This window comes from Periplaneta americana, chromosome 6 (genome assembly GCF_040183065.1).
Source record: "Periplaneta americana isolate PAMFEO1 chromosome 6, P.americana_PAMFEO1_priV1, whole genome shotgun sequence".
In the NCBI taxonomy this organism is placed as follows: Eukaryota; Metazoa; Arthropoda; class Insecta; order Blattodea; family Blattidae; genus Periplaneta; species Periplaneta americana.
In genome coordinates, this window is record NC_091122.1 from 61,895,013 (window position 1) to 61,949,975 (window position 54,963).

At 34.7% G+C, this 54,963-nt stretch overlaps 2 protein-coding genes and 1 pseudogene across 2 annotated transcripts in view; 2 read left to right on the forward strand and 1 right to left on the reverse strand.

Moving 5' to 3' along the window:
- Positions 1-8,467: 8,467 nt before the first annotated feature.
- eIF3h (eukaryotic translation initiation factor 3 subunit h) lies at positions 8,468-16,769 on the reverse strand. Its single transcript, XM_069828219.1, is given in 7 exon segments — positions 8,468-9,028; positions 12,044-12,179; positions 15,130-15,379; positions 16,007-16,117; positions 16,120-16,173; positions 16,339-16,492; positions 16,613-16,769. Coding segments are annotated over 7 exon segments (1,014 nt in total). The 5' UTR covers positions 16,691-16,769; the 3' UTR covers positions 8,468-8,797.
- Positions 16,770-16,863: 94 nt separating this feature from the next.
- Positions 16,864-32,894, forward strand: LOC138701377 (thioredoxin reductase-like selenoprotein T homolog CG3887; annotated as a pseudogene).
- Positions 32,895-41,527: 8,633 nt separating this feature from the next.
- The window catches only part of LOC138701379 (thioredoxin reductase-like selenoprotein T homolog CG3887), a 24,343-nt gene continuing 10,907 nt past the window's right edge, over positions 41,528-54,963 (forward strand). The window contains exons 1-4 of the mRNA XM_069828221.1: positions 41,528-41,804; positions 44,926-45,055; positions 48,877-49,072; positions 51,649-51,776. Coding sequence (XP_069684322.1) covers positions 41,647-41,804; positions 44,926-45,055; positions 48,877-49,072; positions 51,649-51,773 — 609 coding nt within the window. The 5' untranslated portion in view covers positions 41,528-41,646 and the 3' untranslated portion in view covers positions 51,774-51,776. The remainder of the gene's footprint in view (positions 41,805-44,925; positions 45,056-48,876; positions 49,073-51,648; positions 51,777-54,963) is intronic.

Genomic DNA, 54,963 nt, shown 5'->3' on the forward strand with positions numbered 1-54,963 from the left:
CCAAAATTCCAGTACAATGGGTTGGCCAGAGGATACACATGGAATGGGTTCCCCAATTCCCAGAATTGATTCCAATAAATTTTGCAATATGGGGCTACCTCAAACGAAAAGTGTACACTGAGAAAGTTAGGGACAAACAACATCTGCGTGAGCGAATTGCTTCTGAGTGTCATGCTTTTTCGTCAGACTGGTGACTCGTATCCTGCGAGACATGGATGAGCACCTACAGTTGTATTTTGATACTGATGGCCATCACATTGAAAAAATATTGTAATCTAGCATATGAAGCGGGACTTTTGGACCACCTATAGTTAAAAAAAGAATATAAAACAATGTGTAACCGAAATTTGTCATACAGTCATAATTGCCTCAAGTTTTACATCAGTAACAACATTTTGTCAATGAGAAGAAGATTTTGGGTTTTTTTGGAAAATTATATCTTTAGCATTTCGAAACTATATACAGGTTAGTTATCAGGATCTTGGCTAATATAACAGACTCAATAGATAAATTCTGATGATGAAACCTGTCAGTAGTTGCGAAACATGGTGGGGGAGGGAGGAGAGAAACATTTTTCAAAACACGAATGAAAATATAGGCTATTCTTGTTAAACTAATGACTGTGAAAATCATAAATATCATTCTGATATTGCTTTTTATATTTAGTATGACATTTATAACTTATTTTAGTTAAATATATTGTATGTATTGAAGGTTCGCCTGTAATACAAATAAGCAAGTTAAGTTTGAAATGTAGCATGACTTTCAATGTGTCCAATCCTTGAAAACCATTGTCATCATGTACCTGCATTTCTCTGTAACACATCGCAAAAGCCTAGCTTTCTAGAATTAGTTAAATTAGTATGAGGAACAAGAAATGGTAAAAATTCACAGTTTTGTGTGAAGCACCTTTATTAAAAATATATATTTTGAGGGATTTTACATAAGAATTTGATAAACAACAAGCATAGGATTTGATAAACAACATGCATAGGATTTGTTAATAAACTGAAACGCAAGACTCAATTCAAGGATTTGTCAAAAATGCCAATTGTAAAGAATTTCTTGTAGCTGTATGGTGTAACTCATGCAGCAGCTTAATACTGCTTGACACGCAAGAGACAAAGTAAATCATTCAGACATCTGTAAATTATATTCGATTATATTTTTAGTGCATAAATGTTGTATCAAAATGTAGAAAGGAGATGAATATGGAACACTTTTTTTAAGTAATGGTAATTGTGTGTGGCCAGCAATTTCCTCTTCCCCCTTAACTCCAAGTATCATGGAAAAGAAAGCAATGGAGAGGTACATTGCAGAAAATAGATGTATTATTCGTCCAGAAAAAAGTAAAACCGACGTAGTTTTATATTACCGGTAGATACAATTTTTGCTTAAGAATTATATAAGATTGACATCGCCGAAAAAATGTGCATAGAGATGAAGGTGAAATCATTATTTCTGAACAACATATAATTAAAAATTTTCGGAGACTTGCATCTAGAATTCTTTCTTTATGTTCTAACTCAATATATATTTGCTAGGTGTATGTAGTGAAATTCATGTGCCATCCGTTCCAGCTATGTAACTCATAAAAGCATCAATACTAACTTATTGAATAGGAATAACTGAATGCTAAATCCATTAGGGCATAATAATGAAGAGAAAAACAGTTGTGCCTACAACAGATAAATATCCATTTTACAATACATAGTTAATTGTCATAACAATAAAAATAAGAGCTGGGTATTTCCGAATGAAATTTGGCACATTAACACTTGACAACCTGTGTTATTAGAACAAAATCAGAACTGACGCAAAGACTCTTATGATCTGACTTCATTAATTTGTCAATATCTTTATAAGTTTTGAAAATGCATATTATGAATTTTGATACAGTTGAAATCTGTTGATCTGTTGAAAATTTGTTTAAATTATTTTAAATTATAATTTGTAATTTATTTATTTTGATCTATTAACTAGTCAGTCATTTTTACTTTCTTCCCGTCTTTTGCAAATGTAATACCAGAATAGTCGAGTTATCATTTTTAATGGAAATACAAAGTTCAAATTATTTTCTGAAATTGCTCGATGTTTAGAATTGAAAACAATACTGTATGTGATTAGTACGGTTTGCATAAAGTACTGTGTCAGGATAGGCATCCTTGGTCCGTGCATTTTGTTTACAAACATTAACTAGGGCTGTACTGTCCATTCACTGATGTTTTAGGTAGGAGGTGGGGAGCAGTTAATGTTTGTAAATAAAACGCACGGACCAAGGATTCCTATTCTGATACAGTTACTTTATCTGAACCATAGTGATTAGATATTTGAAAGTTCACATTGATTCTGCTAATTTACGTTCTTGTTCAGTTTATTTTAAATGTTTTGTAGTATCATATTTTCTCTCATAAACACTACTTATGTAAACTTTAGTACCGGTACAGTACAGATGGCCATTATTTGCCAGTAGAACATGTGATGCATTCATTATATGGAGAGTTTGCGAGCGTAAAATCTGTTTCAGCCAACATGAGAAGCAAAGTAAAGAAAGGGGTCAAAGTGGGAATGTAACAAACACGACCATTGGTCATTGCTGTAAACAACCAGATTTCTCATTATAATTGTAGAAAATGTTTTTAAATGTATATGATATAAAAAAATTATTTTGCCTTTGCACCTTTACCTGTTAAAGGAATGACTAGATTGCTAGAGCAGTAGGGTTACCATGAGAAGAAATTTTATAGGAGAATATGGAATCTAAAATAAGAGGACATTGCTGAAAAAAGGAGGACTTTTTAAAAATTGGTATGAACAAAATTAAAGATGAAAGCGATGGCTAACTGTAGTTAGTTTTCTCACTAGTTGCTGGATCAGTATTACATCTGTACCCTACTTATCGGTGGAGCCCACTTTGTGCACAAGAGCCTGAAGAGACAAACTTATATCTTGTAACAAATAACTATGGAGCTGTTCACAGAACATGTCCTTGAAATTACATTTCACCATGATGATACCTTTGAGTATCTCCGTTAGCATGCGATTTCGTTCTTTTATCCATTGAGGAGATATTAGGGAAAATACTCTCTCAGCACTTCCATTATGACTTGGGGTAAATAAATAGAATTTAAATATTTTTAAGAGTTCTGAGAAAGTTTCAGTGCTCGCAGAACTATTGGAATTGAAGAATTTGCACCATTGTTTATCTAAACTTAAATCTTTGTCCAAATTAACTTGATTGGTATATCTTTGTACATTGCAGAATAAAATTGATAAAATGGCTTAGAATCATGAATAGTGACATTTTTAGAATGTAAGAATTCAATGCATGTCAATAGGTCATCATATTTTATGTTTTTTATGTGCTCCAGCTTCAACCATTGAAAGCAGTTAAATTCTTCCATAGGTTTTCACCATTTGTTTAGATATTCTATGCATAATATCGCACATTATTCAATATTCATATTAATTCTAGTTGAAATGCGAAATGTTTATAGGGTTGCTGGTCATAATTACCATTTCAAATAAATGTTTCTTAATATGATTTTAAGTTTCTTTTCGTGGTTTCTTGTAGAAAGTGCGTACATTTTCTGTATACTATGCTTTAGCATATTATGTTTGCTAAACAGGTAATAGTTACAGATGACTGTCAAGTGCTTTGGTTAAGAAAAATAGAGAGTTTATTTACGTTGCCTCTCATTCTTGCCTGAAATACGCAATAAGCTCGCTGTGCATACTTCGACACAACGAAACATCCAGTCTCATTGCAAAAATTGAATCCGTCACATCATTATTACAGGTCATGTGTTTGCATGAACAGTTAAATGCAGCAGGTAAAAAGCCTGACATTGTTGGATTATTCGAAGCAGATTACATTTAGGTTCTATTAAAAGCAGCAAGTTTCTTCTCACAATCCAGTACCATATTGAATGACTTACATAAATTAGTAGTTTGAATGAATGTGGAAGAAAAGTAATTTTCTTTACTTTGGTATCTCTAGTTTTCACTTCAGACAACTACTTCTCAGTAGAAGAGGTAACTTTAAGTTTTCAGATTGCATGTTTAGTGCCCTCACTGACTTAATTTGTTGAGTAGGCTAAATATAAAAATATAAGAATGCTCGTATAAACTAATATTGAAAAAATAGTTAATGTGCATATTCAAAATAATTCTACGTTTTATTTTTAATATATTAAAAAAAATCATGCATCACTAACAGATATTCAGTATATGAAACAGTTTTGTACTGTGATTACAGCTCTGTTATAGGCTTATTAATAGGCCTAGTTTGTGATTCATTCCAGGAAAATAGGTCAAAATGTCATGCTTGTTTCCTTTCAGTTGAAACTATTCTCTGTCCCTTTTTATAACGAATTGTAACAAAATTATAATACATCATTGTTATTATCTCCATACTGCTACCTGTAATTGTTTATAATAATCGTTTTTCCTAGTTATAGAGTAAAAATCATGGAAAAAGCACGGGTATTTATGGTATGTTTAATGTAAAAAGAGTTAAGTGTGTGTAATAATAGATTGATAAAATAGTTATTGCATCCAGTAACGTGTATATATATGAGAACTATTTTGCATTTTGATCATATAAAGAAGTTTTCTTATAAATATTAAATTTGATTATTGCTGGCAAGTATTCAATACCATGAGGAAGTAATATTTTTGAGACCAATTTCCTCCTATCTACATTGCATACAGTACAAGCTTAAACCTCTGATCCTCAAGCCTCTTGCAAGCATTACACAACCGGTCCTGAAACTCCATTGTATTGGCTATGCCAGAAAGTTATTAAATATTATGTTTTTACAAGTAAGTGTATTATTTTTTATATAAAATCACATCTTGTAAAACTGTTACCTGTATCACATTGCCCCATCCTTTGTCATTAAATCCACTAAATATCATATTCATTTAAGATTAAATATTGTTTTTGATTTTCGAGTAATTGAAATGACACAAATGGTACAAATTATATAAACCCACTAAGTTAAGATTACCAGACTTTCCCGTTTTCCAGGGTCAGTCCCAGAATTTGCATTTTGTCCCCAAACAAAATTTGTATCCCAGATTAAATAATTTTCCCCAGATATCCCCCGATGTTCAGTGTTATTATAATTTTGAAAAAATACTATTGAATACAGTAGCGTGCAAATTAATCCGAATAACGTAATTACTTATGCAAAAACACTCAAACGGGATAAAAAAAGGATCTAAGACATACCTCAGTAATCTATGTGGCCTCCCTTGTTCCTAATAACAGCTCTGAGACAATTTGGCATGGATTCCACTAATTTCCCACAAATATTCATTTATTCATCGCGAAACCATACACCAATGAGGGCAGAAATCATCTTCTCCTTTGTAGAACAATCCATTTTTTGCATTCTTCTTTTGCAAATTGACCACAAGTTCTCAGTGGGGTTGATGTCGGGTGAGTTGCCTGGCCAGGGGAGTACCTGAATATTCTTCTTGTTGAAGAATTCTGTAGTTTTCGAGACGTATGGCATGGTGCCAGGTCTTGTTGGAACACATCTCTGCCATCTGGAAATGATTTTTGCAGCTTGGGTACGATTCTGGTTTCCAATAAGTGAATATATTTGTCAGAATTCATCATTCCCTTGATAGGTATTAATGCTCCAAGCCCTTCATGTGTAAAAGAACCCCAATACATTACTTTAGGGGGGTATTTGGGTGCTTATTGGAGATGAGCTGCTGTTACTTTTTCGGATCCTTTCTGTACGTAAGAAACACAGTGGCCGTGGACCTCGAAATGAGACTCATCGGAAAAAAGTACATTCTTCCAGTCATTCACTGTCCAGTGTTGATGTAATTTTGCCCGCATTAAGCGTTTTTTGCACATAACAGGGGTTAGCAGTTGCTTCTTAATAGGCTTACGAGCCCTTCGTCCAGCTTCCAAAAGCCTATGCCGCACTGTTGTGACGTTGAATATTCGCCCCAGTGGTAGCCATTAACTCGCGGGTTAAGTCGACATCAGTTAGTCTAGGATTTAATTTACTTTTCCTGACAATTAAAACGATCATCTGCAGGTGAAGTCTTCCTTTTCTGGCCAGTTTCCTTTTTTCTGGGTGTGATGGATCCAGTCTCCCTGTATCGTTTTATGATCGAATTAACAGTAGCCAAACCGATGTGACATTCTGCAGCAATTTGCCTCTGTGTCATAGAAGAATGCTCTGCTAATGTTATAATTTTAGACCGTTTTCGTGGAGTTGTATCCATTTGTGAAGACGACAGAATCTACACAGGATTGCAGTATTAAGTCTTCAACACAACTGAAATGCTTATAAATACAAAACGACAGGCAAAATGTCACATATTATAAAAAAAAAATAATGACAGACCTTCAACAGTGGAATTACACATACTACAGATGTCAATTAAAGCAGTATGAGCAGCTATGAGGCCAACAATGACAGAAAATGTGAAAATATGTTGTGTTCAGATTAATTTGCACGCTACTGTATATCAGTACTTGGGGTATTCATTCACAAAAAAGATAACAGTATCTATGGAATGTATATTGCTCAGATGTCCTCCAGAAAGAGAAAAATTTGAAGAAACAATCCATTATTTTTCGTTAAATATAGATGGACTTGACCTGGATGAAGATAATTTATTTGATTAAAATTTCTTGCTTGAAGAAATATGTGATTTCAGAGAAAATACAAAGTGGATGAGGTCCGGACTTCGTGGAGGCCAGGCAAAAGGAGTTTGATCATCTGGAGATTCTCTTCCAATCCACCGCTTGGGAAAGGTCGTATTCAGGTATCAGTGCACTTGCAATGTGAAGTTTGTCGGTGCTCCGTCTTGTTGCAGGACCACAATGTCTTTGATACCAGCTTGTTGCAATTGTGGCACCAAACATTCATTAAGTAGGCTGGCCCATTAACGGAACCTAGGAAGAAGAAAGGGCCGAAAATGTGTTGCATTCAGTCCAGCTGGATTTCTCTTCACTTCTTTATAAAAGAATGGGTTTTCTTTATCTCAAAAGATGATGTTTTGTGAATGCATGCTCCGGTAGATAGCACATTTGTCTGTGAAGAGGGCAGTATCAGAGGAACGTTGCATACAGAATGTTTTAAGAAGCATTCTACATGCATCCATATCAGCATTGCTTAATTCATTGGCGTGGAATGGACGGAAATGCTTGAGGTTTAAATCAACTTTCATGTGTTTCATCATGGTCGAACGAGGAATACCAAGCTCTGCAGATCTTTTTTGAGTGGATTTCATGGGAGACCATTTCACTGATGCCTCAACAGTGTGACATGTTTCCCTCCTTGTTGTCGGCCTTCCACTTCTGGAATGGTCCTTTACACTACCCATTGCGAATGCACGTTTTTCTCACCCCAACACTGTTGCTTTCTCTGGTGGTTCCACATCAGAGCAGTCTCGAAATTTCATCTTCATTGTTTCCATGATGTTGTTGGTATGACGTCTTTCATGAAGCCAAACTGCTGTCACTGATCTTTGTTCATTGGTGAATGGACTCTGGTCAGCCATGTTTGTTTATAAATTGCATGGTTATCATGGTACTTATGTAAACATTCAATATTCACGAAGTATGTGAAATAAGAATACATGGGGGCATACGCCCACTTTGTGACCTCACAGTACATCTGAAGTCTCATTAGTGTAATATGTTACAAGTCAGTGATGTATGCAATAGAGGGGAAAAGGAACCGACCATCCTACCCTATTATTTCATGGATTAGTTCCCTCATGAGTGATACCTTATCAATGTCACTTATGAGGTTCAGTTCTATCTTTGGACAGTTGACTGAACAGTTATCAGAAACTATATAAGTTAAGGAGAAGCTGTGTTTACTGTTTATTGTAGCCTACTATTTTATAATTCATTGCATTTAATTATAAGAGACGTACACTCTACAAAACATGTTCTGATTTCTTGTTGTTTTATATAAATGTAACACGTTATATATTATTTAAAAACAGTTTAATTCATCTTGCAGTGACAGACCAATAGAGTTTACTTTGCTCACCCCCTTTTATTCTCTGCTGCTGCCTGGAGAATAGATCCATTGCAACCAGTGAGCGCTTGATCGCACACAGAACTGTCTACTTGCTCTTGACCTTGACGTCGCTGGTCTACATGTCACCAGGATTAATGAAGGCTCGAGAAAAAGGAAATAGCACTCACCACTCCCTTAACAATGTAGCCTACAGGTTAAAAGGTAAAGGTATCCCCGTAACATGCCATGAAGGCACTTGGGGGGGCATGGAGGTAGAGCCCCATGCTTTCCATGACCTCGGCACTAGAATGAGATGGTGTGGTCGGCACCACGCTCTGACCGCCTTTTATCCCCGGTACTCAATTTTATAGGAGGCTGAGTGAACCTCGGGGCCGTTCTGAAAGTTTGGCAACGAGAAAAAAGCCTGTCACCACCTGACAGGTTAGTAAAAAAAAAACACATTTGTTCAAGAATTTTTATTTTCCAATCATGTATACAGTTTATCCCTTGTCTAACAGTACAATGTTAATGAGCACTCCAAATTAAGACAAACATTTCTTATGATATATTTAATGTTTCTGCAATTACATATCATACAGCTCATTCTATAATTTGAGTTCATTAAATTATTTTCATCATTAAGAACAATCAAAATTTAAACCGAGTTTAACAATACCAATCAATAAGCTCCTCTTACCTAGAGATAATAAAAATGTTGTGTGTTGTGTTATATTATTAGGCAAGGACAAGCAAGAACTTCCATGACAGATAGTTTTTCTCCACTGTCTCTTTCAAGGAGCAGATTTACCCTCTTTAGCAGTTTGCAAAGCTTGAGTGATATACAACTTCGCCAATGACTGGGAGCAGAACTGTGAAATATGCTGGCTGTAAGTGTTGATCTGGCCAGACACAATCATTGGATTGAGACGATGGGGCACAGGAATGGGGCGGAACAACTTGTTCAGATCTTCTTCTGGCAATAGAGGTTCATCCTTTGCCTGTCGAGCTGCATTCTCTTGAGACTGTTTGGAAGAAACTGTTATTAGCATTTTCTTAAATTGTATTTACCAGTAAATCACCTTATCAAAAATCTCGCTATTATACAGGGTAGCCGAATAAAAAGGTAATCGAAAATAGTATGTGATGTATAACATTAAAAACGTCACATCAGAAGTGTGCAAGGAGTAAGTCAGTGAATGTTTTCAGGGGGATCTGAATACATGTTATGCACTGAAAAACCTTGATATGCACAAGCAAGTGTTTAAACAAGATGGGGCGACCTCCCACACTGATCATGGGAATGGGCACCTACTACAACAGCTGTTTCCCATTCGGCTGATTTCTAGACAATTCGATTTTCCGGTAATTTCATAGAAGATGGGCACCTGGTTGAATGTAGTAAGTATTATCAACTTTTTATTTTAGAGTTAAATGTTAGTGATTTTTTTAGTGACTTTTATATGTTAGTCCTAGGTTTTTATACTAGGTGTCGTGATTTTCTTTCGATTTGATTGGTTATAATTGTCATTTGTTCTAGAATTTTCGTAATTTTGAATGGGTAATGACGTCAGTTGTTCTTGGTTATTTGACTTGAGTGGTGTTAGCCTAATATTGTGTCTGATAGCTAAAGTTATTGAAAGTTTGTCATTTTATGATTTTTGTGATTTTCTTTCGATTTGATGGGTTATAGTTGTCATTTGCTCTAGAATTTTCGTAAGTTTGAATGGGTAATGACGTTGTCAGTTGTTCTTGGTTGTTTGATTTGAGTGGTGTTAGCCTATGTTGTGTCTGATGGCTAAAGATATTGAAAGTTTGTCATTTTATGATTTTTGTGATTTTCTTTCGATTTGATGGGTTATAGTTGTCATTTGTTCTAGAATTTTCGTAAGTTTGAATGGGTAATGACGTTGTCAGTTGTTCTTGGTTGTTTGATGTGAGTGGTGTTAGCCTATGTTGTGTCTGATGGCTAAAGATATTGAAAGTTTGTCATTTTATGATTTTTGTGATTTTCTTTCGATTTGATGGGTTATAGTTGTCATTTGTTCTAGAATTTTCGTAAGTTTGAATGGGTAATGACGTTGTCAGTTGTTCTTGGTTGTTTGACGTGAGTGGTGTTAGCCTATATTTTGTCTGATGGCTAAAGCTATTGAAAGTTTGTCATTTTATGATCTTTGTGAAAGGTGTGAACATAGAACAGAGTATTAAATTTTGTGTCGATTTTGGTTTAGTTCTTTTACTGGTGAAAAGGAATTGTGTCGATTGTTGATGAGAAAACCGTGTTTCTGTGGTTTCAAGGAATTATTTACTGAATTTTTCGTATAGGTTAAGGTGTAATAAGTGTTTGAAGAGAATTTCATTTTGTGTAAATACATGGTTTAATTATGCGCAGTTGACTGTGAGACAAAGTGTTGGTTTAGTTCTTTTGTTGTCTGCATGGTTTAAGTTTAGACTGCGTTGAAGTCTGTGTCATATACTGGAAGTGAAGTGGTTGTTGTTGAAGACGTCAATGAGGATTGAATTTTGTTTGATAAGGTGATAAATTATTATGTTTTGTTTTTAGTGATTTCTGGGGTAAAGTACGGACGAAAAACTGCCAGAAAAATACTGCCAACTATGACGTTCGAATGCCACCAAACACCAAAAAAATCAAAGATGGAAAATTAAACATATTTTCATTTTTTTGAATAGCTTGTTCTTTAAAAATATGAATATGTTTGATTTTCCATCTTTGATTTTGTGATGTTTGGTGGCATTTGAACTTCATAGTTGGCAGACCGTTTTTGATAGTTTTCGTTAGCCATATTGGATTTTGCCCGTTTTCTAGGAAATTACCGATTTTCAATATCCTTCACGAAGTACTGATTTGTCGTCGTATGATGCATTTTTGTGGGGGATACTGAAAGAACAGTGCTTCATACCCATTCCACAAAGTCTAGACCAGCCATTTTCAACTAGTGCGTCACGAGAAAATGAAAATAGTAAAGGTAGTTGTACCAAATATCGGAAAAGTTGAGTGAAAAGTATAGTAAAAAAATGCGAGTTCACAAGAGCGAATGCAGCACAAGCCAACATTTAGTAAATACATTCCCTCCTAAAATCCTCAAAATTCCCCCTGGTTGGGTACCACTGGTTTAGATTATGGATATGTCGCAGGATTTTAAATTACACCTTTAGTGTGCCACATGTTCAAAAAGGTTGAAAAACACTGGTCTAGACGAGCTTCATGCAAACATCAAAATGGTTTTTCACAGTTTCACAGTGGATAAGTGTGATGCTATTGTCGCTAGGATGATAAACCATATAGAACATGCTGTACACAATGGTGTAAGACAAGTAAAACACATAGCTGTACGAGAGACCTATCATTGTGTACAAAATGTTGAAGTATTTCGGTTACCCTTTTTTTTTTTGGGCCACTCTGTACAAGCACAATAAACTCAACATATGAAATATTCTGCACGTTTATATTTCATATATTAAATCATTTAAATATCCTTTTAACTCTGGAAATTTAAAATTAACAAGAATGTTGTTACACATTATGAAACACGTCAAACTAGAGCAGAGACCACTACAGCAAAACAATTCTAATGAACATCTGAAAGGACGACAATGAGAGCAATGGAGAGGAGGAGAAAAAATTTCACACAAGACTCTGAAAGAAGAAAGAGAAGCGGAGTATAAATTTAGAATTTAATGAAACATTCACTCTACAGCTTAGTTTCCTCGTGTTGCTGAGTATATACTCAAGACTCAAAATCTTTCAGCTAGAATAACACAGCAAATATTAATAAATACATTTTTATATGTATGTAAAAACAAGACTATGCTGTTTTGCATTCACTGCAAAATATGTTAACTGCTATTTCCTATTTTACTATATTTGGAGTTCATTATCCATGGCATTTGCTTGCCTTATAATGTGAAAATACCCGTTTTTGAAGGAGAAGAATATTTAAGACAAAACTGATTACCCTTTGATGACAGGGTAAGAGGCTACTGAGAATTTTAATCCTAAACAAAAATATACATCTTACTCGTTTTTGCAAGAATCTATGTTTATCTTGCTGTTGGCGGATGACTTGCTGCTGGTAGCGGTTGAATTTAATGGCTTCCTGGTTTAATTCATCGACACGGTCCATAAGGCAGCGAAGTTGACCTTCTAGCACAGACCTAAACAAAAAGAATATGACAATAGTCGTAGCTAGTAATAATCTACTAACTGCCAGTTCTTTCAGTCTATGAACTGGGTGCAAATGTGATATGGATATTTTTATTTATTTAACTAGCTAGCTAGCGAGTACAAATTATAATTATATATGTTGTTGTTTTCTAATGCCAGGCATTTGACAATAAAGTCATTTGACCTCTTGCACTCCAATATTTTTCAAAGATATTATCATGACTAGCCACTGAAGCACAGATTTTGAGGTGTTCCGAATCCATTTCTTGGTTTGAGTTGCACAATGGGCAGTTAGGGGACTGATATATTCCAATTCTATGCAGATGCTTGGCCAAACAGTCATGGCCTGTTGCCAATCTAAATGCAGCTACAGACGATTTTCGTGGTAAATCGGGAATTAACTGTGGATTTTGATGCAGAGAGTTCCATTTTTTCCCTTGGGATTGAGTTATCAAATTTTGTTTGTTGAAGTCTAAGTATGTAGATTTAATAAATCTCTTCACAGAGTAATACGTAGATTTAGTAACAGGTCTGTAAGTAGCAGTGCTGCCCTTCTTTGCTAAAGCATCTGCATTCTCGTTTCCCAGGATTCCACAATGGGATGGTATCCATTGGATACATTTCTTTTATTGAGTGATATTAATTGAGAGAGCATTTTAGTTATTTCTGCTGTTTGAGATGAAGGTGTGTGTTTAGAGACGATTGACAGAATAGCTGCTTTGGAGTCTGACAATATAACTGCATTCCTAAATTTATTGATGTGGCATAGAAGATTCCTGAGACATTCACTTATTGCAATGATTTCACCATCAAAACTTGTTGTTCCATATCCAAGAGATCTATAAAGTTAGAAGAAACAGCACGTAACACCTGCACCGGCACCTTGTTCTCTGGAGATCAAGGATCCATCGATGTATAAATGAAGCCAGTTTTGTGGAGGGTACCTAATATTAATTGTCTCTAAAGACAATTGTTTCATTATTTCAGTGTTTACTTCTGATTTCAGTATTTCTTGTGTTAAATTTAGATTATATTCTATATTTAATAGAGGGTTTGGTTTAATTTGTAAGTTTTCTTTTAAATTCGGGATACTGATTTTCTGTTTTAATTCTTGAACAATGGATATGAAACTTTTTTGAGTTTTCAATCTACAGAGAGGACTGTATGAATGCCAATTGTTACCTGGTAATCTGATAAGTTTTTCATATTGAATCAGTGTGCTTTTTCTTCTATTGTCATTTTGATGCTGTTAATATTAGTGAGGAATCTCATAGAATCTATTGGAGTTGTTTTGATTCCACCAGTAATGAGTATATATATAATGTATCTAGCCACTACTGTAAGAGCCAGGCTGGTGTACAGTGTGGTCTTAGCCAATAATACAACATAAAATTTACAAGGACAGTTTACTAAATAGAGTAAGTAACTTAATTCAAACCAAAAAAAAAAAAAAAAAAAAAAAAAAAAAAAAAAAAAAAAAAAAAAAAAGAGAGAGAGAGAGAAAAAACACATAAACTGACAATCAGACAGAATTCAGTGATACCGGTATTCAATAAAAACATTAATATAGTCGACAGAAATAAAGGGTAAGAAAATACAAACATTTGTTAATATTAAATAGGCTATCATGAATAATTTTATAAATTTCTTTTTTAAAAGCTTCAATTTTAAAATATTTCAAATTTGGAAAAGGGTTTATAATTTTATTATAGAGTCTTGGGCCGAAACTAGCACCATGTTTAAGAGCTGCTCTTGTATGACATTTAGGCTCAATTAATGGGAAAGTAGACTTTTGTCTTCGAGTACGATATTCATGTTGATTAGATTTATGTTTTATTTGATTTCTGTGGTAGTAAGTTAGTAAACTATATTTATAAATTTCTTCAATAGTTAATACTTTAAAATCTGTATAAATTAAATTTGTTGGGTAATTAATCCATATTTTTGGTCAGACAAATTTTTATTAATCTTCTGTGTAATAAAATTAATGGATTAAGTACAGATGATGCTACTCCACCCCAACTTATTATACCATATTGTATTAATGATTGTACTAAAGCTAAAAATATTATTCTCAATGCCTCCTTAGTGATAAAATTTCGAAGTATTATGAATTTATAAATTGTCTTTCTTATACTTTTACACACAAAATCATTTGTTTATTCCAACGTAAATGCTAATCTATAATAATTCCTAAATATAATTCCTCTTCTCAGTGTATGAAGTGCACTTATTTAAATGTAGATCAGATTGGTCATTCCCATGTTACGAAATGGCAACATATAAAACAGAACAACTACTAGGATCTCCAGTGTCGAAAATGAATTTTTTTGTTAATTACCTCTAGATGGAAGTAGCCTACTGTGCAAGCTATTACTCCATGCAATTCTATCAGGGTTATAACGTGACTTCTTTTGCATTCGCAAGATGGCAGCATAGTGAAAATGATCGAAGTTGTTATCTTGAAAGTGCATTAAGTCCAGTCCAGACACAACAGCTTACTTGACGTTTTACTTGCACGTGCAAAAAGTTGCAAGTAAGAAGGAACATGCGGACTGTAAAACTGAGCAATTATTAGAACTGAATGCCTCCAATTCAGTGTTGTCTTTATTCAGTTCTAAAACTCGCTCAGTTTTACAGTTCACAAGCTCCTTACTTGCAATGTTTTACATGTGCAAGTAAAATGTCAAGTTTGCTGTTGTGTCTGAACAGGGCTTTAGGCTGAGCAATCTGTTATATGTGATCAGGGCAGGAACTCAACAATAGTAAAAACAGCCCATTGATATACCAAAGATCCTACACAAGCAATATGACTACAAATATTAAAGTGTGTATAAATAAACTTAAAAGAAAAAAATCAGCGAGGATTATAATTTGATTAAAACATGTTTTCTGTAAACACAAAACATAGATCAAATATATAATAATTAAAATACTTACGCTGTTCCTAAGTCCAAAAATTTTGTTCCGTCTTCTTCTGGAACCATTTCTGCTAATTCAGACAACATTATGTTCGTAAGATGGGAATTCTTGATGACAATAGGCACCTCTATGAACAAACTTTCATATCCGATTTTGAGGTTACGTAATGCTTCTGGAGTAAATTCATTGTCTTTATACATCTGTATAGCCTGTGGTGTCAAGCGATATGCCTTGACTGTCAGGAAACCTCGAGCTGTTTTCTGAGTATCTATAGATGGAAAAATATAGATTAGGTACATGTCTGGGTATGCACTACTAGAAAACATTCCTAAAATACCTTGAGAGTAGCTAGGATGTGTAGTATGGAGGAGTGGAAATTGGATGTGATCTCTAGAAGAGTTGGATGCCACGCCCATCCAGCCCGCCCCAAATACATACCCTACTTATATGCCAAATTCGATGTGCGTGAATGAAGATGATGGCAATATTTCCTTAATGTGACGTAATATGAGGAAGGAAATGATGGGATTTTCAGTGTCACCAACTGTGGAGATTGACGTGCATGGAATGTGATATGAATCTAATCTTTCACATAATACTGCATACCTATTTTAACTTAGTCTTTCTCATATAACATTACGCACCTCACCTAACATAACCTATTCTTTCACATAATACTACACATGTGAGACAATTTCAGTATACGGATTCCTCACTGACCATTATATCTTAAAATACTAAATAGAGCAGATTTGAATGTGTTTGTTGAATGCGCCAATAATTTATTTTGTGTGCACAAGGTTGGAATTTTGAAGTAAGAGAGGAAAGGAAGGAATCCGTGTTCTGAAACTTATCCCTGTTCTGCACAATTACCCTTAATTTCATATTGGCTCACCATAAATTACAACAACAGATTCTTCAATTGATGTTTGATAATGATACTGTGATTCCAGCAACGGAAGGCTAAGAAAGTTTCCAACATCTGCACTCTGATACCAACCGACATGAAATGATCGACATTAACTCTACGTAACCGACGCATCATTGCCAGCTGGTATTCCTCTGAAAGAATAAAGTAGAACATTTTACACTGATAAACACACAACAGTTAACAGTAGATTCACATTATTACTATAGAACTTCTGCATTCTGTGCAGAGAATTAAATGATTTGTGTTACATTCAAATGACATACATCAGCATATGGCGACGATATATGGACACATACCTTCATCCATACTTTCATCATTATGCTTGGGAAATGGAAAGCAGTTGGTAATTTCTAGGCAGTTTTCGACAACTAAACCTAATAGAGCTCCTTGTGCAACTTCCATATTCCCCGTCGATTCTTCATGACTATGTTTAATCATTTTCATAACAGCCTGGAACATAACCTTTACATCAAACACTTGTCGACAAACATACGCCTACCAATTTCTTTTATGAATTCATTCATCGCAACCAAGTTAAAGAAACTGAAATTCGATAATAACACTACTTACCAAGCCATCCATTTGAACATAAGCAATAGAAGATTCATTATCAGGCACTCGCCGTGATGAACCACGTCCACTCGCCATTCTATTAACCTTTAAGGACACTACTTCTGCCTTGCATGTACTCGAGTCACTTCACCCTGGAGCAGTGTTGGTAACTCTCAGGATCGCCGTGAACAAACTGCAGCTATAGATGCCAGAAAAACCGCAATGTTGGCGACACTGCTCTGTAATTGTCAAGGGTTATAGTCACTTGATCACCTTAGAATTTGGAATTACGTTTTGCGGAATAATTTTGTTGGTTAATCTGTTAACAGGGAAGTACTTTAGGACGGGAGAAATAATGGCGGAAAACAGGTGTTTGAGTTTTGTAGTTTTATGTACCTTCATGTGTATTCTTTCTGTGAAAAATACATATGTTGAATCACAGAATTCTCCTTCTCGTGGAAAGGATATCCCGATTACTAATCTAGGAGTAAAAAACTATTTAGGACCGACATTAAAATTCTTATATTGGTAGGTATTGAATTTTTACTTAAATAAGTGCATTTCATGCTAGAATTACAAATATATGAAGAGTTGATATAAAAGTTCAGAATATTAACTGTAATCTCATTTTGGGGATGAATGTGACAAATTTGTATCAATTCTAATTTTTTCTGCTTGAGAGGCTACCTGTGTGTCTTTGTGTGCTAACATTTCGAAATTTCCATGGAACTTCGGGTACAAGTAATAACACATTGACGAAGTAGTGAAATAAATTATAATATAACAGTTAAATAACGCGATACATATTTTTACGCTTCGCTCAACAGACGTAGATGTTGTTGCGGTAGACCCAACATTTCTTAACCTTCAGTGGAATACCTGTTATGTATTAAAGGTTAACGGTTCTTCTGCAATTCATACTTGGTTTTTTGTTTTATCCGTTTTTACGATGTGTTAAATGTTACGTTTTATTTAACGACGCTCGCAACTGCAGAGGTTATATCAGCGTCGCCGGATGTGCCGGAATTTTGTCCCGCAGGAGTTCTTTTACATGCCAGTAAATCTACTGACATGAGCCTGTCGCATTTAAGCACACTTAAATGCCATCGACCTGGCCCGGGATCGAACCCGCAACCTTGAGCATAGAAGGCCATATATATATGTATATATATATATATATATATATATATATATATATATATATATATATATATATATATATATATATATATATATTTCCGTTATTTCGGAAACTAATGCATTAAAATTTTCGAGAAAAAATTATTTATTACTAAAGCATATGTGAACTTTCACTTGAGCTTAATTTCATCAATCAGCTCTAACAGGAAGTAGGGTCAGTGGAGTATCACTTTAAAATTTCAAATGGGAGTATGGGTCAAATAGGGTACCATTTTATAGAGATCTTCAAAACAAACAATTTTCATAGGAAGCATTTTTATTAATTCCTATTCTTTCAATGAGAAAACGTACGAAAAGACAATAGGTGATTCGGACCACATGTAAGTAATTTATTTCAGAAAAGAGTGCATTAAAATTTTCGAGACAAAAATATTTATTACTAAACCACATGTGAACTTTCATTTGAGCTTGATTTCATTAATCAGCTCTAACAGGAAGTAGGGTCAGTGGCTTATCACTTTAAAATTTCAAATGGGAGTCCGGGTCAAATAAGATACCATTTGATAGAGCACTTCAAAACAAACAACTTTCATAGAAACGTTTTTACCAATTCCTACTCTTTCAATGAGAAAACGTACAAAAAGATAATGCCATCAATATTGAGAAATGTTAAAAGACGAAAATGTAAACAAGACAATTAATGTTGATATTTTACTGAAAGACTGGACAATTTCATTAATTTTTATAAATGTTCAAACTGTCTGCCGTTCTGAGCAGCACACATCCATACTCTTCTTCTAACACTGTCAGTGACTTGTAACACTTCGGCGTGGTCAAGTGACTGGCAGGTCTCCCAGATTCGCTGTTTTATGTCATCTCTTATTGTGGGACAGTCTTGATAAACGATGTTTTTAACCGTTCCCAAGAATAGAAATCCAAAGGATTCAAGTCAGGAGATAGTGCTGGCCATGCATCTCCCAATCCATCGCCCAGCGAAGAGCTGATTGGCTGTATCGCTTGGCGCCAAAGAGAAATGAGTTGGACAACCATCCTGCTGAAGCTACATTACTATTAGCGTTCCCAGTGGTACGTCCTCCACAAGTTGGTTGAGGATGTTCTTCAGGAAGTCAGCATACATGACACTATTCAGAACACTTTCAAAGAAATAAGGTCCAATCATTCGGTGTCCGAAGATGCCACACTCGACATTGACACTCCACGTATGCTGGTTGTCTACTTCTTGACTTGAGACCAGTAGTGACCATTATGGATTTTGACATTGCCATTTCTCTTGAATGTCGCTTCATCTGTGCAAAGAATACAGCGATGAAACCGACAGATTTTACCTGACAGTTAACTCTATTTTTGGGGACCTGTCCATATTAGAAAACATCGTTTATCAAGACTGTCCCACAATAAGAGATGACATAAAACAGCTAATCTGGGAGACCTGCCAGTCACTTGACCACGCCGAAGTGTTACAAGCCACTGACAGTGTTAGAAGAAGAGTACGGGTGTGTCCTGCTCAGAATGGCAGAGTTTGAACATTTATAAAAATTAATGGAATTGTCCAGTCTTTCAGTGAAATGTCAACATTAATTGTCTTGTTTACATTTTCGTCTTTTAACATTTCTCAATATTGAAGGCATTATCTTTTTGTACGTTTTCTCATTGAAGGAGTAGGAATTGGTAAAAACGTTTCCAATGAAAGTTGTTTGCTTTGAAGAGCTCTATCAAATGGTATCTTACTTGACCCGGACTCCCATTTGAAATTTTAAAGTGATACGCCACTGACCCTACTTCCTGTTAGAGCTGATTAATGAAATCAAGCTCAAATGAAAGTTCACGTGTGGTTTAGTAATAAATATTTTTGTCTCGAAAATTTTAATGCACTAGATTCCGAAATAAATGACTTACATGTGGTCCGAATCACCCATTGCCTTTTCGTACGTTTTCTCATTGAAAGAATAGGAATTAATAAAAACGTTTCCTATGAAAGTTGTTTGTTTTGAAGATCTCTATCAAATGGTACCCTATTTGACCCATACTCCCATTTGAAATTTTAAAGTGATACGCCACTGACCCTACTTCCTGTTAGAGCTGATTGATGAAATTAAGCTCAAGTGAAAGTTCACATGTGCTTTAGTAATAAATATTTTTTTCTCGAAAATTTTAATGCATTAATTTCCGACATAAATGACTGTTACGGGTGGTCTGAATCATCCTGTATATATATATATATATATATATATTCATTCATTCAATAAAAGAAAGAAACTCGCCATCGTACGACTGTAACAGGGCAGCAAAATATCAAACCCGAGTGAAGTAAACGTTCCTAACCTACTCTAACCTAGCGTAAACTCTGTATAGACAGCTGCAGAATGTAAACCAGCCGCAAACTGTTCCTGACCCTACTTGCCAACCACGGGGGGGAGGGGGGGGAGGCAAAAATTATGTGACCTTGTGTTACTGTTTAATTCTCTAGATATCCATTGCACCTAGTGTGCACTCAACACTCGATTCGCCCGACAGTATTTCACTAATTGTGCTAATTAATTTAACTTAATATTACATAAAATTAATTAAATTGAACAGAATTTTACTCCTTAACATTAATGATTTCAGTGTAGTGAGATCGGTATAAAATGTTAAATATGCTAGATTTATCAATCAAGTAACAACACACGCATGCGCGTGAAAGCTACATCTACATGGTTCAATTTTTCATGCATGTACATATGCAATCTGGGAAGAATATTGAAAGAATCAAGTTTAAAACGCGCATTCAATTAAGATAGGTCTACATGAAGATTTTGTGTCTAAATGATGTGCCGTTTTGAACGTCATCTTCATTACGTGGTATATTAATTAATATTAAATATCAATCTTGCATGCATTGCTTGAATGCAGAAAATTGAAAGAAAAGTTGAACCATGTAGATGCACCTTGTTTGTTGTTTGGTCAACTGTCCGAAGACAGGTCTGAACCTCAAAAGTGATACCAAGAAAGCAATACTTATGAGGCAACTAGGCCAGGAGATAATGGGGTAGGGTGGCCAGTTTCTTTCCCCCTACATTGCATACATTGCCGACTAGCTACATATTACACTAGTCAGACTTCAGATGCATACAAACAATTGTTCTTCCCCTGACATATCGTCAAGTGAGATGTACTGCCTGATAATAGATGTACATATCAATCAGAGGATAGATGCACCTTAAAGGTAAGCGTTCACTACATCGTATCACACTCATCAGATGAATCGAACGGATCAGAAAATGACAATATTTACTGTAATTGTTATGTAACCGCATTTATTACATCGTATCGCATGCATTAGCTCTTGGTAAATCTGTCCACGTTTCTCACAGAGCAACTTTTCCGATGCATGTGATCATGGCCTTCTTTAATAAATCAATTTTAATTGGTCAACTGTTACTATTATGTTGCACCAGGCTCAGTATCGCGCCAAAATGGCAGACGGAAAACTTATTTCGCTTGTAGAAAACTGCGAAGAATTATATAATTAGAGGCATTCCCGTTATAGTAATCAAGTCGTTTCTTACATTTATATTATGTAACCAGTATCTCTTTCGTTTCTTCCTCTTCAATTAAGAAGCATGAAACAATTACAAATTCTTATTCACTTACACTCATGGTTAATAGACCTAACCTCAAAACTCCTCTGTTTTCAGCAATGTCAATATCGTATGTCATATGTTTTAAACAGCTGATAGAGAATCCGATGAGGTAGAGCCGTTACAGTGAACGCACTGCACTTAAAATATCCGTTGCATGCAATTCGTATGAGGAGTGCGATACAATATAGTGAACGCTTACCTTAATAGTAAGTATATACCCTAGATCTCTTGCAGGAAGATGGCAGCCTAGTCGTTGTGTCATGCATAATTACCTAAAAGGTTACAGGCCTTTTTTTTATTTTTTATTAGACTTAATGGCTTGTTATTATAGGCATACTGTACTGTCAATTGTAAGAGTGAACTATACAAGATAATTTTTACAGCTATTCGTGAGGATACAGAAAAGTGTTTGAGCAGTATGCAACCATCCTACAGCAGAAATATCCTGAGATTAGTGTTGAAGGAGACCTCTACCCTCCTCCGGATTATAAAATAATGTTAGCTAGGACCCTGGTATGTATATTTCTATTTATTAAATGTGTGGTGGTAATTCGTAGTGCATTTCTTGGTTGTTTTAAATATTTTCGCATGCTATGCTGTTGTTAAAAAGCTTATTTTAATTTCATCAATTTTTATTAGCCATGACATTTTTTGATATAGCAAATTTTTAATTTTGAGTTCGTTCAAATGTTTGTTTTTAAAATTTGGTTTTTCATGAGATAAAGGCATCACGTTTAAATAGTCATCTTTGTGATGTACTGTTCTAATTTCATTACAGTTTGTGTAATAGGCCTGTGGGACATAGCACTTCAATTACATTGTTCTGTTTAGTCAACTGTCCGATGACAGTTGGAAACTCGTGACGCCAATAAGGCATTCATGAGGCAACTAAGTCAGGAGATAGTGAGGTAGGATGGCTAGTTCCTTTCCCTCTCCATCGTGTACATCACTGACTAGTAACATATTACACTAATCAGACTTCAGATGTATACAAACAGTTGTTCTTCCTCCGACACATATCTTCAAGTGAGATATACTGCCTGATAATACAGTAGCGTGCAAATTAATCCAAACACGACATATTTTTACATTTTCTGTCATTGTTGGCCTCACAGCTGCTCATACCGCTTTAATTGACATCTGCAGTACGTGTAATTCCATTGTTGAAGGTCTGTCATTATTATTTTTTTTATAATATGTGACATTTTGCCTGTCGTTTTGTACTTATAAGCATTTCATTTGTGTTGAAGACTTAATACTGCAATCCTGTGTACATTCTGTCGTCTTCACAAATGGATACAACTCCACGAAAACGGTCTAAAATTATAACATTAGCAGAGCATTCTTCTATGACACAGAGGCAAATTGCTGCAGAATGTCACATCGGTTTGGCTACTGTTAATTCGATCATAAAACGATACAGGGAGACTGGATCCATCACACCCCAGAAAAAAGGAAACTGTGGCCGGAAAAGGAAGACTTCATCTGCAGATGATCGTTTAATTGTCAGGAAAAGTAAATTAAATCCTAGACTAACTGCTGTCGACTTAACCCGCGAGTTAATGGCTACCACTGGGGCTAATATTCACGTCACAACAGTGCGGCGTAGGCTTTTGGAAGCTGGACGAAGGGCTCGTAAGCCTATTAAGAAGCAACTGCTAACCCCTGTTATGTGCAAAAAACGCTTAATGTGGGCAAAAGTACATCAACACTGGACAGTGAATGACTGGAAGAATATACTTTTTTCTGATGAGTCTCATTTCGAGGTCCACGACCACCGTGTTTCTTATGTACAGAAAGGATCCGAAAAAGTAACAGCAGCTCATCTCCAACAAGCACCCAAATACCCCCCTAAAGTAATGTTTTGGGGTTGTTTTACACATGAAGGGCCAGGAGCATTAATATCTATCAAGGGAATGATGAATTCTGACAAATATATTCACTTATTGGAAACCAGAATCGTACCCCAGCTGCAAAAATCATTTCCGGATGGCAGAGGTGTGTTCCAACAAGACCTGGCACCATGCCATACGTCTCGAAAAACTACAGAATTCTTCAACAAGAAGAATATTCAGGTACTCCCCTGGCCAGGCAACTCACCCGACATCAACCCCATTGAGAACTTGTGGTCAATTTGCAAAAGAAGAATGCAAAAAATGGATTGTTCTACAAAGGAGAAGATGATCTCTGCTCTCATTGGTGTATGGTTTCGCGATGAAGAAATGAAGAATATTTGTGGGAAATTAGTGGAATCCATGCCAAATCGTCTCAGAGCTGTTATTAGGAACAAGGGAGGCCACATAGATTACTGAGGTATGTCTTAGATCCTTTTTTTATCCCGTTTGAGTGTTTTTGCATAAGTAATTACGTTCGGATTAATTTGCACGTTACTGTAGATGTACATATCAGCCAGAACCTCAATCAGACTTCTGTTAATGTTCATTTAATATAGTGAACTGACGTTTTTAAAACAGTATTTTGTGAAACTTCCTTTTATCCTGTATATGAATATACAGCTTCCATTTTACAAATACCTATAACGTGCTTGATGTCACATAAAGTAATTTGTTTTACATTCCAGCTTGGTCTCTGGTATATGATGAAGTTTGTAATTTTTCGAATGATCTGTTTTCTTAGGGTGCTCTCAAGATGCTGCTCATCATATGTATCCTTGGAAGTATTAATATATTTAATATCTTTGGTCAACAAGCACCATCATGGTGGACATGGTGCACCACAAACAAGCTTTATTCATGTATGATGATATTTTTCCTCTGTAATGCAGTAGAAGGACAATTAGTATCAACTGGAGCTTTTGAAATCTCATTAAATGGTAAGAACATTGATTATATTTAACATTATAGAGTGTAACGACAACTGAAAGCATCCTACAATTTTATCCTATTAATCAGATTATATTTTGATTAATAACAAATATTGTAATTTTATTAACATGAATTGGAGCACGACCAGTAGAAGATCCTTACATATTGGTCTTGTAAACCAAAAATAAGGAACACCTTTTAAAACTTCAGAAAAAAGTATTATCAGTAGACCTGGGATTTTAGGACACCGGAAAAGTATGTTTAGGCACCTAAAATATGCTTATAAAATGATAACCTACTTACTTAAAATGCTATAATAGGCCCTCAAAATTTTATTTATTTCTAAGAAACAAAAGTTATGGCATCCAAAAAAATTACAACACTTTCACTCACAATTTGCTCTACAGTATGTAACAGTAATCATCTCCAAATTGTCCAAAACCAAAATGCATAAAGTTATAGATAGTACTCATTAACAGTACATGAAGAGTCCACTGCAAGAATGATGAATGTCATTTGGAATACATTTTTCAGGAGAAGCAATTGAAAGTTTGAAATGCTTAGCGCTCAAAGCTTAACTGTGATTTTCCGATCATTACTGGACAGTGACTATCAGTGTTAATGTCATATAACTCTATATGTCTTAAGGTATGCATTGATAGTCTTCGTTCATTTTCGACAAGAAAGTGACATCCATCATTCTTGCAGTGGACTCTTCATATTAACCCATTTATGCCCAGATTATTTTTTTTAATTTTTGTTTCACATATCACATTAAGTGAGTCAGAGGGACGTTGTAAGCATGAGGAACTATGAAAATACTGATTTAGTTAGTTCGGTAAAAATTTATTGTGTGGGTCGATAATGACCCACTAGGCACTTCCTCGAGAATTTGTTCATTATAATGTTTTGATGATTTCTTCTTTTATTTATGCTTTTGCGTAGTATGCAACTCGTTAAATTTAAAAGTAATGTGTAAACAAATCATTACCAAATTAAAAACGCATACGATTTTTTAAAAATATTTATTAAATAATTTCCATGAGAGCTATATTCACATTTCCATGTATTTTACATTCACACATCTGAAAGGAAACCTTGTAAAAAATCCGTGGCGCCACAGTCCTTGAAGGGCCTAGACTGACCAGCCGGCTGCTGGCCTCATGCCCACATGCCGAAGTAGAGGTGGACGATCATCCAACCAGAATGGAGGTATCGTGTGGTTAGCACGATGACCCCCCCCCCCCCAGCCGTTATAGCTGGTATAAAGAAACCTTGTACTGGAAGAAATAAATAATTTGAAACACACAATAAATTATGGTACCTGACATAAGGTCCACACCTGTGGTTAGCGCGTCTGGCCGCGAAACCAGGTTGCCCGGGTTCGAATCCCGGTCGGGGCAAATTACCTGGTTAAGGTTTTTTTCCGGGTTTTTCCCTCAACCCAATATGAGCAAATGCTGGGTAACTATCAGTGCTGGACCCCGGACACTTTCCATCGGCATTATTGCCTTCATCTGATTCAAACACTTCATAACTTGAGATGTTGGTACAGCGTCGTAAAATAACCTACTAAAAATGCATGACATAAGTCCTTAGTTCTACTCATGACATGGTGCATATCTGACATGCTTTTACATTATCACAAATCTAGTATCGCTGTATTTGTTGTTGGGCTATAGTGCCCACAGTGATCCTTCCTCCGATGTTCTTTGATGGTATCGAAGGAACGAACTCGTCATCCACTCTTTGGAGAAGTGTCAAATTTTAGGCTTGCGTTATTTCGTGGCCGAAGGCGAGTGCATCCAAAGACTTTCCATATGATCGACTGACTGAGAAGCCAAGCATTGTTCATGCACAGATCTAATAACACGAAAGTAATGGTATGTGCCATTTTTTCCACGTATATCAGAAGTATGTACTCCACTCATATTGCAATTATATTTACGGAAAACATAAGGCAGACGAACTTTGATTTCCTCCTCTTGTAAAGGGGCTACTTCATGTTCGTTAGACGTGATGATCACCTTTATTTCTTTCTCGCTTTATTCTACGTGTCGGTGGGGAATTCTCAATTTCATTGCTGATAAGATCTGAATCTTTTCTAATATCGGTGCCCCCTTCCACATTATAATGCTGAACAATGTCTGGTAGCTCTGTCACTAGCTCTATTACGGCTTGTAGTTGAGCTCGGTCGGAGTCCTTGCAATCTTCAGCTCCAGAATCTGCATCCGTTATCCTCAGGCAGACCAATGAATATATCTGCCCTGTATTTTGGGATTTCGGAAGAATCAGATCTCTCCAACTATCCTAGAATTTAGATTACTGTCAGACCAGTGAGTCTGAAAAGAGGGAATACTTATGATTATGGAAACTGTTATAAAGGATCTCAGTTTTCAGATGGGGCCAGTAGACAACTCTCGTTAAGATAATAAAAAGACAAAACAGGGTCATTCTGATTGTTATTCACACCCGGCTCTCATAGGTGCCGCTAGGGCCGAGAATTATGAACTACTTAGTTCGTCAAAGACTATCCAGAGTGCATCCCAAACGGTGAGATATTACATTACACAAATAAAACAATGCTGTAAACGAAAGCGGTAATAAGCCTGAGATATTCTGAGAAATACTATCAGAATTATCATCCCCAAAAGCACTCCTAATCCTTACACAAACTTCTATTGGGGTAGTTGTTCGTAAAAACATCACTCAAAGAAAAATAATAGGAAAACAAAATGATTTCATAATGAAAAGCTATGTGAAAGTTAATCCTCGAATAAGTGCTTAGTGGGTCGTTATCGACCCACACTAAATTCTAAGCCCTACTGTACAGCAAATAGCGTAAATATTGACAAAAACATACAAGATACATATTCTCCTGAATCTTCTTGGCAGGAAACACTGATTGTTAATAAAATTCACGGATTGAACAGAGTTTTTACTCACTTTTTCTTCTCCAAGGCAGACGGTAGTTGCGTCATATTTATTCGGCAAGTTCCGGCGCAATAATGACGTGGTCTGTTGGTTTCACGCGTGTTCCACAAGTGCATTGTACCTTTGTGCATCTAAGAAAAGTAGACACGTAGTGTTGCCTACACTAATTCGCGTGGAAAATAATTTTAATCAATGCGTCGAAAACGAGCCACCTGGGCATAAATGGGTTAATTGTGGTTGTCTCATCAAATGTTTGAGAATTTAAGTCCGAACTGTCACTATTGGTGGAAAATGGAGTAGTATCATTGGCAAATATCATCATTCAGTACTAATACTGGATGATAAATCATTAATCATATTATATCGTCTGGTTGTGTCTTGTTCTAATTCTAGCAATGTTGTTGTTGTTGTTGTCTAGTGCCTTGCATCTGGCAATGAAGCCATTAGCAGTCGTGCTTTCCAATACTTTTGAACTGTAGTTTCTTCTGATCTTAATGCTTCACAGGTCTTCAAGTGATCTTCATTCATTTCTGCTGGATCGTTACACAGGACACATATGGGTGAAGCTGAGATACCTATTCTGTAGAGATGACTTGCTAGACAGTCATTATTTGTCAATAGTCTGAAGGCTGCAACTGCTGTTTTCCTTGGTCTCTGGGGGATTACATCTGGGTTGGAAAGTAGTGTAATCCATTTTTTGTCTTTAGCATTTGATTCTATTTCCTGTAGATATGAATGAGAAAATTTTGTAGTGGTCAGGCGTTTTATTGAGGAATATGAAAAATTAAATTTAGACTTTTGTTTTATTGTTGTGCCTTTCTTTGCAAGTGTGTCTGCAGTTTCATTGCCCATGACTCCACAGTGTGCTGGAATCCATTGGAGATGGACAATCTTATTAACTTTTTGGAGTTGTGTTAACATTTTGTAGCATTCTCTTATTTTTGTTGACTTCTTTGTAGCATTTGAACATATTCCCTGAATTGCAGCTTTAGAATCTGAAAGAATTACTGTCTTGTTATATTTATTTAAGGGAAGATTTAATAATTGTCGGAGAGCAATGTGTATAGCCTCTATTTCACCATCATAATTTGTTGTGTCTCTGCCAACAGAATGATAAAAGGGAAAATGTGTACATGTAACTCCAGCTCCAGTAAGGTTTTCTGTGGTGGATCCATCGGTATATATGTGTAGCCATTCTTCTGTAGGGTATCTAGTATTGATCGTTTCCAGTGCTAGAAGTTTTTATATTTCTTTTGGTGTGTCTGATTTACTTATTTCCTCTGTTAATTCCAAACTGAAGGTAGGTTGCAATAATTCCAATGGATTTTCTCTTATGAGTAGATTTTCTCTGGTGTTAGGAATGTTCAATTTGGATTTAATCTGTGTTACCTTTTCTAGGAAACTACTATGAGTTTTAAGGATTGAGGAAGGGAGGTTCTTTTCTGTCCATTTAGAGTTTGGCAGTCGTAACATTTTCTCATGCGGGAGCAGTGCTTGTTCTTCTATTTTTGTTGTTATTGATGGGATCCGTGTTAAGCCAAGCATGGCATCAACAGGTGTGGATTTAACTGCTCCAATGATTAGACGAAGAGCCTGATTTTGTAGTTGTTCAAGTTTATTGATGTTAGCATTTGCTGCTGTTATTAATGCTTCAGAGCAGTACAAGAGGTTTGGTTTAATATACATTTTGTATGTTGTATTAAGGACTCTCCTTGAGCAGCAGGATTTGCAGTTTCTTTTCAGCCTTTTCTGAGATGTTTGTTATATGTTTTTTCCAACTAAGTTTTCTGTCGAAAATGATGCCCAAGTATTTGGCATCATCAACTGCTTTGAGTGGTTTTTCATTATAATTTATGTTGTATTGTATTGTATTGTATTTATTAACATTCCATGGTATTCATACATGCTTACAGCTAGAATATGGAACAAGTCAAAAAACTTAATACTATTATAAAATCTTAATTTATAGTCACAGTCTAGATGAAATATATACAGACGAGATTTACAATATAGTCTACTAGTACAACACATAGTTTTAGTATCAATTTCATGAAGTGTTATTGAATGTCATGAATTCACCTACAGAATAGAAGGCATGAGAAATTAGGTACTTCTTTAATTTGGCCCTAAATAATTTTATGTTTTGAGTTTCATTTTTTATATCGATAGGGAGGCTATTAAAAATTTTTACTGCCATATAACGCACTCCTTTTTGATAGCACGATAGACTTGCCGATGAAGTATGAAAGTCATTTTTTTGACGTGTATTTATGCTATGAACTGTTGAATTAGTTACAAAGTTTTCACGATTACATACGAGGAAGACTATTAATGAAAAGATATACTGACAAGCCATGGGCATTATTTGTAGTTTTTTGAAAATAGTCCTACACGATTCCCTAGATTTGGCACCTACTATTATTCTAATTACTCTTTTTTGTAATAGAAATATATTGTTACTATCTGTGGAATTTCCCCAGAATATTATTTCAAAACTCATTACCGAGTGGAAGTATGCAAAGTATATTATTTTTAAGGTATTGATATTTACTATCTTTTGCATAGATCTAATAGCAAAACAAGCTGAATTTAGTATGGGGGTAATTTCTTTAATATGATTTTTCCAATTTAACACATTATCGATTTTTAAACCGAGAAATTTGGTTGTTGTTTCTAATAGGGATCTATTGTTAATTATTGCGCTAGAAATTTGCGACGTTGAATTTGGACAGGATTTAAATTGAATTATGTTAGTTTTGTTACAATTTAATACTAATTTATTGACTGAGAACCAGTCACATATTTTGAAGAGAATTTCCTCTGTTGAAGATTGGAATGTGTTGGAGTTATTGGCTGTAATTACTATACTTGTGTCATCTGCAAATAATATGGGATGACCTACATCTTTTATAAGGGGGGCAAGATCATTTATAAAGACTAGAAAAAGTAGGGGACCTAGTTAATAGTCACTGGTTTATATTTTAGTGTAAATAATTCATAAGTTGTTTTTTCTACATTAATAGTCATGAGGTTTTTGGAGCTCCATTCATGTACTTTGTTTAGGGCTTTTTCTATTCTGTCTTTAATTAATTTAGGTTTTTTTGGAGAGCCTGGAGTCCAAATGACTACGTCGTCAGCAAATAAAGCAATTTTGGTTTCTGAAGTTTTTATTATTGATGGAAGGTCGTTTATATAAATATTAAAGAGTGTTGTGCTCAGAACAGCACCTTGTGGAAGTCCTCTGTGTGTTTGTTTATATTTGGAAATGTATGTATTATATTTTGTAGCACAAAATCTTTGTGAAATAAACTGGGTTATCCATTAATGACAACACAGAAGAAGGAATTATCTCTTTATTGATTATGAATTGTTTTCTCTGGGCATATCTTGGGAAAATTGCATGTGTTTTTCTTCTGACAGTTTCTATACATTGATTGGTACAATATGAGGTGTTGGCAAATGAGTGGAGGAGAAGCATTCATCTATTAATGTTCTGGGTTATTCGTGTGCTCTTATACACATTTAGTGCAGAAAACATCTCTCCAGTTCCCAGTAAATGTACAGCACTTCTTGGTTAAATTATTTTACTATGTTGAGAAAAGACAATCTGCTTTTATAGTGAATCAAGATTTATATGTAGCATAGTCTAATAACATTTTGAAATATGTTAATACCGTTGGTGGCTTTCTCTTTTTAATAAATTCATAGAGTATGAACTAATGTTGAGATTTTCTTCGAAATCGAAAAAAGTGTCAATTTTTTAAAAAACAGAGTTTGGCATTTTGAGTTTAATTAAAAAAAACTCCTTATTGTACACTGGATGAAAGCTTGCTGTGAAACGAGACTTCTCCCAGCTGTATATTTCTTATTGTAGCTGATATATAGGTGATTAAAATGGTAAATTTGCAGATCGTTTTTAAATACAAAATTTAGCAAGTGAGGTATAAATATTATTGTGATGATTTGGCATAAAATAATCATAATAGATTGGTAAAACAATATAGTTTGAAGAGTCTTGATCTGAAATGCTGTTAAATAATGCTGAGCTCTCGACAATAAAGCCATTAATTCTCTTGCTCTTCAATATAGGAGAGTGATGTAGCAAAAAGTATAGGCTAATTTAATGTAGGCAGCATATTTTCATGTTAGTGAAATTAATTTACGGTACCCAAAAATTGAATGAAACAGAATAAAATAAATATATTGACTGGCCAACCTCTTGATAGTGGTTAGCAGTGCTGGATACTAACCAGGTGGTCTTTGGTTCGATTGTCGACTTCGGATTTACATAGGAATTGTTTCTCAGTATGTATGTCCTGGGTGTTTGTGTTTGTTAAATTTAATTGGATATAAGTACTAGCGAATTGATGGACTCAGGACTGTAGACTACCATAATCATATCCAGATAATTTGATGAAAAGTTGTTTTTCTCTTGCGTGGGTTTCAATTTTCAAATATGGAAAGGATTTTAGGTTTTTTTTTTACAAGATTTCTTCAGTTACTCAAAATATTATAGTAAAAATAGTAAAACATATTCATTATATATGTATTTAATGCCTACCCACTTCACTTTACGTAATTTGGGTTCCGCATATTGCGGATAAATGGCAGGACTGTGACCCATTTTCTAGTTGCACACCACTTCAGTGAGCCATGCTATACATGTGTATGTGGAAAGTTATGTCATGTACTAGATTGAATGTATGTCTAAGTGTAGTGTATGGAATGAGTGATGATGAAGGGAGAAGGGGAAACCTGGTGCTGGCACTTCTGTCGAATAGCGGTAAGGGGACCGCCAGACTTAACATCCCCGTCTGATATATGAATCACTATGAACAGTGACATATGCTTTCTCTTCATATGCACTGTGGAGAGATTTGGAATTTAACCCAGGCATATTAGTGCGCAATCTAGTGATTAAAAATTGTGCACTGCCATCTCTCCTAGTCCCAAGGTAGAAATTTTATATGAAAATGTCTGACCTTGCTGGGGATCGAACCCAGGCCAGCTAGTCTGGAGGCAGACACGCTACCACAGAGCTAACTTGGCAGTTCATTAACTACAAAGCATATGCTTGTTGAAATGTGGAAAGTGTTCAATAATATTTACAGTGTGAAATTTGTTTGAATAAAGTATTTCGTTTTATTTATTTCCAGATATACCTGTGTGGTCTAAACTTGAGACCGGAAGAATTCCACAACCTCCCGAATTGTTTAAAATAATAGAAAACCATATGCACTTTGCGGCATAGATATTGTAGTGTGTTATAATGTGTATATAAAATCATCTGTATTTTCATACGTAAATATTTTGTTATTTGTTTCATAAGATGTATAAATTTTATTATTAAGTTTGTATGTTGAGTTTCACAGTCCTGATAAAAATAAGTCGATATCTGAGAGATTTATGACGGTACTTTCACAAAGTGGGCGATACCTGCAGGAAAGTGCTTGATGTGTATTCTTAGCAAATGACTTATTTCTTAAGGACATCTAAGTATTATGTTTTTATTTTGTAACATACTGTTTCAACATGTGTTGTACATTTGGTGCAGTTTAAAGAGAACACACAATGAAATTAGTTACGGTACATACTTTATTTGATATTAAAAAGCATGATCTGTCTTACAAACAATAAGGTACAATGTTAATATGTCTCCATGTGTCTACTTAAAACATACTCTCTCAGTTAAACATTTGCAGTGTGTTGTTTTGCACATGTATTCAAGGTTTCATTAAACATGATGTTTTGCAAGAATTTTTGCTCTTCCATTATTTTTTTTCCTTTCCCTGACCACTCTGCAGCATAATACGTTTTTAATTCATGATGTCCTTATATCATTGCACTCTAATATGATTGATGATGATTTCCAATGTCCCAGATCTTAGTAGTTACACCATTTCGCTTCTTGCTTTTCAATATAGATTAGTTATATCCATAGCTTTGTCACCCTAGATCATATATGTAACAGATATGTTGGGGTTATAGGCTTTGAGGTTAACAACTTTTGTCAGGTTTACTACGCTGCCATCTAGTTACATAAGGAGTCACGTCATAATACCTATTTGAATTGCATTAGCGACTATGCTGCCATCTCGTGTTCATTTACGGCGGACAGGTGGCGATCCTGGCAGTTGTTCTCTTCAAAGTGCTGCCGATTTTAATGTAGCAAGGAGTTATCTGTTACATATATGATCTAGGTTTGTCACTAAGGCACTTGCCTGCTGATCTGGAGTTGCATTCGGGCGCAGGTTCGATTCCCGCTTGGGCTGATTATCTGGTTGGGTTTTTTCCGAGGTTTTCCCCAACTGTAAGGCAAATGTCAGGTAATCTATAGTGAATCCTCGGCCCCATCTCGCTATCACCAATCCCATCGACGCTAAATAACCTCGTAGTTAATACAGTGTCAAATAACCAAGTTAAAAAAGAAACTAGTTATATCGTCTGCGTTTTGTCTGTCTTTACTTAGGGTGCTGCATTGAAGTAAGTGTTCTGCATTCATTACAGCATCTGTATTGCATAACATATAGGTGTCCATGTCGAATATTTTCATTCTGTTCAAATGGTGTGCCAGGCAGTCATAACCTGTTTGAATCCTAAATTTGGCTACATCGTCCTTGAGATCTAACGAATGTAGGGATTTTCCTTTGATATCTATATTGATCCACTTTTTTCCTTGGTGTATTGTTTTGGTGTGCTTGATATAGGGGAGAGTCGGGTAATATCGGACAGTGCATTTCTTTCATCTACCATGATATGGTAGTACCTGAATGACATGGTTACATTTCTCTATGCGACATCACAGAAATGTAACCATGTCAATCAGGTACTATCATTGTGTGGTAGATAAAAGAAACTCACTGTCCGATATTACCAGACTCTCCCCTAAGTTTGATCAAGATTTGTTTTAATTTCTTGTATTACTGTGTAAAAACTTTCCGATTTAGTCAACTAACCCATGAATTCTTCATTAGAGTGGAGTGAAAAAATTAATTTCAGAATTTAAATTCGGCAGGGCTCTCAAAAGTTGTCATTTAATGTCAAATGATCGTGTATGAAATTTTTTGGATTTATTTTAATATTTAGATGCGCCCCAGAGGCTTCGAAAATTTCCTTACAGTTAAAAATAAGAAAATGAGCTTTTGTTTTATTCTTATTACTTAATTGATAATATTATCTCATTTTCAGTTTGAGAGAGGATATGGATCACAGTCGTAGAGAGATATTGGAAAGGAGTGAGGGTACCCCAAGTACAAGGAGCACAACAGAATGCCCAATATCTGACACACTACCAAAAATATCAGAAAATGTTCTTCCTACCAGTGCTGATGTACTGAGGAACTATCAACTGTGAGATGGAACATGAAACTTGATAATCATTCAAAAGAACCAAACATCAGTGATATTGCAGAAATTTAATAGTTTCCGTAGATGTTGAGAAGGTGTGGAGGAAAGCATTATTCCTCACATTTCTCACAAACGTGTAGTTGAAACATCATTCAATTCCACAGTAAATACAGAAACATATTGAAACCATTCAAAGGTAGAGAAAGTGATATGAATTACAAAACTAAAATTAAAAACTACTGCAAAACTACTAATTCACAATTATTCCATATTGCCTTTTGCAAATGTACAGACTTTTCAAAATGCAAGTGCCCAAAAGGCAAGAAGATTCCAAGTGATGAGCGAGAGTTCATTGTTGACCAGAGAACCATGAGGAAAATGGTAATTGGTGATATTGATCTTAAAATGACCCAGAATATTAAGAAAAAAGAGGAACAAAAGAAACTGGAGGTGTGTCAACACAATATCAGATAAGTATTGCATTTGAAAGTAGTTCAGGATTTGAAGATGGGGAAGGAAATAAGAGTAGAATTAAACCTATAACCAGAATAAAGAAAAATCAAATGACATTGCATCTTCCAAAGATGGCAAGGCGTGGCCTTTCAGATCGAGCAGCTGCCTCAATTGCTAATGGTCTTTCGCAAGACATTGGTGTTTGATATGATGGTGAGACAAGTAATGTCATCGATCATAGTAAAGTACGCAGAAAAAAGAAGATTTTTTTTATATTTTAGTAGGTTATTTTACGACGCTTTATCAACATCTCTGTTTACTTAGCGTCTGAATGAGATGAAGTGATAATGCCGGTGAAATGAAACTGGGGTCCAACACCGAAAGTTACCCAGCATTTGCTCATATTGGGTTGAGGGAAAGCCCCGGAAAAACCTCAACCATGTAACTTTCAGTACAGAAAAACCTTCTGAGAAACGCATAATACTTACAACAAATGTTATTAAATTATATGTACCAGTCTGGTTTTCCATTAAAATGAAACCAAAGTCAACAGAAGGTTCACGTCACCTCTGGAAATTGATAAATCTATCTCGATATTTACCTAAAGAAATAAAGACCATTATTAATCCAGTTATTCAGAAAAATAGCTTCTTTGCTCATTCTGAAAAGATTCTTTTATCGATGATAACTGATGAGAGAAGAGACATTCAGCAGCTAGCACTCAGAACAATTATAGCAGCAAGACATTCTCCGAATTATTTTTCAAGGGTAAGAATGTTTCGTGTTCCAGAAGTGAATTTTTAAGCTAAGGATTACACAGAACTCATTCACTGGCAAGAAACACAGAAACACGAACCACCAGTAACAAAGAATGTAGAAGAGAGGAGATGAATATTGACATACTCAAATTTTCACGTCACACTCGAGCAACTGAGATTTATGTTCACCTTATAACAGAAACATCCAAAAGTGTCTGTGGGGAAGACAGAAATACAATCAAAGTCACTAATGAAATCATTCAATACAAAGTCTGAATATACTCCTTGAAATTTGGAAAATAAGTTGAAAAACATAACACAAATTGTATCACTAAATATGGTATAATATATTCACATACTCATTTGTAATATGCACGTTTGTCTAAGGGCTGTCATAAGTAAATAATTATTTCATTAAAAGTGAAGAATTCTTTTTTTTTTTTTTGTTTTTTTTTTTTTTGAAAAGTGAGTATTTTAGTAGTAATTACCTATATTAGTATTTGTAAGTGAAGTGTATGTATCAGACGTTTAAAATGGCTTGAAATATGCTTTGAAATAATAATTTGTAGATCATTATAAAAAAAAGTTTAGCAGTTTGATGTTCCGATATTTGTTCTATACTTCACAGGGCTTGGGGCGCATCAAAGAATTGAGATAGAAACTTGAGATTTTGAATGAATAATAACTATATCAATACACAACTTTTGCACACCCTGCCGATTTGAAATTCAACAAAAAAATGTTTCCCTATACTTTTCACTCCACCCTATCTTCATGCATAGAAGAGATGCACTTAGAATAGAAAATTATTTTCCAAGTTTCAACCACTGGTACTCTTTTAAGTCTTAACCATATTCAATTATTTATTAATAGGTACTTATATTAAATGTATGAACTTAAAAATAGTTGGAAAGGTATTTACCAGTAAATTTGTTGGGGCCTGGCCCTCATCTTATAGAAGAAGAATTTACCAGGTCGTTGAGAACCACTGCATTACACGACTCTTGTGGACAGCTTTTGCCCATTTCTTTTTCTGCTGTATTGATCCTACTGGATAGCATTGCAATTTTCTTTTTAAAATAATCATGTACAAGATTGTAGGGGTTCTTAGGACATGTAAGTTGCTTTAAATAGTTGAGTATGCTGGGCATACTACCACTACTTTCAGCATGCCTCTCTACTGTAAGTACGTTATTGTCTTTTGGTCTGCAATTCATTCTAATAGATGTGATGAAGAAACCGTACAGTAGTTTTTCAAAGTATTTTCCTCCCAGATTTACCAAACTGATTGGTCAGTATTTTGACAGATTCTTACTATTATTTTCTTTTGGCTACTTTTATCCCTATAGTAAGTACTGTCACCTTGTAGTTGCTGCAGACTGACACACTGTAAGCAAATAAAAGGGCTCAAATTTATATACAATCATGAAGTTCTGAAAAACGTTTTTTTTTTTTTTAAGAAAATATATATCTTCAGAAAAATTATGTGCGAGATTATCCGATAATTAGAGACATAATTATGTGGATGAGAAGAGACAAGATGCTTTGTATGTTATTGCTCATACCCATATAGCCAAAACACTTTTGCACTCATTTCGAGTTTCTTCTTTGTATGATAGTAACTGCTACAGTTGCAACTGATGTTACAGGTTGCTGCGGACTCTTGCTCCTCAACTGTTAATAACTGATAAACAAATGCGAGTTCAGACTTTAAAATTGGTGCCAATAATGAGAGGTCGATTGTTGAAAGCTATGAAAATTAGAAAAAAAAACTGGGGTGACAGGTATGCGGGAAAACCATATTAATAGTTGGTGAATGTAGAGTATCCAACGTCCACTGAACGAATATTTCACTTTTATCACTGCCAATGTTGCGCTATAATCGTATATGCAAGGTAGGCTATAACAAAAACCTAAACTAACCAAACCTAACCTGTCAAAGAAGCAACAAGTTATACCGGAAGTCAGTTTAGTTTATTTCATCAAAACATACAAAGCCTTAGAAACAAGTCACCAGAGTTATTAACATTCTTAGAAATAGAACAAATAAACCCATATATAATATGCGTCACTGAACATCATATGAAACAACAGGAATTATCGGCACTTTCACTGGAAGGATACAAACTAGGAGATAGCTATTGTAGACAGAATCTACAGAAAGGAGGTGTGTGCATATTTGTTCGAAACGATATAAATTTTAAAAATAGCAGCCTTTCAAAATTTAGCAGAGAAAAAGATTTAGAGCTGTGTGCGGTAGAATTAGAATTAAAATCTGGTAATCTTATAGTCATAGGTATATACAGGTCGCCCTCTGGAGATTTCAAACATTTTCTTCATCTACTAGAAAATACATTACAACACATACATGAAAAAAAACAAGAATACATATTTTGCAGGGACTTAAATAATGACTATCTCACTGAGAACACTAAAAAAGAAGAATTTAACACATTATTAGCAACCTTCAATTTAATACATACAGTCAATTTTCCAACTAGAATACAAAAAGGATCGATTTCTGCAATTGATAATATAATTATAAGGGGAGATAGATTAGATAGTTACCGCACAGTTCCCATTATAAATGGTCTTTTAGACCACGATGCTCAACTAATAAGAAGAAATGATAGCATTCCTGCATCAAAACACCCGAATAAATTTAGGTTAAGGGTCATAAATGAAGAATCTTTAAAGGACTTCGAAGCTAAACTAAAAAATGAAACATGGGAATCAGTATATGAAAATGGTGATATGAATAGTAAATTCAATGTGTTTCATAATACATTCTTAAATATCTTTGAATCCAGTTTTCCTGTAAAGTACAAAAATTCTCAAACATCTAAAAACAATTGGATTACACAAGGCATAAAAATCTCTTGTAAAACTAAAAGGTCTCTCTATATTCAAAGTAGAAATAGTAATGACCCCAAATTAATAGCTCACTTTAAAAAGTACTCTAAAATATTACACAAAGTAATCTTAAAAGCCAAAGAACTTTACTCTAACGGAATTATTCTGAACTAGAATAATAAAATCAAAACAACTTGGAACATAATAAAAAAAGAAAGTGGAAAGTGTAGAAGTAAAGAACAAGGTTACACTCTTGTAACAGATAATAGAAAAACATCAGATGCAACAGAAGTTGCGAACATATTCAACAATCATTTTCTCTCAATAACTGATAACCTAAACATCCCCAGAATAATAATAATAATAATAATAATAATAATAATAATAATAATAATAATAATAATGCCATCGATTATTTGAAAATATCTATTCCTGTAACTTTCCCAAATATTCAAATTTTTCCAACAAATTCACGAGAAATAATTACAATTCTAAAGCAATTAAAGTCTAAAAATTCCTCGGGATATGATGAAATTACTAGTAAAATATTAAAAGCCAGTTCACAAATAATAGTAGCCAAGCCCCTGTCTTATTTATGTAACTATTCAATGTTTAATGGTGTATTTCCAGAGAGACTGAAATATTCAGTTGTTATTCCTTTATTCAAGAAAGGGGACAGAACCTCGCCCGAAAACTACAGGCCCGTATCCTTTCTACCAGTCTTCTCAAAGGTCTTCGAAAAAGTTATATATAAAAGAGTATATCATCATCTTGATAGATACAACATTCTCATTCCGGAACAATTTGGATTCAGAAAGAATAAATCAACTGAGCAAGCGACATTTAATTTAACTGATAAAATTCTGGAAGCTATTAATAAAAAATTACAAGTAGGAGGGATATTCTGTGATCTCTCCAAAGCTTTTGATTGTATTAACCATAAAATTCTACTACAAAAATTAGAATACTATGGTATTAAAGGCATAGCATATCAGTGGTTTGAGTCATATTTCCTGAACAGAAAACAAAAAGTAGAAATCAACGCATTTAATAACTCCTTTAAATCTACTTCAACATGGGGAAATGTTCATACAGGGGTCCCACAGGGATCTATATTAGGGCCTCTTCTTTTTTTAATTTTTATAAATGACCTTGGCCCCATAATAAAAGGAATAGGTTATCCTACACTATTTGCAGATGACACAAGTATCATAATTACAGACAATAACTTTGCCACATTCAAATATAAAACAGAAACAATTCTCCTAAAAATTTATGACTGGTTTACAACCAATAAACTAGCATTAAACATTAATAAAACTAACATAATTCAATTTAAAGCCACTTCAAATTTAATCTCTGAAACACTGGACACAACTATCAACAATATACCTCTACTAGAAACATCAACAACCAAATTTCTTGGTTTGCATATTAATAATACAATAAATTGGAAAAATCATATCAAAGAAATAACCCCCAAACTTAGCTCAGCATGCTTCGCAATTAGGTCGTTACAACAATTTCTAAAGACCAGTATCTTAAAGACAATATATTTTGCCTATTTTCATTCCATTATGTCCTACGGAATAATATTTTGGGGAAATTCTGTAGATAGTAAAAATATATTCTTATTACAAAAAAGAGCCATTAGAATAATAGTTGGAGCAAAGGCTAGAGAATCATGTAGATTATTTTAAAAAAAAACTAGAGATTCTAACCTTAACAAATCAATACATATACTCTACAATAAATTTCCTCTTAAGTAATAAAGAAATTTTTCCAACTAACTCAGCCATACATATTATAAATACCTGCAGAAGGAATGATTTTCATACGCCATCATCAAATTTATCATGCTTTCAAAGGGGAGTACGTTACATGGCGATAAAATTATTCAATAGTCTTCCTGAAGACATTAAGAATCATAGCCAAAACCCTGCATTATTTAAGACAAAACTAAAAAATTACTTAATATCTCACACTTTCTATTCTGTAGATGAATTCTTGACATTTCACAGTACTGTGTAAATATTATAATAATATTAAATGGTAAACATATTACATTGTATAAAATATTATTGTTATTAAGGTATTAATTCTGAATATATTTCATATTTGCATTTTATATGTATTGCATTTTATTGTTAAACATAAGAATTGGACATGTTCTTTATTCTATGCTGTAAAGCAAATGTAAGAATATTATGGAACAAATATATCTATCTATCTATCTATCTATCTATCTATCTATCTATCTATCTATCTATCTATCTATCTATCTATCTATCTATCTATCTATCTAAATATGTGTAAAATTTGCCTATGTCTCTATAGTGGGCGGGACATAAGTAACATTGACCTAATAGTTCTCAGCGGAGTGACAGTCTGCTCGTGGCCACTGGAAGGTACTCCCACTGGAAAACATCAATTCACAAGGCATTACAGTAGCCTCTGTAGAAGCTAGTGGAAAAGGTCAATATATTCTTAGAATAAAGGGTATTTATCATGATTCCATCTCATGGTGCCATTTTCAGCACTACCGGTACTCATACTTCCACCTTAGTAAATTGTTTATCTTGTACCTGTTCTTTGTTTTTCTCCAAACAAGAGCTGCTTTATATCCCAAAATAGACCACGACCAAATGTTTTATATTTCCCAATTCAATTCATTACATGAGACAATACAGTTGGAAGCGATTATTATGCAAATTGATAAAAAAAATGGGACCCTTTGACCCCTACCCATGTAAAATAATATGCGATAAGTATTTAACCAGTTAGCGATGTATACAATGGAGAGAATAAGCAACTGGTCATTCTACCACATCTCCTGGCTTGATTGCCTCATGAGTGATGCCTTATTGGTGTCATTTGTTTCACACCTGTCTTCGGACAGTTGACCAACATTGCCCTGTTAGCCCCACTTCTGCTGCTTTGTAAGTACGATGAATATCGATTCTTCTGAACGACTTTTAGTGACGTCATAAACAGCATTTCATGACTGAATGTACAGTCACGTGTCGATTTATTTTATTTACTTGCGTCTTGACTGTGATTGTTGGCTTTTAAATCATCTTTAGTGCTGTGATATTGCAATGGAGCTTAAGTACCTGTCTCTAATACTTTTTGTATTTTTTGCTGTTTTCACAATTAAAGATTTATTCGTTCAGTCCGAAACAAATACAAAAGAAATACCAGTAACAAGGGTAGGATCACATAAATATGTAGGCCCAACGTTAAAATTCCAGTACTGGTAAGTGTTAGCAAGTAAAGCTGATATGTGGATAATTATCCATCGTAATATTGTATGATATCAACTTTGCATTAAAATAATAATATAGTACCAGCTGAACATTGAGGTTAGGTTATGTTATGTTTTAGTGAAGAGTATTGATCTGCATGATCTGTTTTTTGCATCTTGACATGAAGTGGTCATTTCTTAATGACTGGAAATAGAAGTCAAACTATTTCGATTAAATTGTTGCCGTTTTGTAAGACAAAAGAACCGATTTCTGTCAAGTTACGTACGATAGTCAAGATTAAAGAGAGTGTGTACAGTGCCTCTGCCCTACAGCTATAAGTTAATGTAACTGTTTTAGAGAAGTTAATAAATACGTTAGGCTGCAAATACACATATTCTAATAAAATACTTCACATTAACCTTTAAGATAGAAATAATGCGACCAAGATCTTATGTTTGGTGTGTTTTGTTCATAAGTTAATAGCTTCAGTAACAGGTTTTCACCCTCCACAACGTACTGGAAATAGTATTCGTTGCGCATGATTGAGCCAGGGTAATATGCAGAGTCTGTTTGGTTGCTAGGAACATAGCCTTAGCACAGTAGTCATTGGCACTCGCTGAAATGTGCAAAGGATAAGCAGAGCCATCCCGTGTGCCCAGTCGTGCAGCAGGAAGAGGCAGAGAGCATACCCACTAGCAGTTACGAGTACACCATGGTGCACTGTGTTCTCCACTGGTAAGAGACGCTAGCCCCAGGGTGCTCAGTGCTGACGACCGCTGCCTTAGCTTCTTTTATCACTAGCTAGTTCAGTTCTTTGTAGGCACACGCTACATGCAGGACATAGGATAGTGGCGTGTGAAGGAACAGACGAGACTACAATCAGGAAACTGTTTCGTTTTCCATTTCTGAAGGTTTTCCCAGATATTTCAGATGACAGACATAAAGAATATGTCATTGTCCTCGAAAAGCTACAAGAAGATTTCAAGATGTCAGAAATTTAGGAAAGTCTTTTAGTTTATTTTGAAATCAATTTACAATAGAGAATATTGATGTTCCTCTCCAGTTACAAATGGAAATAATTGAACTTAAATAGTGAGAGGAGTGATAGTAGGAGGAAAAAGAATAAAGTGCATACAATTTGCTGATGATATGGCGTTGTTAACAGAAGAGGAGATGATATTAAGGGATATGCTACAGGAGCTAAATGACAGCTGTGAGCAGTATGGGATGAAGATAAATGCAAACAAGACGAAGACCATGGTCATAGGAAGAAAAGTAAAGGAAATAAACTTTCGAATTCTAAATGAGGCAGTAGAGAACAAGTGGACAGCTTCAAATACTTGAGATGTACTATAAACAGTAACATGAGCTGCTGCCAGGAAGTCGAAAGGAGGATAGAAATGGCAAAGGAAGCTTTTAATAGAAAAAGGAGCATCTTCTGCGGACCTCTGGAAAAATAATTAAGGAAAAGACTAGTGAAGTGCTTTGTGTGGAGTGTAGCATTGTATAGGACAGAAACATGGACATTACGATGAAGTAACGAGAAGCGACTAGAAGCACTTGGAATGTTGATATGGAGAAGAATGGAGAGTGTGAAATGGACAGATAGAATAAGAAACGAAGTGGTGTTGGAAAGAATGGGTGAAGAAAGAATGATGCTGAAATTGATTAGGAAGAGAAGAAGAAATTGGTTGGATCACTAACTGAGAAGAAACTGCCTACTATTCCTTCCAGTGAACAGGAGAAGAGTTCGAGGCAGAAGAAGATATCAAATAATAGACGACATTAAGATAAATGGATGATATGTGGAGACTAAGAGGAAGGCAGAAGTAGGAAAGTCTGGAGAATGCTGAGTTTGCAGTGAAAGACCTGCCCTTGGATAGAACACTATGAATGAATGAATTACTTTTCCTCAGTGGTCTAGTTAAACCTTCTACGATGGTTGTTCTTTTTCACATGTTAGTATTTTTAATATGGGTATGGCCAATCTGTTATATATGTGATCAGGGCTGTAACTTACGTCAGCATGCATGCAGTTCTCCTCCTTCTCCCTCCTACCCCACTGAATATGCTGAGAACTGACTCACTCCACATCACTCCTATTCAAATGTTCGAGCATAATACAGGCCAGGCTATTTAAACACAACAGCACATCAGTTGGTTGAATAATAGGGCTATATGAGTGGAATTTAAGTAGGGTGCAAGCTACAGGGTTTTATTCACATAACAAAAAATTTTTATTTTTAATGTTAGCCTGCATGTGACTTAAGCCATCAACCAGGAATGAAACAATGATTTTAGTTATTTTTATTTGTTCACTTTTTTTTCAGCCAAGGAAGGAAACTTTGTTTTATACTTTTAATATCCAATTTTGAGTATTTTTCCTTGTAAAATTTTCATAAGTCTTTTAAGTGAGATGGGTGGTCTTTAGGTTAGGAACTCGCATAAAAGTTAATATAAATACCGAGGACCCTTGCAAGGACAGTCACCCATCTAAGCCTATCTTTTAGATTATTTTCCTCCCTGTGCCTGTACTGATTTAATGATTGATTGATTGTGGCTGATTTATTAATTTCAAACATTGAATTCCTCGTCGTTATATGGGATTATATTTATATCCTAATTTTTAAATTGATGATAATGCGTTACATTTTTTTAAAATAGATATGCTTTGTCTTTCGAAATAGCGTGAATAAAGTTGAAATGTTTTATACAAATTCATGATTTCTATTGCGAAGTAGGCTATACAGGTACTATTTACTTTGAAGCATGAATTTGTTTGGATATTTCTAGCTAGAAACATTTTTCATATTATTTTAATTATGCTCAACCTTCTAAGTTATATGCTCTATAGCTAGATGCCATTCTATATTATTAGTAGACCTTAACATTTTATTACATTTAAGATTAAATTAAATTCTGTTTAAACATTTCCTCAGAAAAGCTTAATATACTGTAGTTACAAAGTATTACACGCGTAAAAAATAGAGATATCTTTTGCTCTTTGATTCTCTGTATCATCTTTAGGCTACTTTTGCATGTACGTACATTACAGCACAAAGAACATTCAGAATTCTGCTTTGATGTAAAGAGCATTTTTAAATTAATTTTATATTTTACTTCATTTTATAGCTATTCATGTGGATACCAGAAGGCATATCAAGATTATTCAAATATTTTACATGAAAAATACCCAGAAATCATAGTGGAGGGCGAGAATTATAATCCTCCCGGCTATAATATGTTTTTTGCCAAAGCTTTGGTAAGTATCATAATATCTGAGTCATTGAATTTTTATTAATGTTGGTGGAATTTTAAATCCTCGTACAATACCTTTGTGTTCTTGATACAGCAGAGATTCTACACTTTTAAACCTTCAAATTAACATAAATGTTCGTGCACAATTTAATGTCAGTTAATAGGTAGGCCTAATGTTGGATGATTTTTAATTTTTTCCTTTTGTAGAATCCTTTACTGTAACTGTTTCCAGTTAATAATGATAGAGGATTTTAAATTTGATCTTTTTTTTTTTTTTTTTCTTTTTATTGAATCAGTAATAGTACAGTCCGTGTCACCGTTTTTTGCGTGTGAAATAAGTAATGGAAATGTTAAGTGCTAGTGTCTTTCCTTTGCCGCAGTCAGTCTGACAGCTGTGTTTGACAAAAGACTGATGTGACCTGTATAGGAAGTGGTATCATTCTCAACTACACTAGCAACATGCTCACAAACTGGGCACTATACTCTAGGACACATGCCAAAAACGCTGGCGCTAGCTGTAATTGTCTGCAGTTAAAGATAGATTTTAAATTAGTCCATTTCCTTTTTGTGAAATCAGATTTTAAATTTGATCTTTTTCCTTTTTGTGAAATCAGTTATTGTGACTGTTCCTAGTTTTTTTTTTTTTTTTTCTTTCTTACAATCAGTTATTGCAACTTGGAGGAGTTACTTTAACAGTTTCTCGTAGGAATCTTTCTTCAAGGAAGACTTATAATTACGAAGTCCTGTAACAAGACTAATTCTAAGGTTTGAAGCAATTGTTGCACAAGTCCGTACTGATTAACGTCAATTTGTGTTCAGTGAAATTATAACTGATCTTTTGTCACACATTAATAACCAAAAATTTTCTTTGAAATGAAGTACCGATAATGGTTGGTGAAATTTTGTGACTTTATGTATTTATATTATATATATTAACTCTTTGTAATTGGATATATGATCGATATTTAGAAATCTTACTGCAGTTGGTTGCTGATATACTAGGACTAGCTGAGATTGCAAGTAAATTCTTTACACATATGTATGGTATTCTGTATTATTTTCTTCACTGTTTGCCAATGAAAGACATTTCTCCTGCAACTACGATAGAACCACAGTCTAGTATATACAGTCACGAAGCTAAATACATAGGGAATATGCATCCATAGATAGTTGCTAACCACTAGGATCACTACTGTCGCCTCATCACAGACAATGCGAAATAGTACTGGCACAGTCTATTGTTCCTAGTACCCTCAACAACTCAAGCTTCGTGACTGTATATACAAGACTATGTTAGAACCCCATTTTTCTGTTATAATGAGGGGACAGGGGTAGACTGTTAATTGAAAATTAATTAATTCGTACCATATGTGACTTGCATATACAGTGTATTCAAAAAGTTGCTGCACTCAAAATTGTGAATTTTTTCTTTTGGTGTTTAACTTACTAACGTAATGATAAATATACTTATTCTATACAGTATACACCATTTAAATACACAATAATAATTTTTAAACTACATTTGGAAAATTCTGAAATCTCCAAGGAGAACGAATACTCTTTCTTGACAGTAATGCATTTTCTGCACATTGCTTTCACAGAGTTCCAGTTCACCTGAAAATGACCACCAATTTCTTGTAAATACAATTCCATATGCGTACACATGGTCCACAACACTTCTTACTATTGTTGCTTGTATTATGCAATACAATTAGAAATATCTTGTTTGAGTTCATGTAGAGTGTGATGATTGCCTGTATAGACTCCTTCTTTTAAATATCCCCAAAGGTAAATATCTGGAGAAGCTGGATTGGAAGAATATGGGAGCCATAAGTTTGAGATGATTTGATTGCCAAAAAAATCCCCTCAACGTCACCATGGTCTTGCTTGCAATATGACAAGTGACATCATCTTGTTAAAGCCAACAATGACGCTCATCATCTTCCAGCATGACCACGAATTGTTGCACAATATTCGTATACACGACACCATCGACTATTGTCTCATAAAACAATGGTCCAACAATCCTTTGCAAAGTGGCATGCTGGACACTTATTTTGTGTGCATGAAGCAGTGGTTGTTATGGGACATGCAGATTGTTTGTTGTTCAATTTCTAGTGTTCTGGGAGTTAATGTAGCCACATAACTGGAATCATACTTCATCTGTGAAGAAAATCTTGTTTAGAATGGCAATAGGGTCATTCCATACAAAAAAGTATGCTTTTGAACCACGATGTCTCAAAAGTTAAAAATATTGTAGTAGGTTATTTTGTATGTTCTAAATATGAATTTCACGCAATATATTTATATTCTCCATAGTTTGGCAGCAATCAGCATTTAAAATATTGGTTAGCAAAGAACACGGTTTCATTCATTGAAATTATCTTACTATGTAAAAGAAGATGGAAAAGTGATTTCAATGTAATTCGAAAGAGGAGAGCCTTGTTTATAAATTCCCACAAAAAGAAAAAAAAATGTATAATTTTTTAAGTAGTTACCTGCTGTAAAATAACTTCAAATAATATAGAACACAAAATGCAATTCATTTTTACAGACGAAAAACCATGTGTTTAATTCTTTAGGACATATTGATTCCACTGTGAAAATTCCAGAATGCTGACTTAATATCATGTCAGTTTTCAATAAAAATAACTCATCGGAATAAAGGAGCTTAACAGATAGGCTCTCCCGTTGTACAGAAGGTTGTGTGATCAATGTCAGAGAGACAGACGTTTGAGATTACTCATCATTATGAAGTCTCGCGAATGCTGCGACCATCACACAGAGCAAGCGATTTTCAACCGTTGGAACAAAAATTAATAATTTTATTAATTTAATTATTCATAGGTTTTTGAGATAACATCATAAAACTTGAGAGATGGATTAAGAATAAGATTTTCTTCAATACAAATGAAATTCGCATTAATTTAAATTGGTGCATTTGAATATAAAACTATTTCTTTTTTTCAATGAGGTGTTTTTATGAGCATCCCTTAATATTATTCGAATTAGTCTTTAAGGTATTAAAATATGGTTGTTCAGGTTTACAATGGCGTCTCTTTAGTTTCGATGACACTTCATATAGGGTGTCTAGAATATTTCAAATTATGGATAGCATGTAACTGCTACCCATTTTTCAGTCATCCATATTACTAAAATATTAATGATATGGCGATCATACTTGGCAGTTTAATTTATTTTCATAACATTATTATATTAAAAGCCCAAAAAAATTCATAACATCACTGGCATATTCTTAAAATTTTGTATGGAATGACCCAATATTGTTTCGTGTTAATGTACAGAACCAATGGCAGTAACAGTGACATTTATTTGTATCTGTTTTTCTTTAGCTTCTGGATGTTAACTCAATACTCCTTGGTTGGGAATTGTTACTTGATATGTAGTTTGATCTTCACATGCTAAGAACCAACCAGTACCGAGAAACCTTGTGCATGGTCCACATTAAACTAAGATCCCAGTATAATAAAGAAAGTCAAAATAAAAGTTTATATTTCATGTATGGACCTGATTGATGAGGAGAAATGAAGGATTATGGAAAGCCCATCGTAGGCACATTTGTCTAGCAAAAGCTACTCAAATGCAGGTTTTAAGCTATTTTTGGAAATTTTTGTGCCTTAAAGTTTTATTAGCAGTTAATTTGTTGTATTTAACCTTTAATGTACAATATATACAAACTGAATGTGTAGCTTTGTAAGGAAGGTTTTGACTTGATATGATTTTGGAAAGTTTCCTTGTTGGAGTTCTGTTATTTTCTGTGGGTTATTTTAAGATTACTTTTAATGAATGCTATTTCACTTACAGGGAATTGGAAAGCTGCTTTTGATAGTGTGTATCCTGAGTGGTGTTAATATCTTTAGTTCCATTGGACAAACAGAACCATCTTGGTGGAAATGGTGTGTGGAAAACAAACTCTATTCATGTATGATGTTATTTTTCTTGTGCAATGTTCTGGAAGGACAATTAGTATCAACAGGAGCTTTTGAAATATCTTTTAATGGTGAGTATTCCTATGACACATTTCAGTTCAGTTTGATTTAATCATTTATAGCACGCAAAAGAATACTACAGATAGAACAATTATTATTGTAGCTAAACTTTAGCATGTATCTCATAGTCATTATGGAAATAATCTTCTTGCAAGCCGAGAAAAGGGGTCCATTGGGAATACATTCTTTCCAGGATCAATTTAGTGTCAATATAATGCAGTACACAGTGGAAATGCATTACGATTTAGGCACAGTTAGTTTCATAGAATTACACAGGGTTGCAAAATTAAATTTTGGTTCAAGGCTTTTAATATCGAATATTGGTTTTGATTAATTGTTGGCTTCTATTGAAGGATTTGAAGTCAGATTTTACTTTTCACGTATGAAAAAATGTTTATAATGATTTCAAGAATTGCCATATTTATCAGTGGTGTCACGTGACATTTTGACATAGGGATGCAATTTTTTAAATGCTTAAAATACAATAGTCAGCTTTTGTTATATGCAGGAGTTGCGTTCTAGGAAATAGCCGCATATTGATGAATGTTTGAGTTGAATTTTCAAATCTTTATAATTTCATTGTAGCATAAGTTATAAGGATATTTACTGGGCCGAAGCCTGACCGTGTTTACATAAAACACAAAAGACGAAAGTACATAGAACGAGACTGACTGTACTATTGATAATACAGTAGGTCAAAATAAGTGTCATAGTTTTCTTTTAGATTTAATTAATAATATTTCTTCAGAGAACGAATTTGCAAAGGTGATGAATTCTGTATGTCAAGCAGACTCAAAAACTGGAATTTGGAATTTTCAACAAACCTTTGATTAATATTAATTCTGATAACGTCCAGGATTTCATTGAACAAATGCATATATACAATTTTCTTATCCTCTCCAGGGATTGCATCCAGCCCTGATCTTTCAGATTGAGGATAATTTTCAGCAGCAAAATCATCCATGCATTCCAAAAATTCCTCAAAGCAATTTCTCAGTTCTTGCTTGTACTTGTCGAAATTATGAATTTTTGTATTACAAAAAGTAACATCTGTCACATTTTTTTTGCAGTATTTGAAACAGAATATCAGAGTACGGGAATGTTGCAGCGAATACTATTAGCAGAAAATAGCAGTAAACTTAACAGCCATCGTGCACAAACGACAATTTCATTGTCCCATTCACACAATCTTCATTATCTATTATTGATTCAAATAAACATTTCAGCTTTGATGATTTAGGAAAAAACTCGAAAATTCAATAAGATTAGTGAAGATCACTTTTACTTGTTTCATAAAATTGGCAGACTGAGATAAGACAAGGTTTAGTTTGTGCGCATAGTGTGCATAAAAATCTCTTGACTTACAGTGGCATCGAAATCTTGCATGTAAACCATTATGTTCTCCCCCCATGACAGCCACTCCATCGTAGTTTGAACAATAAATTTATCAGTGCAATCAAAATCGTTAATGACTTTGAGAGCATGTTCAAGAAGAGCATTTGTAGACTATCCTTGCTGACATCTGTGCATTTTAAAACTCCTTCAACATCGTCATCTTCTATTATATATCGCAGAATTGAAGGTAACTGGGATTTCACACTATATCAGAGCTCTCACCCAGAGTTAAAGCTACGAAAGGAGCTTTATAAATCTCTTTCGTAATTTTATCACCCATGACTTCACCCATTGAAAATATCAAGTCATTCTGAAATATCTGAATTGAAGGTGAAATGCCATGAAACATAGTAGAGTATTTTAAGTGTGTTTTAAGTAAACTGTCGTTCCTTTCATTCTCATTGAAATGTTCTATAAAATTGCCTTTATTCTTTGAGGTGACTTGGAGGGTTTTTGTGTAGTTTCCTGGATCTGTAAATATTATTTAAATCACTATCTGTATCATTCCACCATTAAATTTTCAATGTATTAATCTTTCATCAAATTTCTTATGTTGGGTCCCACAAATATTCCTTCTTTAAGTTTACTCAGCAATGGGGAGTTACAATAGGTAGCGAAATCCGGTTGTGAAAGCTACCTATAACAGCTGGGGAGATCATCGTGCTAACTGCACGATATCTCCATTCTGGTTGGATGATCGTCCACCTCTGTCTCGGCATGTGAACGTGAGGCCAGCAGCCGGCTGATTGGCCTACGTCCTTCAAGGGCTGTAGCACCACGGATTATTATTATTATTATTATTATTATTATTATTAGTATTATTATTATTATTATTTAATTTTATTTACAATTTTAAAATGTAAATGTTATATTGTTTGCTATTGAATATATAGTTGAAAATACAGGACTGTTTCATACTTCAATCAGATCTACCCAAAATATTTTTTCTTGGATCATTACTACTAAGTCATGTTCAGTTGTTCGATAAACCATTACTTGATATAGTTTGATATAGAAGAAAAATGACTTCGTTGTCAAATTCAGAGCATTAGTTAGATACATACATACATACATACATACATACATACATACATACATGATGTAGTGGTTATTTATATTGCTACAGAATATGTGTAATGATAAGGCATGTGCCAGTTTATGACATGTATTTATTTATTTTTTTTTGTTTCAGATGTTCCTGTTTGGTCAAAGATTGAAACAGGAAGAATACCTCAACCACCAGAATTATTTCAAATTATCGATAATCATCTGCAATTCCAAACAAAAGCAGAACTGAAAGCTGGATTTGCGAAATAATTGGTTAGTAAAATTTAATTGTTTTGATAGGCTTGCAGTATGATTTTTAAGATAACATTAATTACAAACCATCCATAACACAGAAAAATTTCATTCTTAGATCTTTTTTACTTATGTTCAAGTAAATACATTCTCCATACTTCAAATTTAGGAAGTATTTTGTGTGTCAGTCTCAGAAACAAATGAATGACTGATTTAAACGGCCTACCAAATGTATAGCTATGACCAAAGTTTAAGATTTTAAGAAAGTTTAAATTTCATTGGGAAAATCTGAAAGAATAGAACAGAGAATCTTTGCCCACTATCCCTTCCACTAGAAAGTAGGGGTTTAGGGCTAAGTGACACTTAAGAAGTGCCTAAGAAGTAAAAATAGAACTACGAGGGGGATCCAGGAAATAACGACCATTCGCGCATACCCGCCGCGCAGCTGACTCCCCTTCCTAGTTTGAAGGTCAACTGGCTTCCTTAACATGTGTTCTCATAATGTTGTGAGTACTGGTTGCAACAAGTCGCCATTGTGCATTTTGTGTTACTTCAAAATGAACGACGTGATTGATGATCCCACCGACTGTGAGGTGAGGAGTGTGATTCGATTTTTGAATGCCCGACATTTGAAACCTGCAGAAATTTACCTGCAATTGAAAGAAGTGTATGGTGATACTGTAATGAATGAAAGAAATGTGAGAAAATGGTGCGAAATGTTCAACAATGGGCGAACAAATGTCCACGATGAAACTCGACCCAGACACCCATCACTCATCACAGAAGACCTGAAGACTAAAGTGAACGACAGAATCTTGCAAGACAGGCGCACATCACTCAACGAATTGCATATTGCCTTTCCTGACATTTCTCGTTCTTTGCTTGGTGAAATTGTGTCGCAACATCTTGGCTACCACAAAATCTGTGCCCGCCCGCACACTGCTGCTTCAACTCGAGAATTGCTGGATCAATTTGGTTGGGAAATCTTTGATCATCCGCCCTATAGTCCAGACCTTGCTCCTAGCGATTTTCACCTTTTCACTAAGCTGAAAGACTTTCTGGGTGGTACGCGTTTTGGAAGTGATGAAGAGTTGAAGAAGACAGTGAACACCTGGCTTAATGAACTGGCGGCAAAGGAGTATAACACGGGAATTCTAAAGCTAGTGAACAGATACGACAAATGTTTAAATGTAGGTGGTGATTATGTAGAGAAGTAAAGGAAGCTTCAGTTATGTAACAGACTTTGTTTTTTCAAATAAATATATATATTATTTAATTATTACAACAAAACGGTCGTTATTTCCTGGATCCCCCTCGTACATTCTGTGTCTTCCTTCTTCTCTCCTCTCTCTGTACTTCCCTCCATCTCTCTTTTCTTTTCCCCTCTTATTTCTTCTCTTACGGTGGAATTCAATCTGTTGAAGTTGCCTACTGAACACACACTATAGGTAACTAGTAACACTTTAGACCGCATGGCCACGACAATACATGTAGGAAAGGTAGAAAATTAATCTACTTATGTTTAATGGAGAGTAACATCTTTGAGTGAGGGAAGCGAGTTTGGAGCTCCAATAGTGTTACTTTCACAGTGAGTGTTGCGTTATTTTAAATTTATTAGTGTAATTTTTACCATGTGAGTGTCGAATGTGGAGGGTAGCTGTGAATATATTGAATAAACAGTCGCGGACAGCTGATAGGGGTTGTCCTCCAGCTTGGGGGTTGGGCGAAGGGCTAACAACCCATCACCGTAAAAAAACAGCTTGTTACGAATCCTTCAAATAAGCCTCGGAATGGGACTGATTCTCTGGCACAACCACAGTAAAGGAATAAGGTTTTGAGATTTGGTACTTGGAATGTTACCAGTCTATATAGAACAGGAGGGGTAACATTAGTAGCAAAAGAACTAGCTAGATATAGAATAGACTTTGTGGGAGTACAGGAGGCTAGGTTAGATGGGAATGGCATAACACAAATAGGAGATTATTTGTTGTATTATGGGGAAGGAAACGATAATCACCAATTAGGAACAGGATTCTTTATTCATAAAAGAATAAAATCAGCAGTAAAAAAGGTCGAATTTATCAGTGATAAGTTATATTTAGTATTTAAGGGTAGATGGTGCGATATCGTAGTTATAAATGCTCATGCCCCTACAGAAGAGAAAGACGACCATATAAAGGATAGCTTCTATGAGGAATTGGAACATACTTTTGATCAGTTGCCTAGATATCACATGAAAATTTTATTAGGGGATTTCAATGCTAAAGTAGGATGGGAGGATATTTTTAAACCGACTATTGGAAAAGAGAGCCTACACATAACTAGTAATGACAATGGAATTAGGTTAGTCATCTTTGCCACATCAAAAAATTTAATTGTCAAAAGTACAACATTCCCCCATAAGGATATACATAAATATACTTGGACTTCTCCAGATGGATTGGCACATAACCAGGTAGATCACATCTTGATAGATAAACGAAGACATACTAATATAGTAGACATTCGAACCTTCAGGGGGCCAGACTGTAATTCTGACCATTATTTGGTAATTGGAGAACTAAGAGAAAGACTATCTGTAGCCAAGCGAGTAGAGCAACAAGTTAATATTAGACGATTCAATATTCCGAAATTAAAGGACGAGGAAACTAAGCAACATTATCAGATCGAAATTTCAAATAGGTTTGACGTATTAGCAAGTTCCGACGAAGTTGAGGAAAAGTTAGATGTTAATAGCATGTGGGAAAATATCCGAGATAATATCAAAATTGCAGCTGAACAGAGCATAGGTTATTATGAAATTAAGAAAAAGAAACCATGGTTTGATGAAGATTGTTGCATGGTAGTAGAAAGAAGGAAACAGGCAAAATTGAAATTCTTACAGGATCCAGTTGAGGCGAATAGAGATAATTATTGCAATAAAAGACGGGAAGCAAATCGTACGCTTAGGAATAAAAAGAGAGATTACTTGAAGGAAAAACTGAATGAGGTAGAAACAAATATTAAAAATAAAAACATTAGAGATTTATATAAGGGCATAAAGGAATTCAAGAATGGATATCAGGCAAGGGTAAACGTGATCAAGGATGAGAATGGTGACTTGCTTGCAGACGCTCATTCAGTCCTGAACAGATGGAAAAACTATTTTGGTCAACTCCTAAATATACATAGTCCAAATAGAAATGATCGGGACGAAATTGAAATACAA